The 70,821-nt window shown below is 40.4% G+C and overlaps 5 protein-coding genes across 13 annotated transcripts in view; 4 read left to right on the top strand and 1 right to left on the bottom strand.

Annotated features, from left to right (window-relative positions):
• The window catches only part of PPFIBP1 (PPFIA binding protein 1), a 153,423-nt gene extending 143,291 nt beyond the window's left edge, over positions 1-10,132 (top strand). For all 8 annotated transcript variants that reach the window (XM_053921700.1, XM_053921698.1, XM_053921697.1 and 5 more), the window contains 8 exons: positions 218-329; positions 449-537; positions 3,967-4,089; positions 4,876-5,001; positions 5,758-5,946; positions 7,210-7,389; positions 8,067-8,132; positions 8,275-10,132. In XM_053921700.1, the coding sequence (XP_053777675.1) occupies positions 218-329; positions 449-537; positions 3,967-4,089; positions 4,876-5,001; positions 5,758-5,946; positions 7,210-7,389; positions 8,067-8,132; positions 8,275-8,361 (972 nt within the window). In that variant the 3' untranslated portion in view covers positions 8,362-10,132. The remainder of the gene's footprint in view (positions 1-217; positions 330-448; positions 538-3,966; positions 4,090-4,875; positions 5,002-5,757; positions 5,947-7,209; positions 7,390-8,066; positions 8,133-8,274) is intronic.
• Positions 10,133-10,238: 106 nt separating this feature from the next.
• On the top strand, positions 10,239-11,558 carry REP15 (RAB15 effector protein). The gene is given in 4 exon segments (XM_024575484.4): positions 10,239-10,821; positions 10,824-11,095; positions 11,097-11,391; positions 11,394-11,558. Coding segments are annotated over 4 exon segments (699 nt in total). The 5' UTR covers positions 10,239-10,745; the 3' UTR covers positions 11,450-11,558.
• Positions 11,559-16,671: 5,113 nt separating this feature from the next.
• MRPS35 (mitochondrial ribosomal protein S35) lies at positions 16,672-53,069 on the top strand. Of its 2 annotated transcripts, none has more exons than XM_024575716.4 (8): positions 16,672-16,861; positions 20,495-20,541; positions 21,654-21,821; positions 24,187-24,247; positions 32,559-32,698; positions 37,753-37,862; positions 39,152-39,221; positions 52,704-53,069. In XM_024575716.4, exons 1-8 carry the CDS (start codon positions 16,750-16,752, stop codon positions 52,971-52,973), a joined length of 978 nt encoding a protein of 325 aa, XP_024431484.2. In that variant the 5' UTR covers positions 16,672-16,749; the 3' UTR covers positions 52,974-53,069. The 2 variants fall into 2 exon arrangements, with proteins under 2 accessions (XP_024431484.2, XP_045039974.1); XM_045184039.3 differs by having other exon boundaries at positions 16,825-16,899.
• A 2,771-nt stretch (positions 53,070-55,840) lies between these two features.
• On the bottom strand, positions 55,841-63,548 carry MANSC4 (MANSC domain containing 4). The gene is made up of 3 exons (XM_053921693.2): positions 63,186-63,548; positions 60,532-60,666; positions 55,841-57,672 (listed from the first exon to the last, which is right to left on the bottom strand). Exons 1-3 carry the CDS (start codon positions 63,412-63,414, stop codon positions 56,999-57,001), a joined length of 1,038 nt encoding a protein of 345 aa, XP_053777668.1. The 5' UTR covers positions 63,415-63,548; the 3' UTR covers positions 55,841-56,998.
• A 6,045-nt stretch (positions 63,549-69,593) lies between these two features.
• Positions 69,594-70,821, top strand: part of KLHL42 (kelch like family member 42) — a 19,625-nt gene continuing 18,397 nt past the window's right edge. Inside the window, exon 1 of the mRNA XM_024575682.4 lies at positions 69,594-70,763. Within this exon, the coding sequence (XP_024431450.1) occupies positions 69,889-70,763 (875 nt within the window). The 5' untranslated portion in view covers positions 69,594-69,888. The remainder of the gene's footprint in view (positions 70,764-70,821) is intronic.

The following is a 70,821-nucleotide window of genomic DNA, read 5'->3' as shown; positions in this document are numbered from 1 at the left end:
TAAATGTCTCACACACCACTAAACTAAATGCAGTGATTTTTGGCTTTCGAGGGGCCTTTTGTTCAACTTTTTACTAGCCTGAGTTAGTATTCTGGTTTAATGTAATTGTTGGCTCTTTGATGCTGGCTTCATTTTGGAGGAATTTGTATCCTTTGCCAGTGGCATCCAGCCCATATTGACAGAATTGTAAAGCCAGTGTTTCTGTTTATTATTTCAGGAACTTGGAATCAAGCATTCACTTCATCGAAAGAAACTCCAGCTGGCATTGCAAGCTCTGGGATCTGAAGAGGAAACCAATCACGGAAAGCTGGATTTCAACTGGGTCACTAGTAAGAGGTTTTAAATTCTTAAGTTTGTAAATAAGTAAGTAAATAATGCTGCTTTTTCTTTTTAACCACAAGCACAGGTTTTCTGTGACATGATAACGACACAGATTTCTCTCCTTTAGGATGGTTGGATGACATCGGCCTCCCCCAGTACAAGACCCAGTTTGATGAAGGGCGGGTAGATGGTCGAATGCTCCATTACATGACCATTGTAAGTGATTGTCATGAGTGTATGTTCGTGATACAGTCTTTCCTATAAGTCAGCCAGGCAACCGCTTGACTAGCTGCCTGCTGAGTGGCCCGGCACCAAGGAATAGACAAGAGTCACACAGTAACTATGCTACTCACTCAGCTTTTATTGAACGCAGGTTCACTCAAAGCAGAACATCAACATACATTAGTATCCTACTCACACTCTAACTATCTAAGAGAACTATAACACACACAGCAATCAACGGGGGATGACAAACCCGAGTCCCAGAGTCTCGGGCTGCAGGTCTGGGAGACAGCACGGTGGGCAAGGGAGTCATCAGCATCTTGCAAGGAAGGATCTCCGGAGCCAGGTGGGCAGCAGGGCAGATGAAGTCCTCAGTCCAGCAGGGCAGCGCCTCCGGTGGCGGACGCCAAGGAAGATCAGTGGGGCGTGGAGCAGCACTGTGGTGTGTGGAGCTCGGCTGTCTCCGCAGTGGTCTGGAGCCCGCCTCACTTACACCTTGAAAGTGGTGTACTCCTCCCTTCTGGGACTTTTTGATAAGTGTTTTGGCACCCCTGATGGCAAGTGTGGGATTTCTCTAGGAGCCTGAACGTGGGTGGTCCTGCTCTGCAGACATAGCTGTTCTGATCACATGTGCAGATATCTTAAGTGTGTCTTATCACCAGATGTGTCTGCTCTGACTTAGGTGGTTTCACTCTTGAACCAAAGTGTCATGGCTGACTGACAGCCATCTTGGTTGCCATGAGTAACTCCACTTTGCTTTATATATTTTATGCTATCTTGACCAGACCAATGCCATTTTATTGGTCCTGCTTTCCACAGTGATTCACTCCTGGGGTTTTTCTCAGAAAACTACAGGAACAGAGTAAGGAAAATATCATATTTTCACCATGATTTCACCAGAGATTGAATGTTTTACTTAACTTGAAGAGAAGGGTAGGAATATTTGTTATGCTGAAGTTGTAGGATTTATTTGGTGGTTGCAACAGCCTTGGGAAATTTGAAACCTAATTTAAATGAAACTATCCAGAAAGTTGATTTTATGTATATTCAACATTGTAGACATTGAATTGTTTACTTTGAATGGGTGAATTTTTATGGTATGTAAATTATATCTTACAAAGATGTTTAAAAAATAGAGTGTGGAGTTTTGAATCCCTGGCAATTTTCTAAATTACACATTCCTGCCTGCAGTGACCACTCAGAAAAGGCTACCCTTCTAACCGGAAATCCATAGGGACTTGCCTTCTCCCTGCCCTCCCACTGTTACCTGGAACTCTCTCACCCTCCCCACTCCTATCCAGTTCTACTAGGAGAGGAGTCACTGGGGTAAAGAGGTAGGGAAAGGTAGACTCTCACTCTGAGTCCTTTGTTACATATGGTTTCATATGTCTAGGCTTGCATCCCACGGATGGAAGGACTTTCCCCTACTTGACAATGGAGAGGACAGATGGATTCCAGGAAAACGTGTTCTATATTCTATAGTACTATTATTTAAACGGTTTTAATTATTCAATTTGATTTAAGCATTTAAATTAAATTGAATTTAATTTATGGGATTTCTTTCTTCTCTATCATCGAGTCGAAGTCCCTATGTTGGCGGGCACATCGTGTAACACAACAGGTGGTATGTTGCATGTTCACTGTATGCCAGGCGCTTTACTCAAATTGACACTGAAGTCTCACCAATTCTTGAGTTAGCATTCTTGTTATCATCAGTTTTTAGATGAGGAAATGAAGGAATCCAGAATCGGGTAAACTTGGCCAAGCTTCCACAGTTGGAGAGTGGTAGAAAATCATACAGCATTTGACCCCAGGCTATTTCCAGGTACCTGCTCCAATGGTCAGAGCCCTGCCTGGAGGGAGCTCAGTAAATATTTGCCTGCATATCAGGGTTGAAGTATGTTCTCCTGGGAATGTGAGCAAATTCAGGCTTACCATCGTGAAAGGTATATGCATAACTCTCATGGCTATAGTCAATTACCTACGAAAACCTGACTCCAAAAGTTCTCAGTCATAAAAAATCTGTTTTAACGTGGTTTGCTGAATTGGATCCTGGAACAGAACAAGGACCTTCATGGAAAACTGTTGAAATCTGAATAAAGTCTGTAGTTTAGGTAACTTTATTACCTATGTTAATCTCTTGGTTTTAATGAGTATGTCATGCTTACGTGTTAGCATTGGGGGAGCTGGGCGAAGGGCATATGGAACCTGTCCTGTTATTTGCAACTCTTCTGAAATCTAAAATTAAGACTTAAAAATAAAAGATTTTTAAAAATAAAAAAAGTGTTTTGACTAAAAGAGAAATGGCCCCTACTTTTAAAATCCCTTAAACTAAAATAATTACATTTTATTTACATTACACTTTGCATTTTTTAGAAAAGCTGATAGACTTTAAGTTGAAAATAGCCCACATGGAAATGTTTCAAATGGATGCCTCAGTTTTAGGTTAAAATATGTTAAATATCCTTTCTAATTTATAAGGCACTACCTTTAAGAAATTAACTCAGAAAAAATGTAGGAAGGAATTTTTGCTCTGTTAGTAGCCTTTAAGATTTGATAGCCTACAATTAAAATATTTTTATAATACTTTTTTTCTACATAGGAAATGTGTTATCAGTAAGGTGTGCCTAAAATGGATGTTTGCCTTGTTTGTTTTCAGGGTGTGTTTGGAAGGGGGCCGTGCTTATCTTGACACTGCCCCCCAAATCACCTTCTTCTAAAATAATTTGTTTGGGTGTGTTTGGTATGTTTGAAATATGCCCAATGACCACAGACTGGCGAAAGTTATTCCTTGCAGGAATTGATTGGTGCTGTGTGTTGATACTTATAACTTCATTTCTTTATACTCAGCTCTCAAGAAGACCTTTGCTTTGGTTGGTTGACATACAGTTTTGAAAACGTCCACGATGTCTGCTAGCTAAAGCATAAAAATCTAGAACTAGAGATTTCTTGAGGTTGGGGGACAGTAAAATGTGCCCACTCTTCTGGGTTTTTTCAAGACTGATATGTTACTTAGCTCAGGAATAAACCTCACTCACCAATGAACATCACTTGCTGTTAGCACTCTGCTTTATCAAAGCAGGTCAGCTTTTGTAGTGACCTAGCACGTGCTTTCAAACTAATTTTTTTTGAGAGCTGGGGAGTCCCACAATCCTATCTCAGAATGTCTGAAAGGGAGAGAAATAGGTGAAAGTCAGTTGAGTTGGAACTTTTTGAATTTTGCTTTTGTTATGTATTGGGGTCCTGGAGAAGATTTTCATTGGAACAAGAAAAGGTGCCCTGCTGTTAAATAAAGGCTTTGAACATGACGATGAGCCCTCGGGGCCTATTGGTAGAGGGGCCCTGCTACTTTGTGCGTCTTCTGAGATTTCCCTGAGGAGGTTCTCCTGCTCCACGAGCTCCGCTGTTTGCTCTTTTCTGCAGGATGACTTACTGTCTTTGAAGGTTGTGAGTGTGCTGCATCATCTCAGTATCAAAAGGGCCATCCAGGTCCTGAGGATCAATAACTTCGAGCCAAACTGTCTACGGAGGCGGCCATCTGACGAGGTAGCACCTGAGGTTGGAGGTTGCACAGTATGCGCTTTCCATGCATGGGACAGCCCGTGTGTGCAAAACTGAGAGCCATTTCTTCTTGGAGCCTACAGGGAGGCTTCTGGTTTCCTCAGAGCCTCCTCCAGGCTCTGTTTTCCTTTATTCCTTCTGTTCCTCCCATGATGACTGTACCTGTGTAACGGTAGCCAAGGATTGTGTTTTAGTTTCTCTTCCTAGTTTTTCTTTTTTTCTTTTTTTTTTTTTAAATACTCATCTGAGGACATGCTTGTTGATCTTAAAGAGAGAGAGAAAGGAAGGAGAGAGAAAGAGAGAGAAATCAATGTTAGAAACATCAATTGGTTGCATGCACCCCAACTGGGACCAAACCCAGAACCCAGGCATGTGCCCTGAGTGGGAATCGAACCTGCAATGTTTCAGTTTATGAGACGATGCTCCAACCAACTGAGTCACACCCACCAGGGCTCCCTTCCTCCTTCTCTTGAGTGTATTTTATTTTCCTGCCTCCTTAAGCCAGAGAGTAAATATCACTATAAAGACTTCCTTTCCTAAAACACTGCTCTAATAGTATGTAAAAAAAAAAAAGCTTAAAAATGTTGTGACATAAATTTTTTCAAAGAGAATTGGAGTTTGCGAACACTTTCTTACCCTTTTCCAAAACGTTTAGTGGGATGTTGAGTAACTCTGTTCAGTGGGGCAGACTTCTAGACCGAACATGCGGGCTTAATATTTGGAATCCCACAGTTGGTGACTGAAGCCCCCCGCGGTTCTCTGTTCCCGTAGAATAGCACCACGCCGTCAGAGGTGCAGCAATGGACTAATCACCGCGTGATGGAGTGGCTGCGCTCCGTGGACTTGGCAGAATATGCCCCCAACCTCAGAGGCAGTGGTGTCCATGGTGGGCTCATGGTAAAAGTCTTGTTTTAATTTAAATTTGGCTTCCTATCATTTCTCTCCTTCAATCGAACGGGTAGGAAATTAGTGGTTTACTTGTTACAATCCTGAAGTTATCTAACCCAACTCTCCTGCACTATTTCTGGTGAATTTTTACTTTCAGCATGTATTTTCCCTTGCTCTTTACTATCATATTACTCTAGGTCAGATTTAAACCCATGTCTTTCATTGTCCTCTTTATGTTGGATAACACCTGGCTTCTGGCGCCCATTTGATCATGTTTTAAAGCAGGGCTGTCAAACTCATTTTCACCAGGGGCCACATCAGCCTCGCGGTTGCCTTCAAAGGGCCGAATGTAATTTCAACACCTTAACTTTAAGGAACAGTTACATTTACACAGTCCTAAAATTATTTCGGCCCTTTGAAGGCAACCGTGAGGCTGATATGGCCCCCAGTGAAAATGAATTTGACACCCCTGTTTTAAAGCCTCTCCAAAGATACAGATCGTATTTCTGCACACAGAGGTTGCAAAAACGTTGACTTCCAAAGGCCTCCTGAATGGAATACCTCAGAGAGGTAGAAGCCCTCCTGACTTGGATATCAGGACCAGCTCTACCTCTCATTAGCTTGGACAAAAAGAATAAAAGTTATGTAAATTAAAGATTAGAGTCCATACTCTGAGTATCTTACTGAGAGGGCCACTGTAGATAACCTAGTGAAAGAGTTTTGTGTGATACAGGGTACCTTACACAATCTTTGTTTTTCTTACAGGTTCTAGAGCCTCGTTTTAATGTAGAAACAATGGCTCAGTTACTGAACATCCCACAGAGTAAGACCCTGTTGCGAAGACATTTGGCCACTCATTTCAACCTTCTGATTGGTGCTGAGGCCCAGCGCCAGAAGCGTGATGCCATGGAGTTACCAGATTACGTGCTTCTAACAGCCACTGCCAAAGTGAAGGTTGGTTCAAGCCCGTATCATTTAATTATGGGTTAAACCACAAGCTATATAGCAAAGGCTCAGTTCTGACTGTTACCTGGTTATCCCATTTTCTGGGATTTACTAAGTTTTGTGGGTAGGTTGAAGGTATATGCACCTTTAAGAGTAATCAATAAAATGCAGTTTTGAAGGTTTTCTCCCGGGGGTATTTTTGCTGAAGTCATTTATTTTATTGGAGTTAACAATAAGAAAGAACATGGTGTTGGCTTTTGTAATTGAAACATTGCCAAGGCAGAGAGCCCATGAGTTGGACCCAAATATTGTCTGTAGTTGTCCTATTTTGGCTTTGGATAAATCAAGTATAACAGTTGCATTTCTCCTCAGACAGATTGAGCTCGTCTGGTGTATATTGACCAACCTTGCACGTTAGGAAAAGGTAGACCGGCAGAGAATGGCTATTCCTAGTTTGCCTGGATTCATTGATCATACGCAGTTCACACTAATTTTTCTTCTTTCAAATCATGCCTCTGTTAATTCTTCTGAGTGTCATCTCAACCAGCTTAATGTGGGTATAGGCCTTGCTGGCTTCTTCACAAGTATCTGTCAAGTTCTTTTTTTTTTGACCCCTCTACCTTCTTGGCACTTTCTCTTCAGCTCCATTTCTCCCTTAAAAGGTGTGTTGGATTTGAAACCTCTGAGAGATTCTGTTCTATATAAATTCTCAGCATCAACCTGATCACCATCTTAACAATGGCTACCCAGTGACGGGGGTGGAGTTTGTCTTCTAAGCAACATTGGAAGTTTTGTCTGCGAAAGAGCAGGGGTTCTTTCAGCAGTCAGCATCCTGTCATGGAAGCAGAACAGGCTTGCGAGATAATCACAGCCTCACCTAAAAAGAAAATACAGTAAGGGCCACATTCGTTTGCTGACCTTAGAATGGAGAGCCTTGCAAAATTGAATGTAACCCTAAGAAATCTCATTGTATTAAGTCAAGTTAGGGCAAAACGAGGGCCTTTTGCTTATTTTGCTTTCATCGCCGTGACTACCCAGCTACTTGGTGTGAGTGAGGAGAACAAGCCCGATTTTCTGAGACTTAACAGGATCATTGATCATATTTGGATGCATCAATCCTATGCCTCGGCCGCCTTTGTTTTCTGCAAATTTAATCATTCAGTTGCTCTTTTCTCTATGATGGAATGAATAATTAAATCATGTGTGTTCTTAGCCCTTTGTTATGTGAATTTTATCAAATTCCTGGGTGTTTTTGTTTTCTCTCTTTTAAAGCCAAAGAAACTCACCTTCAGCAATTTTGGGAATCTGAGAAAGAAGAAACAGGAAGATGGGGAAGAATATGTTTGTCCCATGGAACTGGGACAGGCATCAGGAAACATGTCTAAGAAAGGACTTAAACCTGGCTTGGACATGCGCCTGTATGATGAAGATGATTTGGACCGGTTAGAGCAGGTAAATGCGACATTATAAACCTATTTTAAAGTTCTTCCGACATTGAGACACTAAATGGTAACTTTTTGTACTGTATCTACTAAGAAAGGAAGTCTTCTTCAAATGCTTAAAAACAAAGATAATAAATAATAAAACAATGGTGAACACTTACAGATTACTTACTACTTCCCAGGCACTATCCTAAGCACTTAACATATATTGATGTTTGTGGTAACCCTAAAACATAAGGAGTATTCTTGTCCTAATTTTAGAGATAAGGACACTGAGGCACAGAGAGATAGAAGAGGTGGAATTCCAGCTCTCCAGGCTGGCCCCCAAACCTGTGCTGCTTACCCTGTTATCCTGTCTCTGTACTAAGGGAATCTGGGTACTAAAACAAGCTCATACTACTTAGCCTTTTCAGTATGAAGGATAGGACCAAATATTGTCCTTTAATCGATAATGCTTTGGTGCCACTGTTACTATCAGAGCATTCAGTCTAGATGTGCCAGTAGAATTTCTTTTACATTTTAACATCTAATTACAGTAGTGCAAATACATTGTCAACAGAAGTGTTCTGTTGCTCCTAGCCCATTCAATACAACTTACCTTATTTCTTATTAGACTTCCGTTCATTTTGCCGCACTGTCCTTGAAGTGTGCTAACGAGTTTGTCACGTTACGGTGTGCTCTTTGCAGATGGAAGATTCAGAAGGGACAGTGAGGCAGATAGGTGCATTCTCTGAAGGCATCAACAACCTAACAGTAAGTTTGCGAAACGAATTTAAAATCTTGCTCTAAGAACATGTTTGCAAATAAGCCCGAGGGTCTGCGTGTGCAGTGCAGAATGTGTAGTTCCGAGCCCTCGGCTCCCGGTGTGTGTGACTCCCGTCTCCTTGTTCTCCAGCACATGTTAAAGGAAGACGACATGTTTAAAGATTTCGCCGCCCGGTCCCCCAGCGCCAGCATTACCGATGAGGACTCCAACGTTTGACCGTAGCACCTGGATGAGCATCAGGAGCCCTTGGTCTCCTTGCACTGTATTCCGCAAACACAACAAGTATATCCACCAAGCAGCAGATTGTGTATTGTTCAGTGGTCCATCTTCTCATGTACAAGTGGGAATGGGAAGCAGGGGATATATGCCTATTTTAAAGCTGCCACAGAAAGTGAGACACTGGTGAATGAGAGTATAATTGTTTTTCCTCTATTTAATGTAAAAATCTGATATATTATATTTAAAGTATTGCATTTATATGAGTACTTTGCTGTAGTGTTTCCCGTCGGTCACAGCATGGGGGAGTTGGGGAAGCGGTCACCCGAAGGTGGCTGATTCTGTCCTGTCGGTGTGGCAGCAGCGTGGTGGCCTACCGTGGAAGCGGAACCTGGAGGCTTTCAAAGTCCCTATGTGGAATTTCTCTCAGCACCCAGCGTGCCCGCTGAACGCCAGCCACACCTCCACTGGCCTCTTAGTGTCCTATTTTTATATATTTTTCTAAATGTGTATATATATTTAGTACATAGAACTCTAATTTTGTGACATACATAAGGAAGATGGTTAAAGATCACATTGAAAAAATACGGTGTTCAACGTTTTCATGTGCCAGCTGGTTCTTGGACAGGTCGGGGTGATCTTTCTTTCTCCACAACCAAATTGAATGATGCTGATCATTCGCACTGTGTTAGTATGTATGAAATAACTTCCCTTGGATGACATATCACAAAATGACCCGTTAGCTTTTTAAGAACTTCAGCCTTAATCTTGGATTCTTTTAACTTATAAGGAAGAACTTGAGGGACATTTAAAATCTATTAACTTGATTGTGTTCAGAAGCTCCCCCCAAATTTGTAGAAATAATTTCTGAAGAAACCAAACCAGAACAAAAACCTTCACAGTATTAAGATTCTTATTTTCCTCTTTTGCTAAATATATCATTGCATCAAAATAGCAACAGTCTGACTAATGTTATTAATTGCACATTTCTCAGGCTGTTAATGAATGGAATGTTTTTTAAAAGCTGAGTAGTTGAACATTTTTTCTCAATCAGAGTTCAATAACTCTGAGGCTGGACAGTTAGTTTGACAATGGCTACATTGTGGTGATAAACTATAGATCGTTTTTTTGTAGCACAGGGCCCAAATAAATATTCTTTTATAAAGAAAAATAGAAGGCTTCAGCAAAAACTGTTCCTCTGTTTACTATTCGTTTTAGGGATTTTAGAAATAATATTCTCTTTTTCATTCAGTACTACATCAATACTCATGATAGCTGACAATGGTAAAGGCCGGTTTCCACAAATTGGCACAGGGGCGGGCAATTCCTTATATTCCAGTGGGCTTATAAACCGTGTCGAATGCCAGTGATATGATCATTCAAGTTACCGGCAAGATACCGAGCTTGTCGTCCAGGAACCTATAATACTACCCTACTATTTATTCATAACTACAGTGACTTGATGCTAACACTCATCTTTTGCTCCCTACCATTCATTATTTGGTAACTGTATTGGACTCTTAATGTACTGGTGTTTTATTTTAATGTGGATTTATGCTACTATTTGAGAAACAATTTATCATCAAACCTGGTTAAAAATACCAGGAGACTGTTACAGATGCCAAATAGTCTTTATTCAGGACATTGTAACATAATTGACGATATGTGACGTGGTTAAGACTTTTTTGATGATATATATTTTACTTATAAAATATTATACATGCTGGTGTCACCATATGAAAAGAAATAAAGTCAGCTGATAATTGCCTCATATTTTTATTGTCTGTTCCTTGAGTTTCCTTTGTTCAGAATAACCACTAGGCTTTATTTCTGATAGAGATAACAGTGAACTCTTTACAATTCCAAACCCCCATGAAATTTTTCAACAGGAAGCGTAGGCAGCTGAGCTGCGGAATGAGGAATGATGGCAGAGGGGATCTTGGAAAAGCAAAGAGAAATGGCTCGCCTGCAAATTGGAAGAAGTTAGTTGTAGAGAGTGTATGGTTCTTTAAAGAATTAAGTGCTATTTTTACTTTAACTAAAACTTGAAAGATGAAACATATCTTGGAAAAGATAACTAAATATTAGAAGCAGAGTGAATGTAACTGGAGAACAGATGTTTTTGTGAAAGTTAGTATGTCTGACTTAACAAACCAGCAGGAGTCTGTATGAACACACACACCCGGCTGGCAGACAGGGAGACCTATGTGTTTAGCTGTGAGTGTACACGCTTAGCTACACCAAGTAAGCTGTGGAGTTGGCGAACTGAGACGACAATGACAGATGAGACTTCACGGCAAGACTTTTACTCCGCAAAAGAAGTCATTCTGAACGAGGTTCACATGTTTGACATTTGGAGGCAGTGTTGATTGGGCGCAGAGAAAATGGGGCAAAGGCCATCGTGACAGTCGGCTCTGAAGGACAGCAAAGAGGTTCTCCAAGTCTGTGGGGCGGTCAGTGAGCTGTCGCGCATGCTGCTGAGAAGCTGCAGGGGCGTCTTGCATTTGAAGACCCTCTGAGCCATCTATGCCCAGCTCCAAGCACCCTGAGCGAGATCTTCTTAATCCACCTCGTCATTTTCTGCCAAGAAAAGGGAGTTGATGGGTGGCTCACCACCCCCAAGATGACCAAGCACCGAGCCCTACTGTTTGGGGCGGACTGGATTTGGACCTTGTGGGGATCCGATAAGCAAATAAGGCTTCAGCCGGCAGTGCAGACACTGCAGATGTCTTCTCTTAACTCCTGTGGAACCTAAGCCTTGTGAGCACCCCAATCCAGAGTCTGGGGCAGAGCTGTCCTCCGGGAAGAGCAGATTTGATAAGCTGGAAGAATTCTGTAACTTGATAGGAGAGGATTGTCTGGGCCTGTTCATCATCTTTGGTGTGCCAGGAAAGCCTAAAGACGTCAGAGGAGTTGTCCTGGACAGTGTCAAAAGTGAACCAGCAAGGGGCCATCTGCCAGGAAGGAAGGCTGTGGCACAATTTGTCCTGGAAACTGAAGACTCTGTCTCCATCAGAGAGCTGCTTGGAAACTGAGTAAGAAAGATAGGCTAAGAGAGGTGGGCAAGGTTTACATTAGCATCCTCTGAACTGGATTTGTGTGATGAGACTGGCCTGTAAGATGAAAAGAAAAAGACGTTTTATTCTAATAAGCAAGCTTATCCACTTGTATCATCCCAGCATGGGATTCCACCCTCCCTGTAATGAATGAAAATTGGGTCAAAATGTATGTGTCATAATTACGGTGAGAGGAAAACTTTTCCCATGTTGTTGGGGAAACTGACAGTTTAGCTTAATCTTTCATCTATTTACTCAGTAATAAAAACGAGACAAGAAGTTTGACTTACAAAAAAAAAAAATAGGTGTTTGTTTGAAATGAGTCTAGCTCTTGAAAGTGTACACTGTGTTTTCCCGGCCGTGGGTGGGAGAGGGGAGAGAGAGGTGGTGGGCAAGACTGTGGAACAGGGTAATTACGTTTGCAATGCCAGTTTCCCTTCTGGAGGACTGAGCAAAAAACCTCGCACTGCTTTGTGACCGCTGCCCTTACTCTCACATCTCCCCGAACTGCTTTCTCTGTGCAGAGAGGCCCCTGGTGGGATTCACATTGGGGTCTGCTTAAGTGTTAGCTTTACATGTGATTTAAACTCGTATAACAATCACTTGTAGCCCTGGCTGGTATGGCTCAGTGGATTGAGTGCCGGCCTGGGAACCAAAGGTCGCCCTTCCATTCCCAGTCAGGGCACATGCCTGGGTTGCGGGCCAAGTGCCCAGTGGGGAGGTATGTGAGAGGCAACCACACACTGATGTTTCTCTCCCTCTCTTTCTCCCTTCCCCTCTCTCTAAAAATAAATATTATATTTAAAAATAAATATGTAAAAACCTATCTTAAAAAAAATCACTTGTAGTGATGCTTAACACTTGTTTAGCCTTTGCAGTAAGGATAGTGTATTCATATATAAAAACCATCTTTACTTAAAGTCCTGGGGTTAAGACAGTAGTGTTGGGGGCGGGGGGGCGGGAATTACCCCTCCCCCCTCCCTCCTCTAGAAGGTAGGAGCGAAAAGTGCTTAGAAGTGTAAATGGAAGACACAGTCACTCACATGACTGCTAAATGCCTGTTCCATGCTAGTCCCTGTTCTACGCCCTGTCAACCCAGCAGGAAAAAGAACTATGTCCCTATTTTAGGGGGAACTTCTCTCCTAATGGTGGAAGACAGAAAGTAAGTATATGTAAATATATTTTAAATGCATATTTAAGAAATATAATGGGAGTGTGGTAAAGAAAAATAAAGCATGGGTAAGGGGATAGAGTGAAGGAGGTGCTATTTTATATGGATAGTTAAGGAAAGCCTCAATGAGGAGGGTAAAATTAACCAGAAATCTGGAATGAATCAAGAGAGCACCGGTGCAGATACCTGGAAAAGTGTTCTAGGCCTAGGGAACCGCAGATGCAAAGGGCCAGAGAAGAGAGTGTATTTGTGATACATTTGAGGCATAGCAGGGAGGCTGGTACAGATGGAGCATGGTGAGCCAGGGCAAGAGTGATAGGAGACAAGGTTGGAGAAGTAGCCAGCAAACAGATCAAGCAGATTATACTTGTAAGGACTCTGGATTTTATTCTGGGGAGACAAATGCCTTGATCTGACTGGCCCTTTAAAAACCTCACTTGACTGCTGGGCGGAGACTAGACTGTAGGGAGGAAATAGTAGGAGCAGAGCCCAGGGTGACAGGTAGGAAGCTATTAAAGGAAAGCTGTTGAGAGGAAAGGGGGTCCTTGATAGACCAAAGTGGCAGAGGAGGAGGGGTAAAGAGGTCAGGTTTAGGAATAGTTGAAGGTAAAAGCATACAGCATTTGCTGATGATTGCATGAGGGGTATGAAATACATCACAATTAGAACGTTGTATCTGCAGACTTCTTAAATATTAAGAATATACTCAAAGGCAGAACTAAATTTGCCCTTGACATTCCTTCATTCCAGGAAACCCAAAGATCAAGGAAAGTTTTAAGGCCCCTGCCTTTGGTAAGTAGACATGAATAGGCCCAGGAGACATCTCTTAAGGTTGTTAAATAATTATTCCTACTTTGTTCCTGGAAGGTTATAATACCCAATTAACGTTTCCTTGGCACATAGTGACCCCTGTCTGCAGCCATGCTGTGAAGAGTGAGCTGTCAAAAAGTTGGTGTAGTATAGTAAAGAGTGTTCAGCTTGGAATCAAATGTGGGTTTGAGTCTCAATTTTCTTAAGTCTAGTGGCTTAACTCTGATTTTTTACCTGTAAAATGGGACTGACCAACTAATTCAAAGACAATGCTTGTGACATTTTCTATACTAAACTGTAAGCTTACAGAGATTTTGAAGTCTAGTACAAATTGTAAATATTCATGTTATAAACAGCTGGTGATATAAACGAAAGACTCACCATATTTTTTTAATTAAAATAAAACAGTGTCAAGCTCTCGCTGACTTAAAAAATACTGTATTTTCTTATTTGAACACCTGCATTCTGGTGCCAAATTAAAGTACAGAAACATGGAAAGTTAAGTCTTCAGGGGTCTCACTGCCACCCCATACCCACTCCCTCTAGTTTGCTGTTTCCCCTTCCAGCACTTGTATATTAAAAATATTTTAGACAAATGGAATCATATGATCCATAAATGCCTTTTAACCTTAAAAACTTAATTATATATTGTGTACAATTTTTCACACTAATAGATTTTTCTCCACTTGGTTCTTTTTAAAGCTGACATCAATTGTTCTCAGTCCTGTGTGCATATCAGATTTACCTGGGGAATTTAAAAACAATAAAACACCCATATTCTAAACACACCTATACCAACGGATCAGCATGTCAGAAGGAGGGACCCTAAATGGGTATTTTAGTATCTCTTGAGATAATTCTAATGTTCAAACAGGATTAAGACCCATCCATCTAAGTAGGACTCTGTTGTATATACTATAATATATTTAACCAATACTGTTTCAATGGATATTTAGGTTGCAAAGTCCATCCACATACCTGGATATTTGCATATTGCCTATAACATGTTTGTGAACAGACATACTTTGTTCACTTTTTATTAAGAGGTAGTTTTGATAAATAGCTCTGATAGAAAGTCATTGGATTAATATAGGTTTTAAGTATAATAAAAACCCATTATGAAAAACTTAATATTTAAAATTGTCTACACAAGGACTAGCTACATAATTTGTGGTGCCCAGTGCAAAATGAAAACGTGGAGTCCTTGATCAAACATTATGAAAAATTTCAAGATGGACAACAGAGTATTCAGCCACGCACAGGGCTCTTCTAAGTGCAGGTCACATGCCCATGAAACCAGTGTCGTTTCTACAATATGTTGGGTTGTTTTGTCGTGAAGTCCAAAGGAAAGATTTTTTATAATGAGTAAGTGACTGCGCATTAAGATCTTTTCCAACTCAAAAACTATGCAATTCTTAGTAAATCCTTTGTACACACTAGCACATGCTTTACTCTTACACTGCATGAACCAGGTATTACTGCCTGTCGATAGCATTACAGAGGATTTTTTAACTTTCAACATAGAATGAACTTCATTGTACTTGATGTCTGAGAAAACAATAAGCATTTCTCTGGCTCCACTAACTCTTAATCGTGTCCATGCACTTCATTCTTAGGGAAGGGGTGAAACGAAAGACAGAAAGCACAGGAAGGCAGACTGTGGGACAGAGTCTCTTAACATCTTGCTCAGAAATTAAGAATTCTCTGAATATAAACTAATTTTATAAGGATTCGTACTTCTTTTGTCCCTAAATTTCTATGGTATAGGCCTTGCACTTCATTGTACTGACGTATACACACCCCACAGAGAGAGAGTGGCTGCTGTACTGACTCTGAGCTTAATTCCAATGCCACCATTGATCTTAGGTCTTCTGAAATATAACTCAATCGCAACGGTCCTGAGGAAGATACTACTGACCTATTTTCCTTGAAATTGAAGTGCAAGGACGTTAAGTGGACTTCACCAAGATCACATAAAAGCAGAGCCTGGATTCAAACTCCCTATTCATTTGACTAAAAGGCCATGCTTTTAATCTTAAAAACAGAGCAGAGGGGAGAACACCACGTGAAGACAGAGGCAGAGATTGGGGTGATGTGTCCACAAGCCAAGGAATGCCATGTATTGCCAATAACGACGAGAAGCTAAGGGAGACACATAAACAGATTCTCCTTCTGAACTTTCCTAAGGAACCACCACCAACCCTGCCAACACCTGGATTTTACAGTTCCAGCATCTAGAACTGAGAGAATAAATTTGTTAAGTCACCCAGTTCGTGGTACTTTGTTACAGCAGCTCTAGGAAACTAACACACCGTACTTCTGCTTTGGAACAGTAACGGGATAGCAAGAAGTCAGAAGAGATGGGAATGGTGATGATTACAAATACTTGGCCCATCACGCCACTTTCCCCTCACATAATGATCGATGCCCGAGGCGCACTGAACGCTCACAGTCTTTTCTCTGAGGCAGCCGCACATTCTGCTCTGCTGCTTGTACGCCAAGAGTCGGTTGTATTTGTTCCCAGTTGTTCTTGTTACTGTAACTTTGTACTTTGGTTAAATATTATACGTATCGGTTGAAAAAAATATGATAATTTTATTAAGGGTTGGAGGCTAACCCAAACCCAGGATAAAAAAAACATTAGAGAACTTATTAAAGAACGACCTTTTTTTTTTTTCTAAGTCCTGCTGAGTAATCTTTGTCATTCTAACCTGATCTACAAATAATGTAACCAAATCACTGAAAACAGTGCCATCCTTTGCGCAGAGGATGCTCACTCTATCCCCTACCTACCCAGATGTTTGTATTAACCTGATTAGGCTCACGGCCTGGTGACGGTGGAACCAAGTTTTACACTCAGGTATTCTTTTAACTTCTACCGGATGCTGCCTCTCCCCCTAGAGTGTGTCACTTTGCACTAACTGAGTACTTTCTTTAAGCCAAGAAAGTGTAGAAAAGCAGCAATTCCAGAGGAGCAGGGTGCTAGCTACGGTAGACCCTGGGCCACACGAGTTCCCACTCAGACGACACTTTCCTTCAGAGAGTCACATTTTCCCCATCCCTTAGGATCGTTTTTTCGTTTTTGCCATTGTCTTTAGACTGACTGCTTCAATTTTTTTTTTTTTTTTAATCGTCTTGTGTCCTTTTCTTTACCTTTTCCCCTCTTTTTCGGGCGAGCACTTTTGAGTTCCCAGGCCCACGTGTATCCTGTTTCCAAATTCTACGGGGGGGGGGGGGGGGGGCGGGCCGGCGGCAAAGACGCGCGCATGCGCGGAGGCGGCCTCAGACCCGCCCCTCCACCTTCCCGGAAGCGGGGTCGCGTGTCCTCTCCGGCTTGCCGTCTCCGCAGCCATGGCGGCTGCCTCGCTCCCGGCCTGGCTGTCTCTGCAGCATAGAACCAGGACCCTGCGTGCCTTCTCCACCGCTTTGTCTCCGACCACTCTTGCCCGGACACCAGACCCACGTGAGTGTCTGCCGCGTCGCCTCCGGACTTTGGGGAAGGTGAGAGGGCGGAATATCGCATCCGCGATGGCCGCCGAGGTGGCGGGGCCAGCGCTGCAAGGGAGCATTGGTGGGGAGGCCGGTGTGTCCTCTGCCAGCCTGTCCTTGGCCAGCCTAGTAGAAAAGCCGTGCATGTGGGTCTGTCCTCCACGGCGTGTCACCCCCTTCCTAGCCGCGGATTTCTGCTTCCGGATCCCCCGGGCGCTACGAACTTGCCCGCTCCCTCTCCCGTGACTCGCGTTGGTGCTCCGCCCCACGGTCGCTGGCACAGGGTTTCTCTCTAGTTTCTTGGGTAGTGTTTCTTGGTTAGTGAACTACGGATTTTCCCGAACGTTAAGGGAAACATGCAGCTGTCTCAGAACAAACGGTAGCCCTGAATTCCAGGCCCAGCTATGCCACCAAATGGAATGACCTTCATTTAAACAGACGTTGAATGACCTTCACTCAGATAATACGGACGCGTGGTACCGTTCTTACCCTGAAGGATCTAGTGAAAAAGACATTTGTTAAGCAAACTATATGCAGTGTGAGGAGTTGTAGAAGACGCCGCAGTGGGTTACATGGGAGCGTTGGGGAAGAGCCTCCAAGAGTCAAGAAAAGCTGTACTGGGGAGGAGACACGTCCAGTTACACCAGGTGCCATCCGTGCTGCCTCCCAAAGGATATTTAATCTTAATCCTACTAACAGCTCAATCTAGGCCATCATCTCTCACTTCTTTACTGATCCCTATTTCTGCTTTTGTTCCCCTACATTGAATTCTCACAATGGCCAGAGTGAAGGGTTCCAGAAGCAGATCTTACCTTGCCACACCCTTGTTCAAAATCTGCAAGTAGTTTCTCATTGCTTTAAGATAAATGATAAATTTTTCCTTAATGCATCACAGTGGCTGTTCATAATCTTAACACATGCCTTTTTGATTTTTCATTCATTCATTCTACAAATACTTAACTCCTTCTATGTGCTAGGCGGTGTTCTAGATACCCGGATAGAGCAAGGTCCCTAACCTCATTAAGTTTACATACTTTGGGGAAAGTCAGACTATAAACAGATAAATAATATCACTACAGTGTAAGGTAGTGATTTGTGCTCTGAAGAAAAATAAAGCAGGGCCCTGGCTGGTATGACCCAGTGGATTGAATGGGGGCCTCTTCTGTGGGGTCAATTTCCAGTCAGGGCACATGCAGTCCAGGTCCCCAGTTGGGGGTGTGCGAGAGACAACCAGTCGATGTATCTCTCACACATGGATGTTTCTCTCCCTCTCTTTCTCCCTCCTGTCCCCTCTCTCTAAAAATAAATAAATAAAATCTTTAAGACAAAAGAAAAATAAAGCAGGATGTTGAGAATGATGGATTGGAGGAGTCGTGGCTGTTGGATAGGATAGGACAGGATAGGATAGGCCGTCTCTCTGGAAGGACCTCCTTGGGGAAGTGACATTTGAGCAGAGTCCAGAACTACGCTGAGATGGGGGCTGGGGGGCAGGAAGAGGGGAGAAGAGCATTGTTGGCATAGGGAATTGCAAGTGCAAAGGCCCAGAAGTATAAGAATAATCTTATGGGTGTGATCGAGGAACGGAAAGAAGGCCAGCGTGGCTAGAGCTGAGTGAGCGAAGTGGAGAATAGTAGTAAAAGGAAGGTAAGTAACGGCCTGATCTTCTAAAGGCTTAGGCATTTGGCTTGGATTTTATTTTAGGTTTGGGATCACACTGGAAGATATGACCTGGGAAGTGATGTAATGTGGTTTATACTTTTAAAAGACCACTGGGTGCCCTGTGGAGGACTGACTTTGGGAGGGTAAGAGTGGAAGTCAGGAGAGCAGTTTGGAAGCTGTTGCAGCACAAAGGAGATGATGGTGATTTGGGCTGAAGTAATATTGTAGAAGGTGGTGTGGCTGAATTTGGAACATATAGGGTCTGGTGCAAATAATGCCTCTTTTTTATTAGAAAATCTTTTATTACAAATCTTTTATTACAGATGTAATTCTGTAACATAACTATCACACTCAAGTACACCATAGGACATTTTAGGTGAAATGTTCAAATTAAAACTGTAAGTTATTACACTCATATTATTACCCTACCAACCACATTCAGGTAGGCGTTACTTCTGCTGGACCCTGTATTTCGAAGATAGAACTAATGGAACATACTGATCGATTTGATATGGGGCTTGAGGAAAAGTCTCAAGGAAGCATGTTAGAAATTTGCCCTGAGTGATGGGATGAATGACAGTACCATTTATGGGGATTGGGAAGATTGGAAGAAGATCAAGAGCTCTGCCAACAATGTGTTATAGTTGAAGTTCCAGCCATATTGAATTTGTTTGCTTTGATTTTCCCTCTTTTCCTCTAGAACACTTTTTCTCCCTTGCCGGGTCCTAGGACTACTCCTGCTCATCCTTAATGTTTTAGCTTCAAGTCAAGTTCTTCAGGAAGATTTTCTCCAACTACACTTGACTGGGTTTGGTCCCTGCTATATATTTCCATTAATATTTATCATTGTTTATTGAAATTACTTGTTAAATAGTTAGTTGCCTTACTTGACAGACTGTCCATTCTGTAGGGGTAAGGACTGTGTTTCTCTTGTTCTTTCCCACCTTCCTAATTCATGGTGTACAGTATCACTCGAAAACCTTTGAAGGAATAAATGAAGTGCTACTGGGGGATGAGAAAGAATTTATCAGATGAAGAAATGAGGTGGGGAGAGAGAAAGGGACAGAAGTCAAGAAGATGGGAGGGAAGCATATTTTAGGCAAAGAGAACATAAAGTTCAGAAAGACTGAAGGGCCTGGTACTGGCAGTTGAGTGGAGTTGTGGGCCCTCGTGAAGGGAGATGAGCTAGAGGTGGGAAGTCTTGTATGCCGTGCTAATGTCACAACTCTCGGTCCTTGGTTTTCTTGGCTATAAATGACCTATGGATAAGGATAACGATAGTGCTTACAGTCCCTGTGAAGAATAAGAGTAAACGAGCTGATGAAAAGCATTTAGCCCGGTGTCTAGCATGTGTAAGTGCTCATTAAATGTAGTTGTTATTTTAGAATGGCAGCACAGGGAGGCACAAGACAGTATTGTAAAAGGTCTGTACTGTATGTAGGTAATCTACCCTCTTCTACAGGTGTATGATTTATTAGGAATGGCTGTGATTTTTGTTATTGCTGTTGTGGCATTGGCAGTTCTGATATACAATAGAGAAGGGAAAACTTAAGGGTTTCTCTTTTTTTGGTAGAAAGAACAATATTTCCAAATATGAGCAAGTATACTTAAAATTAGAACATTTCAAACTATGTTTCAAGACACAAAAATTCATATTTCTAACTAAATATTTTAACTTGAGGAAGTGAGTTTCTTTGACTATGAGCCTTAAAGTTTATTGGAAATATTTCTTTAGATGATGATTTCACTATATTTTAATAACTGGAATTTTCTTAACTATTTCTGGCTTTTCATTTTCGTTAAGATGATTTTAGTTCCTGAGCTTACAGAACGTGGATTATTGCTTCATTTTTTTGTTACTGAATACCTTAAACTGTGTTCAATTATGGGGTCGTGGTCAGTGTTGAATGATCTCATGAAATTCTCTGACTGTTGTGCTGTCTTTTAGGTACAACAGGAAGCACGTCCAAACCTGAAAGGCGACCGAGAAGAAAGGTAAACAATGAACATATTTAATATACACTGCCTTAATGGTTTCTGAAGTTCTGACGTGAGGCGGGTTTTCTCAATGAGGCCGCAGGGTGCAGCCCAGGAAGGGCTCCGTAAGGGGATGTTTACTTGGTAACTGCCACAGCCTTGACTCTAGTCTTGGGCGGGTCTTTGTCAGTCCCCTGAGAATGGATCATCTTTGAGAGGCGGACCCACTCACATATTCCCAGAAAATAAGTCCATAGACCAGAGTGTAGAATTATCTTTGATGATGCTTGTAACAGCCACACAGCCTGGGGTGTGTGCATCGCTCTAACTAGTCTGTTCTCACCTTGTGGACATCTCTTTGGAGAAATCCAAATTCTACTGTCTCTTGGCATGGACTCAGAACAAAGGCATATTAGTTGGAAGTTAAATGGCATCAAATTATAGTTGTTTAGAGTAGCTATTTTCATAGGACTATTGTCAGCTTCCAGGACAAACCACACTAGTTTAGATATTCTTTAGAGGAATGTTGCCAAATTTTGCCTCTTTAAACCACATTTTTGTGTGCTGGCCATCACCTTCTATTGAATATATTTAAGTATTTATATGTATGTATTGTGGTTGACTAAGCAATCACGTAGCTATTCCCTGGGCCTAGGAGTTACATAATTTCTTATCTGTTCATTCAATTAGCTTAATGTTAATTTATTTCCAAGTTCATATTCTTTATGTTCCTTATTTCTCATTTTTTTTATATCTAAGTTCTTGATGTCACCTCATGTACTGACTTCCATCAAACAAATTTTAAAAAGTATTTCAAAATGTATTGTTACTCACCCCCTTCATAAACAGGATGTAGAAAGTTTGCTAAAAATCTAAGTAAATAAATAAGATAGAGATACTTTTAGTAAAGGAAATGTGCTATTAAAGGGGATCCTTGCCCCAGAGGGTTTGAGGAACCGGTGCAGAAATAGGTAGATGCGGTGTTTTTTTATTTGAATAGCATCAGCTTTGTGGGAGGTCAGATTTTACGTAGGTTGTAGTTATGCTACTTCTCTTAATTGCGTGTTTTCTTCCATTTAAAATTTTAAAATGTTCATATTTGAAATATTAAGCCGTTTTATGTGTCTTAGGCACTACCCCCTAGGACGGAGAAAATGGCTGTTGACCAGGACTGGCCTAGCGTTTACCCTGTCGCAGCGCCGTTTAAAGCCTCTGTCGTACCTCTTCCTGTTCGAATGGGTTATCCAGTAAAAAGGGGCGTGCCCATGGCAAAGGAGGGAAACCTGGAACTTCTAAAGGTAAGATAAGTTGCTGGTTCATTGGGTAAGACTTATATCTAAGCAAATGGTGATCTTCCTCCCACTCTCCTTACCCCCCTTATACTTCAAGGCTCAGTATGTCACAGCTTATTGTGTTCTAATTAAATTTTTTCCCAGGTAATAATGGGTATTGTATTTTGATTATTCATGGTAAAGAAGACTCAAAGAATCCTAGGAATTTAAAAATGTAATTAATTGGTCCTGTGGCTTCCCATTTGGCTTTTTCTTTTCTGTTCTATCTTTTCTGTGTTACGTCTTTCAAATGGAACTAGGAAAAGTGAAATAATCTGATTTGAGATTGATAACTGGGAGTGATGAAGATTCCACTTATAAAATATTTTTAACTTTCTGTCCAGAAAGGTGGAATATTATTTAATATTAATGTTATTGTTCTTAAGCTTTATTACTTAAAACAAAATAGGTCATATTAAATGTCTCAATTGGTGGCATCTATAGTGATTTATGAACTGCAGCTTTTGCTTTTTGTTTTTTTTTTTAATTTTTAGAGAGGAGAAGGGAGAGGGAGAGAAAGACCAGTGTGTGGTTGCCTCTCGTGTGCCCCCTCTGGGGACCCGGCCTGCAGCCCAGGCATGTGCCCTGACTGGGAATTGAACCAGTGACCATTTGATTCGTAGGCTGGCACTCAAATCTAATCCACTGAGCTACACCGGCCAGGGCTAAACTGCAGGCTTTTAAAGAAAATATAAATATGCTTAGCCTAGGAATGCGTGTCTTAGATGGTTTCTTCTTATGTACCGTGTAATTATCACCAACAAACTGTTTGCCATTAAACGAGAATCTTCTGAAAATACCAAGAAAAATCTGATAAAAGTGATGGTAAAAAATGAGATGGTAACATAGAGAAGGGCTTACCTGCTGCTAGAAGCTGGAGGAATTGGAATTTTGAAATGGGAACGTTTCAAGAGATAAAACAAAACGAACACTGAGGTAACTATTTTTTTCTTCAAATGAAAGAGGAGAAGTGAACTTACCGTATCTTTCGGACTGTGTGACACACCAGACCATAAGATACACCTAGGTTTTAGAGGAGGAAAATAGGGGGGAAATTTTGAAGCAAAAAAAATGAGATCCTGCCCCTGCCTCCTGTGACCCCACTCCACCGCCACTCCTCCACCCCCAGTGAGCCAGGTAAGCTACATTCGGACTATGAGACACACCGCCCATTTTCCTCCCAAATTTGGGGTGGGGGGAGTACGTCTTGTAGTCTGAAAAATACGGTAGTTTTTTTTAAAAAAGGTCTTTGGAAAATATCACTGGGTGACAGAGTAGTAATATGTTTGTAATAACTCTAATGGTTGTGAATGGTATTTTAATAAAAAATAGATATCTAAACATTTAATACATGCCATCCCTTTTAAGAATCACCTGTATGCTCAGTCCAGGGAAGTGGTTTATCCCTAGTGAGTGCCGTCGGGTGGGTTTATGAGCTGCATAGAACAGTGCCTGTGTAAACATGCAGGCATCAGCTAGTATTTTTTTCCATTCATCTATTTTAAATGTCTAGTTTAATTAATCTATTTTTTCTTTTATGATGTTAAGATTATATTTTATGTTTCAAAAATAAAAGTATAGAAAAATGAAGCCACCTACTCCATAGTCCCAGTTTTCATTGTCTATTTTCTCTTGATTAAACATTTTCTGATCAACACTTAAGATTCCAGGCATAATGTTTGGAGTAACTTTTTTGCTTGTTCAGATTTTTCTTTCCAAATGAGTCTATTCAAATAAATTTTCTCTTAAGTTGCTTAACATTATTCAAGAATTATCTAGTAATTTAATGATTTATTTGAAGGAATTCAATCTCTGACCCTTCCTAAACTTCCCATTGGCCCTGTGAGTGATTAGGTAGCCTCTTAATATATCATCATATAAATATTCCCAACTTCATTAAATTCAGTTAAGATTTGCAAGCTTTATTTATTCATTCAGTTCTAAAATGTCTGTTAAGTGCAGAGTGGGAACTGTCACAGTGCTTTGTAATCCAGGGCAATTAAGGTGATTAAACAGTGGCCTGTGTCCTTCAGTGCTTTCGGTTCTATAAAGGAAAGATACACGCCTGTAGATTCGCGGCAGGAAAAGTACTATAAAAACGACGTTTTGTTTTTCCAGTGTTGTCATTTTAAGATGTTTGGTACTGAATCTGTATTCCAAGGAATTTATTTCTTGAATTCGTAACACTGATGACATAGAATTAATATTGTAAAAAACTACCACATTTTATTATAAAGCTTGTTGGGCCTATGATTTAGTTGTATGAGCAAATTGTCTTTTTCATGTTTTTAAGACATTTGGCTAATTTGTCCTTTAAATTTTTCTACTTTAGATCCCCAATTTTCTACATTTGACTCCTGTAGCAATTAAAAAGCACTGTGAAGCTCTTAAAGGTAAGTGGTTGTTTTGTTGCATCATTGACTTTGAATATAATGTTCTCTTTTCTAAGGATAAAGGGGTTGATTTAGCAAGACAGTGTAACATTTGTAAATATTTGTGCACCCACTACAGGAGCACCTGCATATATAAAGCAGTACTAACAGAACCGAGGGGAGAAATAAACAGCAGTACACTAATAGCAGGGGACTTCACTGCCCCACATTCGACAATGGATAGGTCATCTGGGCAGAAAAAGGTGAGGAGACATTGGGCTTAGGCCACACGTTAGACCAGATGGACTTGATGTATAAGGAACACACCTTTCAGCCGCAGCAGAATATCCGTTCTTCTCAAATGCACATGAAAAATTCTCGAGGGTGGATGATGTTAGGCCACAAAACAAGTCTTAATAATTTAAGAAAACTGAAATCATATAAAGCAACTTCTCTGATCCTGGTGGCATGAAACTAGAAATCAATTATAAGAAGAAAACTGGAAAATTCACAAATATGTGGACATTAAACAGCATGCCCTGAATAAACAGCGAGTCAAAGAAGAAATCAAAAGAGAAATAAAAAAAATATCTTGAGACAAATGAAAATGGAAATACATCATACCAAGATTTAACTTAAAAACTCAGTTCTAAGGGAAGTTAATAGCAATAAATTTCTACATTAAGAAACATGAAAGATCTCAAATAACCTAACTTTATATGTTAAGGAACTAGAAAAAGAAAAATAAACTAAGCCCAAAGTTAGAAGGAAGGAAATAACAAAGATTAGAGTGGAAATAAATGGGACTAAAAAAGACAATAGAAAAGATAAATAAAACTAAGAGCTGATTTTTTGAAAAGATAAATAAAATACACAAACCTTTACTTAGACTCTCCAAGAACAAAATAGGATTCACATATTTAAAATTATAAATGAAAAGACATTTTAACTGATAACACAGAGATGCAAAGGTGTGTAAAAGGCCACTATGAATAATTATACACCAGTAAATTGAATAATGTAGAAAAAATGGATAAATTCGTGGAAACATACAACCTACCGTGAATGAATCATGATTAAATAGAAAATCTGAACGGACTAATTACTAGTAAGGAGATTGAATCAGAAATTTAAAAAACCCTCCCAACAAAGTCTAATACCAGATGGCTTCACTGGTGAATTCTAAACATTTAAAGAACTAATACCAATTCTGCTCAAACTCTTCCAAAAAATAGAAGAGGTGGGAACACTTGCAGATTTATTTTACAAGGCCTGACACCGAAGCCAGACAAGGGCACTGCAAGAAAAGAGAATTACAAGCCAATATTTCAGACAAACATCGATGCAGAATTCCTCAACAAAATATTAGTGCAGTGAATTCAATGGTACATTAAAAGGATCATACACCATGATTAAATGGAGTTTATTTCAGGGATGGAAGGATGGTTCAGCATCTGCACATCGGTGTGATAACACCACATTAATAAAATAAAGGATAAAAATTATATAATCATTTCAATAAATTCAGAAAAAGCATTTGACTAAATTCAGCATTCTTTGATGAGGAAAACTCTCAACAGACTATATAGAGGGAATGCACCGCAACATAGTAAAGGCCACGTACGACACACTCACAGCTAATGTTATACTCAGTGGTTCTCTATGATCAGGACAAGACAAGGACAAGTCACTTCTTCGTCATAGTAGTAGAAGTCCCACCCAGAGCATTTAGGCAAGAAACAGAAATAAAAGATATCCAGATTGTAAAAGAAGAAGAAAAATTGTCTCTAATTGTAGATGACAGGGTATTGTATATAGAAAACCCTAAAGACTTCACCAAAAAAAACTGTTAGGACTAATAAATTCAGTAAAGTTGCAGGATTCAAAATCAGTATACAAAAATCAGTTGTTTCTATATACTAACAGTGAACTATCACAAAGAGAAATTAAGAGAACCATCTCATTGATAATTGAATCAAAAGAGTAAAGTACTTAGGAATAAATTAAACCAAGGACATGAAAGATTTATACACTGAAAACTGTAAGACATTGATCAAAGAAATTGAAGAAGATGCAAATAAATAGCCTTGGCTGGTGTGGCTAAGCGGATTGAATACCAGCCTGCAAACCAAAGGTTCGCGGGTTCAATTTCCAGTCACAGCACATGCCCTGGTTGTAAGACAGGTCCCCAGTAGGGGTTACACAAGAGGCAACCACACATTGATATTTCTCTCCCTCTCTCCCTCCCTTCCACTCTCTCTAAAAATAAATAAATAAATAAATAAATAAATTCTTTTTTTTTTAAGATACATATAAATAGAAAGGTGTTCTGTGGATTGGAAGAATTAATATTGTTAAAATGTCCATACTACCCAGAGCCATCTATAGAGTCAGTGTAATCCCCATAAAAATTCCAATGGCATTTTTCACAGAAGTAGAAAAAACAATTCTAACATTTGTGTGGAACCCAGAAGACCCTGAATAGCCAAAGCAATCTCAAGAAGAACAAAGGTGGAGGCATCATACTTTCTGTTTCCAAATTATATTAGAAAGGTATTTTAATTAAAACAGTGTGTTGTTGACATGAAACAGATCTGTGGAACAGAGTGAAGAGCCCAGAATAAACCCACTCATGTGCGGTCAATTAATTTTTGAGAGAGAAACCAAGAATACACAAGGTGGAAAGGATAGTGTCCTCAATAAATGATGTTAAGAAAAAAATTGGATAGCTACATGCAGAGGAATAAAACTGGACTCCTGTCTTACACTGAATAGAAAATTCAACTTACAACAGATTAAAGACTTGAGTGGTAACACCTGAAACCCTAAACTCCTAGAAGAAAGCAGGAGGGGGTAAGCTCCTTGATACTGGTTTTAGCAATAATTTTTTGGGATTTGACACCAAAAGCAAAGGCAAAAGCAAAAATAAACAAGAGGGACTACATCAAATTAAAAAGCTTCTGTAGAGCAACGGAGACCATCACAAAATGAAGATAGCCTGCAAAATTGGAGGAAATATTTGCAAATTGTATGTTTAGTCAGGGTTTAATACCCAAAATATATAAGGAACTCATACAACTCAGCAAAAAGCATGTAGCAAAAAGCCAAATAACGCAATTTGAATGGGCAGAGGAACTGAGTAGACATTTTGCAAAGAGGATATACAATGTTCGACAGTTACATGGAAACGTGTTTAACATCACTAATCTCAGGGAAATGCAAAACAAAATACAATGAGTTATCACCTCATACGTGGTAGAATGGCAGTCAGCAAAAAAGACATAAATGTGGGCGAGGATGTGGAGGAAGGGAACTTTTTGCACTGTTAGTGGGAATGTAACTTGGTACAGCATCTATACAACAGTGTGGAAGTTGCTCAAGGAATTAAAAGTAGAACTGTCATGTGACTCAGCAGTCACACCTCTGGGTATTTATCAGAAGGAAATGAAATCACTATCTTGAAGAGTTATCTGTACTCTTGTGTTCATTGCAGCATTATTCATAGTAGCCAAAATAGGGAAACAACCTAAGTGTCTGTCACTAGATGGTTAAAGAATAAGTGATGTATATAATATGTATATATACATTTATTAGTCCAGAAGAAGTCCAGCCATTGTTAATGTAACAAGAATGGTTTGCATGACATGCATGTAATCTGCCAGCCAAGGAGAGTAGACTGGAATGGCATGCATGAACAATGACGACTTCACTGTACTAGTCAGTGGGGGTGGTAGACACCATTGGGTGAGCATGTGTACTGTGTGGCCATCGTGTTCAAAATGACTGAGTGAGTAGAACAGTGAATCTGCATCCAATTTTGCATTAAGCTTGAACATTCCTCCATGTAAATTATTGGGATGGTTCGGAAGGCCGCAGCTATGGGCAGCTGGTGATTGGTGGCTTCACCATGACAACGTACCTGCTCATTCATCATGTCTCATTCAGAGTTTTTTGGCAAAACATCTCATCACCCTGGTAACTCAGCCCCTCTATAACATGGATTTGACGCCCTGTGACTTTGGCTTTTCCCAAAACAAGTCACCTTTGAAAGGGAAGAGATTTCAGACTGTCAATGAGATTCAGGAAAATATGACGGGGCAGCTGATGGCGATTAGGAGAACTGTGTGAGGTTCCAAGGTGCCTACTTTGAAGGGGACTGAGGTGCCATTGTCCTGTGTACATTGTTTCTTGTACCTTGTATCTTCTTCAATAAATGTCTCCATTTTTCATATTCCATGGCTGGATACTTTCTGTACAGACCACATACATGTATGTTTGCGTGTGTGCACGTGTATGTATAGATATGAATATTATTCAGCTTTGAAAAAGGCATCCTGTCATTTGTGACTGTGGATGGCCCTGAGGACATTATGCCATGTGAAACAAGTCAGAGAAAGACAAATACTCTATAATGTCACTCTTATGTGTAATCTAAAAAGCCAAACTCAGAAGCAGACTAGGAACGGTGGTTTCAGGGGCTGGAGGGCCTGGAGGGCAGAGGGAAAAGGGAGATAATGGCCAGAGGTTACAAACTTCCAGTTATAAGATGAATAAATTTGGGGAATCTCACATACAGCATGGTGATTATAGTTAATAATACTGTGTTATATACCTGAAATTTGCTAAATGAGTATATTTTAGATGTCTTTACCATAAAAAAAAGGTAATTATATGGTGTGCTACAGGTTTTTCCTAAGCTATGATGGTAATCATATTGCAATATATAAGTGTATCAGATCAATACATACACCTTAAACTTCAGCAATATTATATGTCAATTAGATCTTAATAAAGCTGGGGGGGAATCTCATTTCTAATACACTGTATTGCCTTCTATTCTGAATCATTGCTGGTTTCTTCTTTATTTTTAAGGATTTTTAAGTTGTTTTCAGTAAGCTGTTAGATGTGAAATATGCAAAAAAATTTTCTTTTACTGACCACTTTACAAGGTGCTATGAATGATAAATACAATCATAATCCTTGTTGAAGTAGGGACTTATTGTTGAATTATAGAAATCACATTCGTGAAAAGACTGAAGAACATATTTCAGAGTGTTGCCAATAGATGCAAATCAGTATGATTTAAACTGACGAGAGTGGAGAGGATGCTGAGTAGCCGGAGAGTTAGTAGGGTCAGTAATGGCATACTTTTCAGGGAAGAGTTATCCTGAAGATGTTTAAAATTTTAAAGAAATTTGAAGTGGTAACATCAAATAGAAGAGCTGGTGATGAAAAGCAATCGTCTCATGCTTCTCCTTTACCTCCCTAGCTCCTCATTCTAGAAGTGTTCTCTTCATCATTATTTAGGTGTGATGATAACTTCCAGAGTGTGTGTGTGTGTGTGTGTGTGTGTGTGTGATATTTAATATGTACATACATACAAGGAGTATATAGACCATATATACTTTAGTGTGTGTGTATATAAGTATACACACACATACAATGAAGTAATCACCTGAATATGATTATACTTCCAGTTCTGGATTTATTGATTTTGAACAATAGCTGTTGATTCCTAGATAAAAAAGATTTCACTCACTTATCCTGCTGTTTTTCCTTCCAACATGCATGGAGCTAAATTTTTTTTTTTGCTCTTGGTTTTATGTATGGTTTCAAAATCTGTACACATTCCAATTTAATTTCTGATCTCATTTGCATTGGACTGTATCTAGAATAAGTAGATTTGAACTGCTATAGGTTCACAGCTATTAGTGATTGTGTAGTTTAATTCAATAGTTGGTCCCTTTGGAACAAGCCAGAATTTCATGCTGACTTAAAGGTGATGGATCAATGCTCAGTATACTTGTTAAGGATTTTGAGGAAGGAAAAGGAAATCTAGAAGCGCTTTAAAGGCAGCATGATTATGCAGGGAAGAGAAATAGGATAGTGAGCATGATTACGACACAAGTTTAGCTTTTGGGAGGGCCTTCCATTCCGAAGTATTAGGAAGAGGAGATAAGGAGGTCTTGAAAAGTAGAAATAATGATCTTACTCTTCAAATGAGGGAAGAAAGAGTATCTCTTCTGTCTCCTTTCATTTAAATGGTCTTCTGTTTGGGGACATTGGGATGCTTTTCTGTCCCTCAATTCCGTATTTCTGCAGTATGCTCATTAGTGCCTGGTATGAGACTGGCACTGACACTGGGACACACTTGTGCCCATTTGGCACAATCTATCACTCTTTCAGTCCTTCATAAATCCAGTTGACAAAGGCATTGCACTGATAAATTCCATTTTTTTCCTTTTTAAGCATTATATTGAAATGTGCATTCATAATCTAGAAACTGGTTGTTGTAATGAGATTTCTGAAATGCTTCATAGTTTTTAAATGTAAGGTTTTCATACAGCACATTCAGAAGAGTGTTTGAGTGTTTTAATCTTTCCTTAATTTTCTGTCTCTTCACTTTTGCCAGCTTCTGGATTTAGATTGTATCTTCCAAGTAACTCAGAGGCTTTTCAAATATTTCTTCTTAGTTTTCTTTCAAAGTAGGTCAGTTTAGATTTTATATCTGACTTGCAGATGGAAAATCTGAAGCCCAGGAAAGTTAGGTAATTTACCAAAATTTTAATAATTAGTGGCAGAAGTTAAGTAAAAACCAAGGTCTTCTGAAGCCTCGTCATTTCTCTATCTATCAGATGAATAAAAGCTAATAGAGGTCTGTTAGGTACTTTCCAGTTGGCTGTATTCTTTTAAACATGTAATCAGGTCATTTAATATAAAGGCTGTAATTATGATCTGGTGATTGAAATGACTTATTCAATGTTAAAAAAAAAAAGATTCAGTACAAATCCAGGAACTCATAAAATTCTCCAAACTAGTCTCTCTTATAAAGTGCTTGGCAGTGTTGTATCTTAGAGTGTAGGATGTTGGAATTGATCCACAATAGGAATGACATTACCTCAATGATCTTGCTATGTTCATTTTATTTAAACGCCAAATTGTTTTTGGTGGTAAAGATATTTCTTTCCCCTCCGGGTATCTGAGTATCAGTCTCTCAAACAGGGTGTTCAGGGAATGGTGTGAGCTGTATGCATTTAACTTGCTAACATATGTTAGTCCCACATCCTGGAGAGTTTCTAACCCAAAGTGACGTTTTGCTGACTCTGGTACTAAATCCTAAATAAGAGCTAAATATAGTACATACTGTAAGAAAATTGTGAGCTCAGGGAAGATGCTATGGGCAAAGCATCTTTCACTGTTCCTTAGATCCTCTTCATCACATAGAAGGCTCCCACATCTGCTTGTGATTATGACCAGCCTCTCCTGCAGTCCTGCTTTTTTGAGAAAACAGGGATTTGTGAGGTCTAATGTGTTGGGCCTACGGAACCAGTGGCTTTTAGCTATTCTTAGAATGAGGCTGTTTAAGGAATGAGATTTCCATTGTGGAGACCCCAATAGTGCCAGAAGCTTTCGTCCCAAGCTGAGAGCCCTGTATCACACTAACTTGGTAGGGGCAGGGCAGAATGAAATCAGCCACCTCCCTGTGGGAACCCTCAATACGGATAGATAGTTCTGAGAAGCTGGGAGCTCTTTCTTTTCCTTCCAGGGTTTGTTTGTGGGTTGTTGCTGTTTTTTCTTCCTTCAAGGCCTGAGTTTACACCTCTGTGCTATGGAGATAGATGGTGAGCCATGTTCCCACTGCTTAGTCTTCCTGTTCTGGTGCAGGTCCAGACCCAATTCCACTCCTCTCTAGGCTAGCTGACTTGCCAGAACGTGAGGACAAGTTGCCCCATTCCCTCAGAAGCCACATAGAGAAACGTGAGCTACTATATAAGGACCCTTTTAAGGATTACCTAGGCTGTTGTCCCTGTTTTGTCTTAAGACCCTGAATTTCTGAAAGGCTGTTGACCACTTCTCAGTTTTCTCATAGAGCTTTTCCAGAGCTCCTTTCAAGCTCTTCAGCCAGTCTTTAGTTACCTTCTTTTGGGAATAAATGATGCTATCTGTTGCCTTTTAGAAAACAGTGACGCTCCAGGCACTATGTACTGTGTGGTTTGGGTTGGTGAGGAGGACTTAAACTGTCCCATAGCAAGTATGTGCAGAGCTATAATTAACTTCCCTCATGTCATAGGTCCCTTTCCGTTGAACATACTGCTCCCCACCAAACCTGAACTAGTCAGATCATTCTCTTAGTTAAATTCCCTAACAGGGTTCACCTAAGAAGAGACGAGGGTTGATGATTAGTCTATACAGTGCAGAGTAGAATCTGTTCTTCCATTTCATGTAAACTGGGAGAGTAATCTGTTAATAATTTGTTTTTTGTCTGGTAGCATACATTCCAATGAGAATGTACTTGCAAAATTATGATTGAGATAATTTTTTTAATTCTCAGATTTCTGCACTGAGTGGCCTGCTGCACTAGACAGTGATGAAAAATGTGAGAAGCATTTTCCCATTGAAATTGACACGGCTGATTATGTCTCATCAGGACCATCTGTCCGAAACCCCAGAGCACGAGCAGTAACCTTAAGGGTAAGAGATAGTTAAAAAAACTATTATAATGCATTACTTTAAAATACTGTCTTGTAGGTTTTATTATATAGAAAATTTAGACAATATAAGTCTTTCAAAGTATAAAATAAAATTGGCTATAATTCTGCTACTCATAAATAACCACTGTTGACTTACGAGCTCGATATAGTACATGCGCAATCAGCCTGTTGTATGTTAATGGGATGATACTCTATTTGATTAGTTATCTGCTATTTTTCATTTAATAATATGAATTAAAATTTTCCCAAAGGTATCAGCATTCTTCAACATTGTGTTTAGTAGCTGCACAAGATAGCCTGTAAACGCAGGTCTGTTGTGTGCCGAGCAGGGCCTGAGGCTGCGTGTGCAGTGTCGGTCCATCAGCCACGGTCCTATTTCTGAGACCGAAGTGGGCGATACGAACAAAAAATTCCTTAGCGTCGATCTACCATAATGTGATTAAATTATCCATGCTGTGATACCATGGATATCTTTGTGATGTCCATGCTGTGATATCAGTTTGGGCTTTTTTTATTACTGATTTTGGAGAGAGAAAAGGAAACAGCATTTCGTTGTTTTACTTATTTATGCATTCGTTACTTCTTGTGTGTGTCCTGCCTTAGCAGGAATCGGACCCACAGTCTCGATGTATTGGGATGATGTTCTAACCAACCGAGTTACCCGGCCAGGGTGACCTTCAGCCTTTCTCACTGTTTTTTGACATATGTATTGTAAAAGATTTTTTGATTATGTATCGTAAATTCCTGCAGGAGATGTAACAAATGCAACGCCAGCAGGGTGTGAGAAAGCCTGTTTTTCTGTACCCTCACCAATTTACATGTTATTATGACCTATCAATTTTATTGGTAAAAAATACATCTTACATATATTAAAATTTGTCTTTTAATTCTAATGAGGGTGAGAATTTATTCTTTTGTGAAATGCTTTTTTTTTTTTTTAGTTACTTGCCCATTTAGATGGTATATTGGTATTTATATTCATTTTCTGTCTTTAATAACAGTTCTATTAAAATATAGTTCACATACTATGGCATTCACCCTTCTGAAGTGCACAGCTCAGTGGTTTTTTAACATTCACAGAGTTGTGCAGCCGTCACTACTGCCTAACTCCAGAAATTTTTATCACCAGAAAAGAAACCCCATATCCATTATCAGTCACTCCCCATTGTCCCCCTTTCCGCACCTCCAAGCCCTTGTCAACCACTAATGTACTTTGTCTCTTTCCGTTGCCTGTTCTTGACGTTTCTTCTAAGTAAGCCGTGCAATCTGAATGCTCTCACTTAGTGAAATGCTTTCAATGTCTCATCTGCCGTAGCATGTGTCAGTTCTTTATTCTTTTTTCTGGCAGAATAGTATTCCACTTTACAAATATACTGTAGTTTTATTTATCCGTACATCAGTAGATAGACATGTGGTCGTTTCCACTTTTTGGCTATTACAAGTAATACTGCTGTGAACATTCATGACATTTGTATGGATGTATGTTTTCAGTTCTGTGGGTAGTACAGTGGCTGGGTTGCATGGTAACTCCATGTTTAACTTTTGGAGGAACTGCCAAACTGTTTTGACAAAGTGGCTGCACTGTTTTAAAGTTTCATCAAAAATGTCTGAGGGTTCCAATTTCTTCACGTCCTCACCGGTGATTGTTACTGTCCGACGTTTTCGTTTTCGCCTTCTAATGGGTGTGAAGTGCTCTTCCGCTGTGATTTTGGTTTACATTTCCCTAGTAACTCATGCTGTTGAGATTTTTTCATGTCCTTATTGACCGTTTGTATGTCTTCTTGGAGAAGTGTCTGTTTAAATCCTTTGCTCATTTTTTAATTGAGTAATTTATGTATTCATTGTCCACTTGTGTTTTTATGTATTCTGGATACCAGTTCCTTAACAGATCTGTATCTTGCAGATATTTTCTCCCACCCCATGGTTTGTCATCTCACATTCTTGGTGGTGTCTTTTTAAACACAAAAGTTTCGATTTTGATGAAGTGTAGTATGTGTAGTTTTTTGGGGGGGGGGGTTGTTTTATTTTTGTGATCTTGTTCCTTTGGTACCATATGCATGAAACCACTGTGTCATTCAAAGTGATGAAGATTTAGTCCGATGTTTTCTTCTAAGAGTTTTATAGATTTGTCTGTTATATTTAGGACTATGATTCACTTTCAGTTAATTTTTGTATATGGTATAGGGCGGGGGTTCAACTTCTTCCTTTTGCATGTGGATATTTGTCTGTGTCAGCACTGTTTGTTGCAAAGACTGTTCTTTCCTCATCAAAGTGTCTTGCCACCCTTGTCAAAAGCGGTATACTTATCTTTTTAACTTTTCACTTGGCTACTTCACCAAATTCTGTTTCTTAACCTTTTATTATGAAAAGCTTCAAATGTCTGGAGACGTAGAGAGAGTAGTACAATAAACATACCTGGCACCTTGGCTTAGTAATTAATATTTGACATTTAAAATTTGAGTGCTTCATATACTAACACACACATGTCTATACGTATTTTAGTGGTTTCGGTTTAAGTGTTTAAAATTACTAATATCTGATATTTTACAATAAGATCTCTATAAATTGAAAAGATTTTCTTACATAGTTCCAGTGTAATTAATAAAGCTAACAGAAGTTTGAATAATTCCTTAATTCCATCATCTAAAATTTCTACTCCACACTCTAATTTCCAAGGAAACAGAAAGGAAGATCAAATGAGTTGTTTAAGATCAGTTAGCCAATAAATAGCAAATCTAGAAATCAAATCCAATTCTTAAATGTAACACCAGAATTCTCTGATTGCACTATACTTGTAAATGGAGAACATTTTCACACATTTAGACATTGTTCGATTTACGTAGCCCTTTTAAATGTGGGCATTTGAAGATGCACACATACAACAACCACAGCCTCCTGTGATTTGAAATGTCAACATTGTTTTGAGGTCCATGTTAATAGTACCATATAGATTCTTGAAAATACAGCAACTTGACAAAAGAAAAGCCTAAGGATTCTTCTAAATTGTGGAAAAAGAATGACGATGAATGCCATTCAACTGCAAAATCAGATTATTGTCCAGGTCACATACTACAGTTTTGCAGTGCCTTCGAGCGCCAGCAGATGGCGTGAGTGCACCACGCAGCAGTGTCTGAAGTATTTATGAGTTTCTGGCATAAACTCTATAGAATTTTTGAACATTAAAATGTTAATGTGAGCGTGAGCTTTAAAGCAGTTGTTACAATAATGATCAGCATTACTGCCATTTTTTTGGACTACTTCCCATATTAAAAGCTAGAACACTTCAGTTTTCAAAATGGTAGATTTTAAAATTTACTGTTAAACATCATAGTTTCGTTAAAGGGAGTTTTAAAAGGAAAAAGGTCCCTATATTTTCATTATCCTAAGGTAACAGCTATTCATTTCTTTCTCTCAACTGTATCTATGCATATATGTATATATTTTCATAATTATAATGTAGGTCCATTTTATGATTTTCTTAATAAATAATGCTCTATATTATTAATGATCAGTTATCATAAAATTGCTTATTTTACCCATCAAGCTGATAACCTGGTTGTTGATATATACATTTTTTTCAGGGACTGCGATAATTCACATTATCTTCAACGTATAACTTTTCTATTGGATTGATATTTAATAGTTAATGTTCTTGGTACTTACGGTTATTAAGATTGTATTTATATTTATTTGTTTTCTCTTTTCTCCAGTTCAAGTAAAATTCATACTGCTTAAAAAAACAGTATGTTCTCCCTTGTTTTTACTTACGTATACATTCAGCAAATATGTGTTAAATGCTTTTTAAGTGCTAGTCCATTGCCTAGCACAAGACAGACGTCTTTCTTACCCTCAAGTTTGCAGTGGTGGGAAAATAGTACCGGTTCTTTTGCTGTGGTGTCGTAGGGAAGTGCGGGGTTATGGACGCTGGAGAGGAGAGATGGATGGGGCTTCAAAATCTTAGCCTTTTTCTTCTTCAGACAGTTATGACTCTTTCTTATTCTTAGAGTTCTCCATGGAAAAACAATCTGTGGTTTTACCTTATTTAACTGTATTCTAGTGTCTAACTTATTTTCCTGTGTCAAGCCTATTCATCTCTAGATAATAACTTCAGCCATGCCATAATTCTCTGCAAATTAACAAGTGTGTTTATTTAGTCTATCATTTCCCAAAATATGTTTTATGGAGGAGTAATTTCATGAATTGTCCCTTGAAAAGTGGAATCTGAGGTCAAATAAATTTGGAAATCATTACATAACAAGTCTGAATCTTGACATTTCACAATGTTTATTAGCATATTACCTCCTCTCAGAAATCCTGCTGTAAAGAACCTAGTTTAACTTAGTGTTTCCTGAATGTATTCAACACACATAGCCCTTTTAAAGAAATAATTCTTCTTGGCAGCCTGTGGGACTAGCATTGTCATTTTGAGTAATATTGGGCTATGTTATTTCAAATGTTTTGATCTTTTGATGCTATATTCCAACCTCTGTGGAGATCTGTAGCTTTTAAAATAAATGCCCCTAAACTAGTTGGCATGGTACGGGTCTCATAATTGCATGGTAGAAATTTTTTAAAGTCCTTATGTTTTACAATTACTGTATTCCTATAATCCAGCTTTACTAATACTAATTGAGTTTAATTCTATTAGGTAATGCTACTCATGAGCACCCTAATTTCATTTATTTAAGAGATATGCCATTGATTCTTTCAGGAAAGGTAGCAATACTCAGAACTTTCAAAGGGCACAAAACAGTTTGCTCCCCTCTTTTTTCCATGAGGAAGATCCTAATGCAGGCCAGATGCTAACTCTGTATAGAAAGGAGTTTGAAAAGGGTGGGGTGGAGGGATGGGGAGAAAAGGCATACAACTGTAATTGAATAACAATAAAAATTTAAAAAAAGAAAAGAAAAAGAAAAGGTTTCCCTTTGCTTATTTTAATGTTAATTTAAATAATATTATTGCTGTTTTTTTTTTTGTTAAACGAAGTATATGAAATAATCTTTTTCAGATAATTTTTTTTCTTGTAATTTTAAGGTTAAACTTTCCAGTTTGAATTTAGACGATCATGCAAAGAAGAAACTTATCAAACTTGTAGGAGAGCGGTACTGCAAGACCACAGATGTGCTTACCATCAAAACAGATAGGTAAAGAAAGAAAAGTTGAGCTTATCGGCCACGTATATTGTTTCATTGTCCTTCCATCCCCTGCAGTCCTTTGTAAAGAAATGACATTGAAAATAAGGATAGCCTTTTATATCAACTTATATTAGTGTTATTAGGTCAAGAGAAGTTGTCTAATTTATATTTTTGGTATCCTCACACTAGTCTAGTGTTGTTGAGATCTTTATGTACATGGAGAGGCTTGCCTTGATGAGTTAAAGTATTGTTGCAATTTTTAACCTTGATTTTAATGTATCCGTGTATTAAAATTCACGGAAGGTGTTAGAAGAAAACAGAAGTATGATTTGCTAGTGATTAATGCTTAAACAAGCTTTATAAAGTCAAAGTGTATAAAAGTCTTATAGTTCACAATTAAAATTATTCGATTAACTGGAAATTTAATTTACCAAGGTACTTGTGTAAATAAGCAGAATTTCAGTGCTAGCATAGAAGTTCATAAAAGCCGTATTAAATTTATCTTATACGAATTTATAAATTAGGTTATTTGAGGTAAAGAAAGGTTATTGGCATGTTTTTACTATATGGTTATTTTATTTCTAGAATTATACTTTGGTTGTTCCTAATTATGTCAAAATATAAAAGACTTGCCTTACAAGAAAAGCACATGGGTAGGTACATCCTCTCTCCTTCCCTGTCTGACTCAGAGCATTTGGAGGTGTCGTTATGGCTGGACTCATGTCCTGCATAGTGGTGGGAAGAAGTAGCAATCTAAAAATTAAACATGCCATCTCATGTTGATGTACAAGTTTTACCTAATATTAGGTCACTAGTTCTATTTTAAATACAACAGCAGTACTACATCATTGCATAGTATAACTCGTTTTTAAAAGAATTGGCTTTGGGAAAATCAAGATGAAGGTCTAGATTAGCTTCTATCATTGGTCTGTCTCTGTTTTGTAAATGAAGTAAGTGTATATGCTCATGTTGTCTAGCAGATTCTTAGCTCTGAGATGATGGACACTTGGATGGACACATCATATGAAAATATCATAAAGCTGTCATCAGATACAAATAACTCCATTAGTTATAAAAGCAAAGAGATACCCTAAATAAAAATTTTGAAAAAGTTTTCCATAACTTCAAACAGTGAATTACATGGACTATTATTTTTCTAAGAACTGAGTTTTCCTAGAAGAGATACAGAATACCTGAATATAAGTTATCCTTTGTATTAAGTATTTTATATACTTGGCGAATAATTCTGTGTGCTGAATTATTAGAATTTTGACTTCCTCCCTCTCTCTCTTTTGAAGGTGCCCTTTAAAGAGACAGAATTACGATTATGCAGTGTATCTGCTAACAGTTTTATACCACGAGTCTTGGGTAAGTGATTGTGAACGTTTAATCGTTTTGTCAGTGTAAATTCAGATGATGTCTTAACCTCTCAGAAACAGTGGGTGTGGCAAGTACTCAGTTTAATGAACCACTGGATACATGAAGGATGTGTGAAAATTATAGATAGCTTCTACTGACATTGAAAGTGAGGATCTTGGAATAGATTATGCAGTTTGTCTGAGGACCTTACAGAAATCAGATGGCTAAAATACTTTAAAATTCTGGGGTTTTGACTTCTGTTTGAAGAGTTAGAATATATAACTTATTTTGTTTGTCTGTTTGACATTGGCTGAAAGTTGTCAGAGTTATGGAAGGGTAATCATCATCTGTATAACTTGAGAATTTATAATTCATACAGTTATTCAAATAAACTGCAGAGCAAAGCTCCAGAACTTTATAAAAAGGTATTTTAAATTTTTACTAAAATTTTTAGTTAACAAATAGCCGTGTAAACATTCCACTGGGCTACATCAGAGGCAATTAAAGGGAATTAATTATTTAAATAGTATTAAAAATAGTCTTTTGCCCTGGCTGGTATGGCTCAGTGGATTGAGCGCGGGCCTGTGAACCAAAGCATCGCGAGTTCAATTTTTAGTCAGGGAACATGCCTGGGTTGAGGGCCATGTCCCCAGTAGGGGGTGTACTAGAGACAACCACACATTGATGTTCACCCCCCGTCTTCTTCCCCCTCTTCCCCTGTCTCTAAAAATAAATAAATAAAATCTTTTAAAAAAATAGTCTTTTGTCTGAGAGTTTTAGCCTTTACATACATATTTATGAGGAAGATATTGCTATATTTGAGCATGAATATATTTGATTTAAAGTTGATAATACTTAGGTAACTTGGTTTAAAATTTTATTTTTAAAATTAAAATAATTTTAGATATGCATACAAATTAAATTTTTTGTAGCTTGCCCAAGGTAGCCATGAGACTCAATAGCATTTCACATTAGGAGCATATGAAGGACTGGAGGCAGTTGGAGAAAGAGTCACTCTCTTTAGACATTCAAAGGATTTCATGTAAAAGGTGGGATTTGCTTTTCGTGCTTTAAGCCTTAAAGTAAGGATACAGCAAGCAATAGTGATACAGACTTCAGTTCACTGGGTGAAAACTTTGAGTCATCTAAAGATGGAGTGGCTTATTTTAATAGGTAGAAAGAAAATGTTCCTGCTTAGTTGGGGATATGGAATAAATAGTTGAATTAAATGGCCTTTGGAACTCCTTCCATCCATGAGATATTATAACTCTGGACACATGCTGCTCTCCTCTGAACTGCTCATTTCATTGATAATTAGTAAAACAATTGTAGCATAAAAGGATGAGTGGAATAAGAGAAAATAAAACATCATCACAAGGTTAGTAAAGAACAAAAAGTAGCTAGCAGCTCTTTTCTTTTAAGGTCTTTTGATTATCATAATTCATCTGGGTTTTCTAATTCCTGGCTTCGGGAGCAACATGATTGTAGCAGTTAATCGTTCCGGTCAGTTGATTTTATAAATGCCTTTGACGTAAGATAACAAAGTTCCCTGTTGAGCTAGCAACGTGGCGGCATCAGCTATGGCCCTGTGACTGACACTTCAAGAATTAATACCAAACAATAACAGCCAATCAGTTTTGAGTCTCTTATTTTGCCAGCAACCTATGAAACAAATTTTCCCTAAAGGAAATGATAGGCACAAATCAATTCAGCGAAAGTTGCTTTTGATTTTTAATTCTAGTAAGTAGCCACATACAATTGTTCTAAACAGATATTATTTAAAAATTCCTATATTAAACTTGGCTCCTGATCCTTTCTGAACGAGGACCATTGGTGCCGAAGCTTTAAAGGCAGATGAGCTGTGAAATTTGCAGTGGTGGCGGAACAGAATTTTTATTATAATGAATTGTTTTTGTTCACCAACATGGAATTCATACTTGAAATCACTGCTACCACTTGGTACTTAATCAGATATTTGGAGATTCCCCTTTTAAACTATTGCTTTGTTTTAAAAAATTATTTATTGATTTGAGAGAGAGAGAAACATCGATTGGTTGCCTCCCATACATATATCCCCACCAGGGATGGTATGTGCCCTGACCAAGAATCAAACCCACAACCTTTTGGTGTGTGGGACGATGTTCCAACCAACTGAGCCACCTGGACAGGGCCATTCCTTTATTTTTTTAGGCTAGTTTCAGAGCATTTAATACAAAAAGCTAAGCTTGCCTTGATTTAGCTTTTTAAACTTTCCATGGAGGTTACCTTTAAGAGGTGTTGAGAGGAAAGTAGTAGTTTTCTGCATCACACAGTTACTGAAATGTCTCTGTAAAGGTGGTCAGTGTAAGGAAGGTACTCTTGTGTGTTCTTCAAACCAATGTAACTGTAGAAGCATCAGAGTGGACTTCACAAAGCATGGACTTCAGGCATAGAGGCTTGCTTTGTCGTATTTCAAAGAATGATTTTTGTAGTGCTAGCAAGGTGGTAAGAGACAGATACACATCAGACATTTATTCTTTAGCAGCTCTAAGAAGCAAAGAGATTTGTAGAAATTTGTTTCAGTATTCCAGCATTACACACTGTTAGCATAGGAGTGAGTTAATCTTTAACCTGGGGAACCATGTAGGCCTGGATTGGAATCCCGTTACTTGTTACTTCTGTAGCTTTGGTCCGCCATTTCACCTCTGAGGCTCATTTTTGGATGGATCAGGGAGAATTTATTTGAAATGTCTGGCAAATAGTGGGCTCTCAGTAAATGGTGGCCCGATGTTGTTGCTAGTACTCAAATGAAGAAATCTTAGAATTGTAAATTCACATATCTCCAATTTCTGTGTACAGCTTAGGTTTAATCTGACAGCGACTTTGTACAGGGAGTGAGATCTGTGCCGCCTTGTATTTAAAGTCTTAGAACACGTATTCTACTCACATTCTGACAGAACTAATAACAACAAACTCCCTAAATTTTAATTTTGCTGGATGATACTATTTAAACCTTCTACAAGTGATCTGGTTAAGAAATGACTGGATGAAATATTTTACAAAGTGATTTGTGCAAAATACAGACTAAAACACGGGCACCGAGGGAAAGAAAAAAGCACTTGCTTTAGAAAGCAGAGATCTACAAATCCTAAGTCCTAGGGTCCTTGGATGATTTTGATATTTAATTACTAGTGGTTGCTTTTTTAAATTGGAAACTTTTGGCTGTTATTTGGATTTCATGGTAGTCTTATTGCTAGTCAAAGCATATTTTTACTCATTCACTCATTGGAGCACACTTAGGTTGTTTCCATATGTTGGTTATTGTAAATAATGCTACAATAAACATGGGGTGCTGGTATCTTAGTTAGGGTATTTGTTTCCTTTGGATAAATACCCAGAAGTGGCACTGCTGGTCCTATAGTAGTTCCATTTTTAATTTTTGGAGGGACCTTGACACTACTTGCATAGTGGCTGTGCCAGTCTGCATTCCCACTAAGTGCACAAGAGTTCTGTTTTCTCCACATCCTTGCTAACAGTTGCATTTCTTGTCTTTCTGATAGTAGTCATTCTGACAGGTATGATATGTCACTGTGGCTTGGGTTTGCATTTCTCTGATGAATAGTGATGTCGAGCACCTTTTTATGTACCAGTTGGCTCTCCGTGCATCTTCCTTGGAAAAATGTTCGTTCAGGTCTTCTGCCCATTCTTTTAGCCAGATTATTTGGGTTTTTTGCCATTGAGTTGTATGAGTTCTTTACATATTTTGGATACCAACTCCTTATACGTATTGAGCCTCTTTGTGTAACTGCTTCTTTGCATAAATAGCAAGTTATACTGTTTTGTTTTCTATGTTGGTCACAAGGGTACTTGACTACACAGTGTGTCTTAGTGGATGTTCCCTGAAATGTTTTCTCTGTATGTTTTTGTTCCATGTATATTTTGTCTTTCTAACTAATCATAAAGCCCTCGTTAGTATGCCTCTGACATTGCGTTTTGTTCTTCAGAGTGTCTAGCGCAGTGGTAGATAAGAACACTAATAAAAGTTTAATAACAGGTATTGAAACTTCTATTCTTTTGGATATCCCTAAGTAGACTTTTGAAGTAGAAGGTGTTTTTCCACTTCATAAGTAAATTGACAGAGTAACAAATAAACTCCCTTTTCATTAATGTAAAATGTAGTATACTAGTTAGATGTTAGCAATAATTAGATTACTGGTATACATTATTAATGGTCTATTAATAAAATAATTAATAATTATGCCCAATTTTTAGAAATACCTTTGCTAGTGTTACTAACCAGTGTCACCTCAATAAATTCAACGAAAAAAGAAAAGAAAAAGAAATACCTTTGTAACAGTTTGAGCTATTTAATTTTTGTGGTGTATGGTTTCAGTTATGTGTACATCAGGTTTGTTTTCCATTTGATTATGTATTTTTTCAAATATTTCAATGAAAAGTATTCCAATTTTATATTATTCTGGAAGGTCTCCATACATGTTTACTTCTGTGAGCTTATTTCATGATGTTAATTTACTTTTGACAATGTTAACAGAATTTGCAATCTAGAAAATATTGGCTACTCTTAGTAAAATCTCGGCATCTCTTCAACGTGAAATGTTTTTATGCCTAAAATTGTTTATAATCTGATTATGCATAAACTGACACCACAGTATGTATTAAAGAAAAACAGCTAGTTGAACACATTAATTGGCTCTCCCGATGAGTCAGGACGTCATGGAGCACCAGTGACGGTGATGAGCGCTTCCCCGCCACCTTTTACAGGATCCCAGACAAATGGCACGTTTGGCCGTTGTTGGTTTTTTTTACAATCCAGATTTATTTATTCATTTATTTTTAAATTTTTATTGTTATTTAATTACAGTTGTCTACCTTTTCTCCCCATCCCTCCACCCCACCCCAGCCCAACCCACCTCCCTCCCCCACCTCCACCCTCCCCCTTGATTTCCACCTTTAACTGGAACATAATCAACAAAAGAAAAAAGCAAATAAAATATAACCAGAGACACTGAAGTTAAGAACAATCTAACAATAGCCAGAGGGGAGTGGGGAGGGGACAATGGGGAGAGGGGATTACAGGAACTACTATAAAGGACACATGGACGTTGTTTTGAAGGTAGACACCCTGTTGCTCTGAGAATCAGTTCAGTGCTGTTTCAGATGATCACCTTGATGAATACCGAAGGGAACCCAAAATGGGGTGTGAGTGGGGGAGGAGTTGTTACATTTTCTAACAGTGCTTTAAAATAGTGTGCCTTTTTAAAAAAAACAAAACATAAAAGCATTAGTGTAGCCACCCATTTTAAATGTGTGCTAACCTTGAAAATCAGGAATCAAAAAATTTATTATAATCTCTTTATTACATTAAGAAATTAAGGAGAGATTAAGTACTTTGCCCAAGTTTAGAGTTTATTAGCTGAAGACCTTGGGCCTGAACTGCAGCTTCAAAGTTTCATACTCTTTCCGTGGTATCATATTATTTAGTTTTGTTCAACTTTGACTTCTACTGAAAAATACTGTGAAGTAAGAGTTGAAGTTAAACCTGAATGTTAGCTGCTAGTTTGCTCTCTTTGCAAACTTAACAATTGACTAATTGAAAGTTTCTTCTTTCTCTTTTCCTTCCTTCCTTCCTCCCTCCCCTCCCTTCTCTCCCTTCCCTTCCCTCCCTTTCCTCCCTCCCTGTCAGTCTTATTTTGGCTGAAAAACTGAGGGCAATAGAAGGGAGTGAATCTTAGCTCAATCATCCGGGAGAAATTTTAAAAATTACGGGCAGGATGTGTGACAGCAAGTTCATTTCCCCAGCCTTCCGTGACTCATGCGTTTCACCAATGGAGCACCACTTTGTACCTGAGAAGGAGTAAACAATAGTTATGCAGCGAGGCCACGAGAAATTCTTCTAGAACTGCTAGATAATTAGCAAATAAAACCTCAAAGAAGAAATACATGAATGGAGGGGGAACAGATTAATCCAAAAGAAAATTTGTCTATCTCCATAATCTGTTTTCTCTGGACTTCCATCATACTCACCTGTGAAGCTTTATAAGCCACTATAGGATCAAAATCTCTAGTGGTGAGACTCAGGCTTGTTTCGTTTTAAAGTCTCCATGGGTGATTCTGATGCTGAGCTCAGATTGTGAGTGAGTTTTTGACTTGTATATCTCTTTTAATCCGTTGTAAACAAACTGATTAGAGGTTGGTGTGTCTCTTTAAGACAGTTTTTTTTTTTTTTTTTTACATGTATCTAGTATCAGAGGTGAGGGCGTGGGGTAGAAATTTGAGTGAGAAGTCAAGAGAAAGGACGGGTTTGTCTGTCATACACACGTTGAAATTGTCACTTGATGTGGTAGGCGGTGGCAGCTGTCCTAGATTCTTGAGTGGGATGAGAATACAATGAAGAGGACACCCCTCAGGTTTCTTTGCCTTCGGGCAAGACTTCATTTTACTTCTGATGTTCTGGAGTAAACCAGAACCTACAGGTACCACGCACCTAAAGACCTTTAGAAAGTTTGTGTTCTTTCCCACCCAGTGGCTGAGGTCGTTAACCTGAGCATTATATGTTTTTTCCCCTCACCCTTTCCCCTGATATGTAATTAATCACTAGGTCTTCTCAGATTTAGCCTTTCGGTATCTGTTAAAACTGTGTTGTTCTCTGTATCCCTACTGCTACTACTCTAGTATGGGTCGTCTTCATCCTTTGCCTGAAAACTCTAATAGCTTTTTTTAAAAGATTTTATTTTATTTTTAGAGAGCAGGAGAAAGAGAGGGGGAGAACCATTGATGTGCGAGAGAACCATTGATTGGTCATGTCTCACAAGACCCAACTGGGAACCTGGCCTGCAACCCAGGCATGTGCCCCAACTGGGAATCGAACTGGTGACCCTTTGGTTTGCAGGATGACACCCAACCCACTGAGCCACACCAGTTAGAGCTGTAATAGCTTTAATGATATTCCTGTATCATCCATCTTCATGTTGCTGTTAAATTGTTCTAAAAAACAAGTCTGTTGTGTCTTATTTTTTAATAAAGTCCTTCAGAGGTTCCCACCTAGGATTAAATCTGTAAACTCCTTGGCCTTTGTGTTCACAGTCATTTGCCACCTCCCTATCAGCTGCTCAGGAAGCGTAGGCTACATACCCTCTAGTCCTCAGCCATGATGGACGTAACGTGTCTCTTCCAACCTTTGCACGTGCTCTTCTCTTTGCTTATAACCTTTTTCAAAATATCAGCCTTGCAGATCCATACGAACCCTTTAATACACCTCAGATGTTACCTCTCAGATGTTTCCTGTCTATCCTTTCCCCCCTCTTCAGTTAGCATTCCTTTTATTACTTTTATGGTAATTGTCTGCACGCATGCCTGCCTAACTCCATTAGACTCTGTCATCACTGAGGACAAGGACTGTACGTTTTATTTATCCTTATAATTCCATCATCTAGTACAATGCCTGGCGTAGCAGCAATCAGTGAACTTTTCAAAATATTGATCTGAATGGAATTGAATTCTTGACACTATGAAGTGAAAAATTTAGCTGTGGTAACTAAAAGAATTGGCAGTAACTTTTTGTTCGTTGTGCATATTTACCTCTATTTTTTCTGATTTTCAAATAACCAAGGTTTTTAATGGTTGAACTGTTTTCCCTTGTGTAGCACAATGCCTTACTTGTAGTCATGAGGAGTGGAGTGTTCCTGTGGCTCGGGTCCCAGGTGAAGGGGTTGTAAATAAGATGGTGGAAGGGGACGAATGTATGTTCTGTGGCAGATACTTCTTTGCCTTCTGTTACTCTGACCATTGTATGAATTAGCTATTATTATGTTTTTCTTTGTTTTAAATTTGAGCTTGCAAGGGCAAGAAAGAAGAAAGATTCAAATTAAAGAATTCTTTTGTTCTCTGTGTGTGTGTGTGTGTGTGTTTACAGTGTTTCTGTGCTCCTTGGGACATGTTCTGCCACTAACTAGCAGTAAGGGGCACATTGTTAGTTGTCCTGGGCTTCAGTCTCCTGGTCTGTAAAACAGATTGAATAACAGTATTACCTCACAGGCTTGCTGTGAAAGTGAAAAGAGTTAATATGTGTAAGGCGCTCACAACAGTATTGTACTAGCTACTCAGACTCATCCCATGCCACTTTCCTCACTCGGCCTTTATTCAGTTCCTCGGCCTATCTGGGCTCTTTCCTTTATCGGGATCACAGTCTCCGTCTGACTGGCTTCTACTGAACTCCAGGTCTGCTACTAGATGGCAGACCGGGACAGCGCGGTGCCAGGCGCGGGGGCTGTGCAGTCAGTGCTCCCGGAGAAAGTGAGTGGGTGAATGCGTCCAGCCGGCTCTGGGAAGGAGGAAGGATCACGTGGAGTGGAAGGTTGCTGTCTCGGGTTATTGCAGTCAGAGCAGGTTCTCTCGTTCATTGTAGGCAGGGAAGAAAAGAGAGACTATATACTGTCTGCATATGTATGATATTCACCTTTGCAAATTAAATGGTGAGTTATAAATAATTCAGTGGTTGAAGTGTTTTTAAAAAAAGGCATCAGATTCTTTGCCTGAATAGTGATCGGTTTGAACTTAGAATTATTTTTTTTGCCCCCCAGTATTTGACTATGCTGGTGTTTACACTTTAAAATGAATACGTTCCAACTACACTTCGGGGTGTAAAGAAACTTTTAAACAATTGCCCACTTTCAATCCTGGGTGGTATTTTAGAAGCAAAAATTTTGACTGTGAATTATAAGTTATAAATTGTAAGTAAAACTTAATCATAGCAATGTTTTAGAAATGGGTTTAGAAGGACAAGCATGACGTGTTGCTAGTAGTGATTGGTTATCTTGGGGTGGTAGAATTAGAGATGACGTTCTTTCCCTTTACTTTTCAATAATTTCCGTCTTCTCTGTGGAGATGTCTATGGAACTGCAGCCTGCTTCTACTGTATCTGAATTCAGTTCTGGATAATTCTAACCTCGGCACTAACCCTAGTTTTTAGGGGCCCTTAATGAGCTTTTGCTTAAAATACATTGAAGTTAAAGAAAAATGTTTGTTTTCTTAAAAAAGGAAACTTCCAAAAAGACCATTTAAAGTCATGTACATGTAAAAATCTTATTTCAAAATTGTTATTTTTAAGTGTGACATTTTGGAGATACTGCTTATTTAAAAATAATACTGATCCATTTTAACTGTAATATTTCTAACTGAAAATGCCATGTTTCTAGAAATGTGTGCTATATATTTTAGTCTAAATCAATTATATTTAATTGTTTCCCAAGTTTTGTCCTTTCCTTTTTTTTCTTCATTCTGTACCTTCTCCTAGGTTATGTTAATTTTCTTGCATTGGGTTGGCCAAAAAGTGTGTTTTTTCCCATATGGCTCTAGCAGCACTTAGCTGTCGTTTGAAACAGTTTTGTTAGATTATCAGCTGTCACACAGACAATGCTCATGTCAATGTGCATTGTAAAAAAAACCTTATCAAAATTGGTGAATTTTTGTGTAGCCATTTTAATATTGAAGATGGAAGAAAATACACAGTTTTTGCCATGTTATGCTTTATTATTTTAAGAAACATAAAAACACAACTGAAACAAAAGACTTGTGCAGTGTGTGGAGGAGGTGCTGGGACTGGCCGAACGTGTCAGCGTGGTTTGTGAGGTTTCCTGCTGGAGACTTCTCGCTGGATGGTGCTTCTTGGTCAGGTAGACCAGTGGGAGCTGATAGCGATCAAATCGAGACATTAATTGAGACCAATCAATGTTATACCACTCGGAATATACCTGACATTCTCAAAATATTCAAATCAATAAAGTTACTGGTGAAAATGAAAAATCTGTTGTTTTATAGAAAAAACCAAACAGACTTTTCGGCCAACTCAGTGTAGGCTGACGAACTCCAGACTCTGTCATCAGGCCTCTCTCCTGGGCGCCGTGTGTTAGCTGAGACCCCTTCTTGTGAGTCACAGGAACTCACTCAAGCAGCTTAAGCTGAGAAGATAGGAGGGCAAGGGTCCTACAAAATCTCGGGAATGGGTTGTTTTTATTCCCTGGACCCTGTTACTCTGTAGGCAACTGCCTCATATTTTTTGTTTGAAAACTGATCTTCTCTCCTTCTCCAGTCTACATGTCAGAAAGCATGACCTTCAGTATTTCAGGATTTATAGGACCAGTCACCCCAGGGCACGGGAAGGCAGAGGTGAGGCGAGGGGGAAAAGCAACAAAACTAAAATCTAAACTAAGCTAAATTTAATTCTCTCTTTGGATTCAAACTGTACGGGAGGGACTCTGCTTCAGCCAGGCATTGTCCAGTAACTGTGGCCAGAATTCTGGGCAAGAGGACACCAGGGAAACAGCTGTCGGGCAGATCATCGGCACACAGGAATTGCCGATTGGTGGAATGAGTAAATGGAATGAATGAATGAATGGGACGAATGAACGGGCTGACCTAGGTTAGGCTCTTGTGAATCAAAATACCACAACTACCGCAATACTGTGGTTATGATTTTAAAATCATTCTTATTTTTTAAAGAAAAAAATGAATATGGATAAAATGACAAAGTTTGAGGTTTCCTTTAAAATGATTCCGTGAGAGCATGGTAAGGGAATAGTGCCTTTGTATATAGAGACTTGGACGTGAAATGAAATTGGCTGAGTCGATGTTGACACTGGCCGGTGTGTGGGTGAGAGGTCACAGTGCTGTTGTCTAACGTACACACAAAATGTATATTTGTACATGTTTGAAGTACTTTTGTATTTGTTTGAGATTTTCTGTATAGATTTTTTAATTGCAAAAATAAAATTGTATTTAGAAGAGTTAATAGACTTCTGTGATTAGCTTTTAAATTGAATTTTGTTCCAGTGCCAATATTACCACATTTGAATAATGAGCTTTTTGTTTTAGCCAGCCCTATTTTTTATTTCACCTGAAGGGGACTGTCAGCACGTATCTCCTATGAACAAGCAAATGTGCCTTTTGCCTACAATATTGGAGGTGAAAACTTCGTTTTTAGCTAGGGTGCCTGGGAGGCAGTTTGCTTCCCCTCGCACTGCCCAGCAGGCAGTGGGCTCTCAGCAAATGAGTGTGAAAGGGCGCCCACAGCAGTCACCCCCCAATGGGAGCTCTGTCTGTTGAGCTGTTTTCTTGCAGTTTGTGTGTTTACGTGTTGCTGCAGGTTTCCCCATCACTTGAATTTTGCTGATTGTATCACTACAGTATAATTTTAAAGTTGAGATGACTGAAGGAGGGCACTCGTCATTGCTCCAGGCTCACCTGGCCTCCTGAGGCCTGAGGGAATCAGTATTACAGCTTAGGTATAGCACGCCCTCGCAAACTGGGGTAGAATTGTATATACAAAATGTCAGGGGATATAAATAAAATGTTGCAAATGATTCGTCTGTTTACTTGGTTTTGTCTTGTTTAAGCATCTGTTTCAAAGCAGTTAAGAAAATCTTGATAAATCTAGGTGAAGCCCTGGCCAGGGTAGCTCAGTTGGTTAGAGAGTTGTTCTGATAATGCCAAGGTTAGGGGTCGATCCCTGGTCAGGGCACATAGAAGAATCAACCAGTGAATGCAAAATAAGTAGAATGACAAATCAATGGTTCTCTCTCCCTCTCCCCGTCTCCTTCTCCTCCCTCCCTGTCTCTCTCTCTTCCTCTCTAAAATCAGTAAATAAAAAATAATAATTTTAAAAATCCAGGTGAAACATTTTAAGCTGTTAAATAGTCTTTATTAGTTGTATTAATCCATTAATACCAACTTACTATTGCACTAAAAATAACAGTCTCTTAATTACTTGATTTCTAGCAGTCAAGAACGAGGTGGATTGACTATTTTACTTAATGCTTTATAAAATGTATTTCTTGGCCTCTTAAATATCCTTCACTTGTAAATTAGTTATGAAGAAACTAGGACATTGTCTTGAAACATTTAAAGCATTTCTAAGAGTAGATAGGACCATTTTCTCCAAGCATTTTTAAGGGGCTGACATTTATTTCTTCCCCAAATACTACAGAAGGAATTAGATGGGGCAGGGTAATTTTGTCAGTAATTTTTTCAAATGTACAAGTTCAGAATTCGGCTGCTAGAAATCATTTGCACAGTGTGTGCATGGGCAAGGCACAGCAGAAGTTTCACAGGGTTTCCATTCCCCTCAGCCAAGCCTGAAGTCTCACGACCAGACAAAAAGGGGTCGTAGAGTTGATTCTCAACCAGATAAGATATTTCTAGAACATAAGTTGAGACATTGTCCTCAGCCATAAATTCAGTATAGGGAGGTGGGCAGACAGTACAGGGAGCTGTGAGACAGACACCCTATATTGGCTAAGGAACTTGGGGGTAGGGGAAACCTCCATCCTACTGGTTTCTCCGGAAGCAGAGGGTACTGGGTCTGAAGGATGCAAGGAGGGCTCCTTCCTGTTGTGGGTTTCTGCGGTGGGCGAGCCTCTCCCTAGGCTTCGGTGACCTGACTGGCATTTGCTGAGTCAGTGGCAGCCCCGGGTGGCCTGTTTGTACTTGGTGGCACTGCTCGTCCACCCCGGAGGGACAGATCTCCGGCGTTGCCTCTTTTCCTGGGAGTGAGGATGGCAGGGAGCACGGGGGAAAACTGCTTCTCGCATTCTTGGTGCTCACCTAGTTCTGAGGAGCCCTGGAGCCCTGGGTGGGGTCTGTCAGGAGGACTTTTCAGAAATATTTCTGACAGCCCACAAATCTACCTCTCTTTTAACGCTTTAAAAGTTGTAGCTTTGGAAGTTAACACCTTAAAGTTGTAAGGACAGTAGATGCTTCTGTGATAGCCTGCAGCCCAGGATCTAGTTGTGTGTTGGTTTGGAAAGCATGTGGCCGGTATTCAGCGCTGCTCTGAACCGGAGCAGATTACTTACTCACTGCGTGGCTGGGTTTTTCACAAAATGTTCCATCTTCATTTACATCATGAGGCTGCACTGTATTACTGTGAAACCCACCGCTGCTCCCTAGAATAGCTCGGTAATAATTTTTGTAAGAAAAAACAAGTGGTAACAAGAATTATTTCCATTACAGGAACAGAAAAGAAAGATAATACCAAAACAAAATTCCAGAATGTATGAAGTCATTATGACTGAAAATCATGCATTACTTCATATTTTTAATTTTATTAAAATAATTGGTCTTTCCTATTACCCCAACGGCATGATACAAAGATAAATACAGTCTCCACTCTCATTATTTTTAACCACAGAAATGGGAACTGTCGATGCGTTAGAGTTTAGGGACTAGAAAGCTGCTGAATAAAAGTGAGTTTTATGTGTCTTTTGGAGGACAGTGTGGCTGTGTGAGTGCACTGGGAATCAGTGGGCGGTGACGGAGGGGTCACGTGGAAGAGCGTGCAGCCCTGAGCTGTGGGTGCCCAGGGAGAGCTGTGCCGGATGCAGTGTGCGGGCAGGGGTCGGCCAGGGCTGTCTGCATTCTGCCAGCTCTCCTTCCCTCCCAACCCCACCGTTGTCTCCGATAATATTTCTCAATTCAGAACTCGTTTTTTCCTTTCAGAAAACTGAGGAATGGGAGAAACTTAAGACCGAAGCAGACATGGAAGAGTATGTATGGACAAACAGCTCGTCAGAAAAAAACATCCTGGAAACACTTCTCCAAATTAAGGCCGCAGAGAAAAACCTGGAAGTAAATAAAGAAGAGCTCCTGGGGACTAAAGAGGTTGAAGATTACAAAAAGTGTGTTGTTAGTCTTAAGAACGAGGGGGACAATGAAAATACCCTTTCTCAGTACAAAGAATCAGTGAAGAGACTATTAAATCTGACGTGAATTATGTACAAAAATATGCTTGATTTATTAATTTTGTGACCTATATGTAATTGTTATCTAGCTTGATATAACATTAAAAATGTTTATAGAAACATAGTTTTATTTCAGAGTTAAAATTATTCCTTTTATACTAATGCACAATGGCAATGATTATTCATAAATTTTCTTTATATTCTGGGGCAGTTGGACTAATTAGATCTCTGTGATTGCTTCTGGCTTTAAAGTGTTTTGATTTTATTTCTGCCATAACAACTTCAGAATTTATCTGTGTGTGTGTGTGTGTGTGTGTACATATATAATATAGTTCTTTTGTTTCCCTACACAGGAGCACTTACTGGATGCTCTGGGTTGTAATTTTGGTTGTGTGGGAAGGTGGGGCCAGAACTCAGTTCCCCCTGCAGTGTGGTGTTTTGTTTACCTAAGCGCTATCTCCCCCGTGCATTTTGCAGGTGCCAGTTCTGATTAGAAACAGGTCATTGGAAGTAGAACGTTGGCTCCATTCCTCTGTTTTGGGGTCACTTTATGTTGATTCCATTCTGTTTGCACCTTACTTTCTCTATTTTCTCGGGCCTGCTTTTCCAAGCCCAAGTTTGCAGAAAGTGGAGATGGAGACCAACCGGTGTTTGTCTTTTGATTCCGGATCGGAGCTTCCGCAGCTGAAGAAGGAGATGAGGTGTAAATAAAGACCTTGCGTTTTAGTGGGGTAACTGACAAAATGAGAACTGCCCTAAGAAACGTCCCTTCCATTTAGCTGTCAGTTCAGCATATTTAAGTATATCTGCAGGTCCTCTCTTACTACTTCCAAAGTTGTCCACACGTGATTAATTTAAAAACAAAATAAAGGAGTTGTTGAGTTTATTTGCCTAAGACTTACTTTGCCTGACAGAATTGGAGGACAAAAGGAAAGCCAAAAGGAATGTCAAAAAAATTGTCCAAAAGACTTATGTAAATCAAAGGCATGATTTGGTATTCGCAAGCCCAGGAGGCAGGAGTGAGAAAAGACAACAATAGGACTTTGACTGTGAAAAGCAGACTGGTATGTTGTGTTTCACTGGGCGAAAACAGTGAAAGAAGAGCAAAGTAAACAAAACAATTTTTACATCAGGGTTAAAGCATACGCAAGTGTATTGAAATGTTACTATTTTCAGAAACTCAGAATTCAGGAAAACTCAGCGGCAGAAACAGGACTGAAGGAGGAAACTTCTCGAGGGAACATGTGACGAGTGGTAAATTAGGGTCCTCTATCCCGTAGTAATAATACAGTGCAGGCACAAGGTGGGGAGTGATGGTGTATAATAAAGAATTTGACCTTTCCCCAAAGCCTGGCCTCTTCAGCTTCTGGGAGGTAATCTATGTCATACCTCATAGAAGTGTCTTTGTTTAAGGCTGAGCTGCTCACAGTGGATTTCAGGGTGGGGCTGGCCACACCTGATAATTTTAGGCATGCCAGAAAGCCAACCGTGTGATTTCAGCTGGGGGCTTTGAGTCTTCTGGTAAATCAGTCCACCTGGCAGCTGAGATCAACTACCAGGTAATTAGTCAATCATACCTATGTAAAGGAGCCTCAATAAAAACTTTAAACACTGAGGCTCGAGCAAACTCCCCTGGTTGGCGATACTCTGGGCGGGTCCTCAGACAGGAACTGGGAGAGTAATTCGTCCTGCCTCCGGGGGTGGGGAGGGTTCCCCAGAAGCTGTGCGTTTTGAACCTTCCTGGACTTCATCTTAAGCGCTTCTTCCCTTGACTGATTTTAATCCATACACTTTGCCTGTATTAAACCACAACCGTGAGTGTAAGTAACTGCTCTCATTGAGTTCTGTGACTTACTGGAGTAAATGAATGGTCCAACCTGAGGGTGGATTAGGGACCCCTGCCCCAGCCCGCACTGAGAGCTGGTGTCAGAAGTGAGGGTGGTCTTGCGCAGGACTGTGCCCTTTAACCTTTGCAGTTTGGCCCACTGACCGGAAGGCTCTCACACACTTAGGATGGCAAAATTTTGGAGCTGTAAGAGTAATACAAAACTGCCTTAAAAGGTAACAGTTGCTGTCATTGTGACTTTAGCCATAATTAAACAGTCAGGTAGATTTTTCCCTCTTTTCATTGATCCAGTATGTACAAGGAACATTATATTCACCCTTGCAGTGAAGATTCTAGGGGATACTTCAAACTCAAGTTACGTAGCTCAGAAGTTGCTTAAACACGCAGGCAAATAAATAAACCTGTTTTCTTAATTGTCGGGTGCTTTAGTTCTTCGCCTATTTTCTTTCCAGTGTTGGTAAGTATTTCATAATACTGGGCCATTACAGACTTAAGGGTCTACCTAGGGTGTTGGAGAGACTTCAGTATGTGGTTATTTCCCAAATGGGTGTAACAACCTTAGTCCTAGTTGTTGACTGGGCCCTGATGTCTTTGTTTCCTAAAGTTCTAATTCTGTTCAGGAGCTCTCTTGGGTCCCTTTGACGTCCACCGAGGACCTGTTTCTAGGCCCAGCTGTGTTTGCTTTTTGGCTGGCTCTGCCTGATCGCCTCTCCTGTCTAAGTTTACTTGGTTTACCTGATGGCCAAAGGTAGGGGCTGAAGAAGAGGAATATAAGTTTGTTTTCTTAAAAAGATAAGTATATTTTTCCCAAATTATGGTCATTTCCATGAAACTATCAATTTTAAGGAATGAGTAAAATCCTGAGAAACTCCAAGGGAGAAAAACATTTTTTTTCCTCCCTAGCAGCCCTAGTTTGTTGGGACACATAAATAATTTGTATACATTTGAGAGAAGACAAATATTTTAAAAGAATGTATGTAGAAATAATTTTTAAAGATGGCTTCCTGAATTATTTATTTAAATATAATTCTAGGATAATGTAAATCTTGATATCCCCCCTCAATAGCAGAGGCTTTTTCCCCTAGTGGACTAGGAAGGAAATTGAACAAATTTATGATATTATTATAAATAGCAAGTTAAGACAAATTGATTAAAATTTTTAACTCACATTTATTTATGGTTAAGATTCTGAGGAACAGTACTATTTTATGTCTATAATAAGATTTTCTCTTCCGTATTCTTTATGCCTATGCCTGTCTTAATGTCTGTTCTCACATTAAAAAGTTTCAGGGAGTAGGTTAAGGGCCTACAGTTGAAGATCATTAGAGACTTAAGTTACAATTTTCTTATGAGTCTAAGATTTAGGTAAATCTGGTGTGAGAGGCGGACGGGACGGAAGCACCTAGAGCTAATATTTGCACCTGGGTAAACAGTGTACGTAAGCAAGAGATATAAACTAAAACTCCCAAACTTTGTTCAACAGGAGTCATCGTAAAACTCGAAGGTCTCTATGCCACAATTAGTCAAAGGAGTATCATCTTTAGAAAATGAAGATGGCTTGGGATTGAGAAGGATTAATCAAACAGAAAATTTTAAAACTCAGGAAGCATTTGCTCTTGGGTTATTAACTAATAATTTATAGTGCTCTTTTGCTCAAACCACTGTAAGATTTTATTAACACGTAACAATAATTTGACTTTGATGGGAGACAAACAAGATGTTACAGTATTTTTCTCCCTGTATATTTTCCCCATGCTTATTAAGGAAATTGAGGCTTTTAGTCTAACAGTGATTTTGACAATGAGCTTTCGGACAGATTGCCTATTGAGTCCTAGTTTCACTTCCTAGTTGTGTGACTTTAGGCAAGATATTCCTCAGTTCCTTCATCTCTGTAATGTGACAATAACAGCATAGTGGTTAATAATAGTACACATAACTCAAAGAGTTGTACACATACAGCACTTAGAACTCTCTCACACGATGCTCAGTAACTGCAGAAGTCAGAATTTTGGAAATTTGACATAAGGGTACACTATTCAGAAAAAAAAGAAAACAAATAAAAAAGCAGTTACATTTATCCAGCATTAGCCCTTTGTAGAGATTGGTAGGAGTGGGCACCCTATGCAATTATTTTTTAACTAAATGGTCCTTGCAGATAACTAAGAATGATACCCTTGAAAGCTTACAATTTTTTACAACTGTTGCTATTACGAGCTGTCCTTCAGAATGTAACTTTTTTTAATTTGCCTGGATGCTGACTTTCTCTGTCCTGGTTTATACTGGCCCTGCTTCTTCCGACAGCGTCCAGATGCCAGGATGACTATACAACAGCAAAGAAAGATGACGGAGGTACAGAGGGCCACAGGCACCAGCCACGTCTTTGAAGTCACAGGTTCCCTGTTAGGTGTTTTGTTTTCGTTCTCAGAGGTGTGGTTCCCGCTGTAGTACCCTTTGGTTTTGTTCAGCAATTGCTTGTTGCTGTTGAGTGGGGATGGGATGGGCATATGAGAAGGTTTTGTGTCTGTGGGCACAAAGAAAGCAGAAATAGTCTTGTTAGCGGGATTGCTGATGAAGTCAGCACTGCGTGACACCTTATTTACCTTTGTGGCAATGGAATCATTCAGGGAAATGAATCTTGCCCGAGAATCTGTGGTTAATTCCTTGGAATATTGGGTATGGCTTGCGTTTACAACCAAATCTTGATGTGTGGTTGATGCTGGAGTCTCTGTTGACGGTAGCATTTGTTTTATCGTGGTAGGCTGCTGTTTATCTACATTCATAGCTTTTAGATTTCTTAGTGCGTCCCATCTATTAGATGAAGAACGGGTATTTAGATATGTGGGAGGTGCCTGTCCAAAAACCAGCAAATCTGGATCTATACCTGAAAGATAAATAACATTAGTCATTTTATTTGACTGGTGCAGCCACTATGGAGAACAGTCCGGCAGTTCCTCAGAAAATTAAGAACCTTATGACCCGGCAATCCCTCTCCTGGGTCTCTACCCGAAAAACTTGGAAACGTATATTCGCAAAAATACATGCACCACTACGTTCTTTGGAGCACTGTTCACGGCGGCCCAGACATGCAGACAACCAGTGTCCTTTGACAGGACTGCAGAAAGAAGATGTACATATATACCATGGAATACTACTCAGCCATACAAATGAAATGCTGCCATTTGTGACAACATGGGCGGACCTTGAGAATATTATGCTAAGTGAAATAAGTCAGAAAAAACTAAGATTTCACTCATGTGGACACAGATAGCAATGTGTTGGTTGCCAGAGGGGGGAGGAAGGGGCCTGATATACGGTGAGGGAAGATGGTTTGACTTTGGGTGGTGGGAACACAGCCGATATACATTTCTAGTATCAAAGAAATGTACACTTGAAGCCTATGTGCTCCTATCAACCAGTGCCACCCCAATAAATTTAGTAAAAATTAAAGAAAAATATTAATAAGGAGAGGACCATGAGGTATAGTTTGGAGAAGTCTCAGGTTTTGCTGCTATGAGTTATTGAACTAAGATAATTGCTTACTGAAAGGCTTAGAAACACACTGGGCACATCTGAACTTAACTTTCTAGGACACTTTCGGCTAAGAACAGATTCGGCTACACCATGGGGGGTACTTCCTGTCTGCCAGGGCTTTGGGGCAACAGTGGTGAGTGCTAGTGCAAGCGCTACAGAAACAGGAACCATTTGAGGTCTCTTAGGGCATTTTTAAGTAAACAAAACAGGGCCTGAGCAGTGTAGCTGTATTCAAAATCTTGAGCAAAGCCCGAAATTTCATCCCTTTCCTGTGCCTGAGGGCCCTGCCGTGTTTTCTCTCTTCTTGCAAACTGACTCCTTTTCCTGTGACGTCAGATGTGCAGACACTGCTTTGACTTTCAAGGGGAAGAAAAACCCTCTCAGCAGCTTTCCAGGGGTCCCCGATGGTGAGGTCTCTCTATTTCCCTCCCTCCCCCGGCACACCAACATCCATCTCCTTCCTTTCCTTTCTGGCTGTGTTTTTTTGCCTTCTGTCATCTTGTTTCCATCCCAACTGTTCTGTCAAATTATGCTTCTGAGATAACCAGTAGTTTCCTCGTGTCCTGATCCCTTGTGTCTTACCGCTTTGGCTCCCTTTTGTCCTTGATACTGCTGGCCACCCTTTTTTTTTTTTTTTTTTTTTTTTTTTTAATTCTTGCGTAACTCCCAGGGCCCTGGAGTCCTGCCTCTCATTTTTTTTTCTTTGTTTTGCTAGTTATCTTCTTGGCCCCAACTGGCTGTGCAGTTTCCACAATCTTTAGTTCTTGGTCTGTGGTATTTTCCTTTTATCACATCCCCAGTCCCTCCAAGGAGACTGTTGTCATCAGCTGTCACCACTGCGCTGATGGCACATACCAGTTTCTCCCTCGTTCTTGAGCTCTGATCTCATTTCTCCTGGGTTCTGTTGGAGGTAGACATCCCACAGCATCACCGAACATCCCCAAAGCCACACTCCTCTTGTCTCTGTTCTACTCAGTGGCATCGCTGTTGTATCAGCTCCCGTGGTGGAATCTGTTCTGCAAAGTGACCTTGCATCCCTCTCTTCCTGTGTCCAAAAGTAGCAAATGCTGCCCAGTTCTTTCCCAGTGTGCCGATAACCATCCCTCCTCTGCGTTGCTGCTCCGATGACCTTGTCCAGAAAATGCATCCTGACTGCACTTTCTGACCTGCCTCCTGCGAATACTGATCCTGGGCTAAGGTACCAGACACATCACTTCAACGATGGCCTTTTATCACTTAATACTTTTGTTGGTTTCTAACTCTACTCTGCCCACAGCCTACCCTACCTCACCTGTATTTTCAGTGTAGCCCCAAGGGTGCCCTTACTGTAGCCAGGCCGGTTTTATTACCTTCCCGTGGTGTGGTACAGAGCTAGTCATGCCTTTTCCCTGAAGCCTCTGAACTGTCTAGCTTGCCTTAGTCTCCCCTTCTTTTGAGCCTTCTACTTGAGGCAGTGCCACACATTTCTGTATTTAGTTATGTCGTTCACTGATTGCTAGGTTTGTCACATCAACTAGATTGCGAGGGACTGGACGGCAGGCCTGTGCTGCAGTCTCTCGCAGTGGTGAGCTCGGCCTGGAGCGCTGGCTGTCCCGTGAGTACAAACTGCTAAGTTACCTCCATTGTATTTTGATGATAGAAACCTATTTTTTCATGTTTACTAATTTACACCCTGAGATTATTACATACCTGGGCAAAGGACACTTAAGTTGTTTGTTTTCTAAAATAAAACATACTGGTTATCTTGGGGCCAATGATATACTAGTGTATGGAAGTGGTGGTGCATAGGATTTGTGTATCCAGTGTCAGGGGACCCCAAAACTGCCATTTAGCTGCTTATTATTATTGTTGTTGTTATTTCTTAGTGGTATCCTTAGCTACTGCAGTAGAAATGCCTACTTTGGCTCTGGCTGAGGGCGCTTGTGACAAATGAAGTATAATGCTCAACCGCTTGTTCAATCCCTTGATTTGCTGTCAGGTGTAATAAACTCATCATTGCTGAAAGTATCACTGCGGAACATGCCAAACTAAAGGGAATTTCCTTTTAGTTTTCTATCCTGGATGCTCAAAACTCTTCCGCCCTGAGAGAATTCACTGAAAAAATAGTGATTTAGGGATTCATACATGGCTATTGCCAGCCAGTTTTAATGCCTCTACAAGGCTATCGCCAACAGTCTCCCGAGGACGAACAAAACACAGAAATCGTTACCATCTGCGATGGTGTATAAAATGGCACTGGCTCCCGGCTCCAGGATGCAGCTCTCCGCAGTCGGGCAGTGGATGTGCAGGCAGTTGACGCTGTCGTGAATAGGCTCGTGGTAGAAGACGGCCAAGTTACAGGCCACTGGAAGGGAGAAAGCAAAAGGCCCTGCAGGAGGTCCTGGTGTCTACCAGGGTGACGCGCTCTGATAGCACGTTTCCTTCAGGAACACGGGTTAACAGCATGCAGGGCTGTAGTCAGACCTTCTACAGAGCAGCGTGAACTACAGCAACACCCTTTTAAAAGAGAATACATACATATATATCGGAAATATATGTGTACATACGTATGTAGGTATATATGGACACACACACGTTTCAGATTTCTGGTGGAATGCTCTCTCAGAATGCTCAGGTAGTGGAGTTCACCAGAGAAAGAAACAGGAAAAGAAGAGGACAAATACTGTAACAGAAAAGGGAATAACAGGAAGGGCAAGAAACAGCAATGACTACATTACTGGGAGAGGCCAGATGGTGGAAAGGCGGCTGGCCTTGACTCTGACTGCAGGTGTGCTCTGGCCCCATGTTGCAAAATGACATCCGATGAACAGACTCATTGGTGTCCTTCAAGGAGGAAAGGAGTAGATAAGGATGTTAGCATTTGGATTTTAGTGGGCAGGAGGACACTACTCGCTCAGCCTATCTCCCTTATTTCTAACTAAGTGTCCTCAAAATACATCGTGTTATTTCTGGAGAACCTGAAGTCATCCATCCTTGTTAAAGACAAATCTTTAGTCTCTCTACCCTAAAGTGCAACACATGTTTCCCTTCTGCAGTGCAGTGGAAACCAGGGGACGGGAAGTATCCATTAGCCAGAAGGTATCAACTTCTTTAATAAAAGATTACAGAGTGACTGTGTACGATCACCAGGCCTGAGAGATGCCTACAGCTGCTGTGGAATTGCCGTCGCTGGACCTGCGCTCTTCCTGTGCAAGGTGAACTGTGGGGAGCTGCAACCCCCGTTACTTCTGGGACACCCCATGTTTCCGAACACTTTTCTAGTAGGAGAAAGAATAGGACAAAAGGCAATAATACATTGCTAATACATTATAGATCACAATTGTATTCCCTGAGACTGTGCTGGAAAGCTTAAGGGAAAGGAATAAAAGATATTCCAATTTAGACATTAAATTTCTGATAAGAAAGTTGATGCTGTAGGGAATAGTTTTTAAAAGTGTTTCACATGCCTCTTTGTGTATATTTCAGAGTCCCCTCTGAGCCCGTTAGCTAATGCAGGATTATTGCATTTTTAAGTTCTTCTGGCTTCCAGCTAAAAACTGGGAGGTGTGCTTGTGCCCTTGCTTCTGCAGAAAGTCACAGCTTGAAGCTACAAAGGCTCTAAACCCATGGAATTCCCCTGGAGGCTTGTAGTCCCTGAAAGTCCAGAAGCCTCGCTGGCTTCCCTGGTGTTGAGAGGTAAATTGATGCCCTGAGAAAATGCTGAGACAGCACCGCCACTCCCCCACTGCCCCTCAGTGAGGGTGTCCGGAATTAGAAGCCTCTCTAAGGTGACAATCTGGATTGGCTACCTTTCCCAAACGATTTTCCTTTAATAAATTAATTGCTCTCTTCTGTGCCTGATTAACTTCTGAGGACTTAGGCTGTGACAGCTTCTCACAACTGTGGTCTTTTGACAATTTATGTTTTATTTTTTGACAGTTTAGACTCTCCAAGTAGCTCCATTTTTGCATCAGAAATCTTGCGTGCATTATTGGATAGGAGGCATTGGCAAGTGGTAAGTCAGAACCAACCAAGAGAATTGTTTTAAAGTGTTGTGTTGCTTTGTTGTTTCTTTCTAAGAAGCTTTAAAATCTTGGAAGAGTGAAAAATAAATGAAAGAAGTCCTTAGACAATTGTAACTTGCAATTCTGCAACAATGACATATTTGCCTAGGTACATACAGGCTTTGGTCATGTTATATGGATGATATTAAACCCTAATTCCAGATTTCAGACAGAACATATCCATTAGGATGTTTTGAAAATTAATCTTATTCCTTCTCTCTCTCTCTCTCTCTCTCTCTCTCCCTCCCTCCCCCCCCCTCTCTCTCTCTCTCTCTCTCTCTCCCCCTCCCCACCCCAACCCTTTCTTCCTCTTTTTTCTATTTGAAATATATCTCCCTATTTGTTTCCAAATATGAATCACAATCTAAATTTCTGTTCAGTGCATCCCACATTTGGTCAACACAAGCAAGCACATTTAAAAAATTTGAAATGATACCAATATCACCAAAGAACTTTGAAAAGAAAATTATTCTAAGTATGTTTGAAATTAAATATGCTATATCTGGGGCTGTAGGAATATTATTCATTGACACTTGAAGAAAGATTTTCATTTAGCACTTTGGAGAAGAACAGAGGCTTCTCTGTTACCTGCAGGTTCCATAGCATTCTGGGTGATTACCAGATTTGTAAACCGGGCCTGCACTGTCCCAAATGCAGCCTGTCCAATGTCTCTCCCTCTCTCCTCCTCTCCCTCATCTCGGGGCATCTGTCTTCCCTTGTTGTTTTTAACTGTTCACTGGACCCTCTAAAGACTCCTTCCTTAGGTCTTCATTTTGGAAGATTCCTCTTACTTTTGCTCAGATACATCATTAATACTTACCATCCTTCCTAAGGCAGCAGCTCCGACTGCATTTCTGGCCAGTGCTCTCAGTATAGTATCTCAAGAACTGAGCCCCCGTCTTCTGAGACTCCTCCAGATCGAGCAGGAGACCTGGGAAGCGGCGGATCCAGCAGTCTCTGTAGAAAATAGTGGGCGAGCAGAGAGAGTCCGCAGTCCACCCCATGCTCAGGAGCCATATCACGTGTGCTGCCAACATGGCCACATGCATTTCCCTGGTGAGAAGGTGCGGCAATGAGTCTGATTTCCGGGCAGAAGCTGGAGCTCACGATCACAGTTTAGGACAGTTTCTGGACTTCGGGGCTGTTGCTAAGGGACAGCTTCCTGGAACTCATCTAGAGTGTCACTTTCCAGAAAAATGAGGCTGTTCTTTGACTGCATGTTGAGTTTTCTTTTGCTTCTTCCCAGTGGAGCCCCAGGTGAACATTTGACCCGCTGGCGTTGACTCTGTACACTTTCCAGGCCATTTCATTACTTTGTCTCTCAGCCTCTTCAAGACGTGGATTCTCTCTTCTTCTTTCTGTGAAAGTGAATTGTCACAAACACCTGTTACTAAGTAAATATAAAGACAAGTGGAAATCCTAGCTGAGAATCTTTCTGAGGAAAACAATAGTTTACTCAGTTGATGTCAGATAAAAAGAAGGATCCATTTCACCAGAAACAAGACATCGTTTTGCAAGGAACTTGTGACTACAGATTTTTTTTTCAATTATCTCTTTTTTTTTCTTGAATTTAAGCTCTAGTATTCAGGTTTACTAGAAAACCAGTTTGTGTACTGGTTTGAAGTTTTTGTTTTTACTAAAATAAAAAATCTTGAAAGTAAATGAAAATTTTAAATTTTAATTTTGCTGCGATTTTGAAAACAATGAATATGGATCCTGGTTACTTATCAGGCCCAGGCATTTTTTGCCAAGGCCAGCCAAAAGCTTTCTTAAAAGAAGACTCTGAAGATTCAGCAAAAAGAACTGCCTCATAATGCCGATGGAATATAACACCCAATTAAGGTGTATATTGTTCATTAAGAATAGAAAGTGTAATTCACAGCGAAAATTGTGAAGAAGTTCAGATTGGGGGTTGTCTGATCTGTTTTCTGATGTTCACGTTTGCAAGTTATAAAGTAGCCTTCTTGGTAAAGCTCATCCCGAAAGACATAGTATCTCTGATGGGAGCAGAAGGAGTTGCTGAGAAGTATGCATAAGAAAATGACAACATGTTTTTAAATTTTTAAGTATTAATAAAATTACTTCAATTACAATGGCAAGCATTTGAAAATACATTAAAGGCAGTGAAAATGGCCTCTTACTTTCATGAAGATTGTATGTTTTGTATCTCATGATATCCAAGACGACATTAGTTCAAAGCATCCAACTGTTGCTTTTTTTAGATCCACTTTATACAAAACACTAGTGGCAGTCAGCTTCAGGCTTAAAGTACTGTACTATTTTTTTTTTAATTTAAATAAGCTTTTCCTACCCTGTGATCTGAATTTCTTGCCTACTTGTTGCACAATGGCTCATTCACTGACATACAAATGTTAACATTCTTTGAACTTTCATCTCTCTACCTGTTTTCTAATAGCCTAATTATCACAACTCTTTTGATTTTTAGAAACAAAAATATTAATTATCTACAATAAAGAGAAAAATGTTCAAAAGACTGAATAACTTTAAAAACAAACCATTCACTTTCTTCCAAGCAAAAAATTATATCATGTAGTAACTCCTAACCATGCTGCATAAGCCGCATAAAATACACTAAAAATAGTAAATATTTTATTCTAAGAACTCAGAGACAGTAAGTTTCAATTGCTTACCTGCTAACAATCTGGTTTCCATCTATTCTGAGTGGGGAGAGAGAACAAGGATCCTAAGGGCAAAGCAAGGGACAGATGGACAAAACCTTACCCCCTGGTTTCTACGAGATTGCATAGCTATACCCAAGGACATAAACTGGAAAGTCTACTTTCTAACCTTTTAACCTTCACATCTTTCAAGTCACATTAAACGTAGTTTCTTTTGTGTGATTTTGTGTTATATAATTCCTTGAAGTTCTCATGTTCCCTGAAGGGAAAATGGAACAATCCACAATTGTTTCATCCTTTTGCTATCAAATGATGTTCAAGGGAAGGTCAAAGTTTCATTTTAAAGGTCTACAAATTCCCACGTGAAAGCTTACTTTAAAATCTTAAAATCAATTTCATAATTGCCTAAACATTGAGTCTGGAAATGAGTGACTTGTAAAGCCAAGTATTTTGAAAAGGGGAGATGGACCAAGGGCCGCAGGTGTGGGGCCCAGAAACAGCCAGTCTCGGAGCTCGTCCCTGTGAGATGAAGTTGCAGAAACCAGAAACTCTGGCAAAAGGCCAAACGGCTGTTGTACAAATTACATCAAACACGCAGAATCACTGCACTGTCTGCGGTCCAGTAGTGCATCAGACTTACTTTCCAGTGGGCACTTTTGAGAGGGGTTCAAAAACTAGATTTCTACCTTAAAAGCCACTCATCTTTCCCAAGAGCCTGATTCAGCAGCTCTGTTGTAGGAGCAGGCTTCTTATTTGTGTAAGTTAGCTACCCTGGGTGATCTCTTAAGATGTTTGAAAAACACTGACCTAGGTGATTGGTCGGAAGCTTTGCCAAGGTGTAGATGCTCAACCTGATTGACATAGAGACACTTAAAGAACTGTACTACTTTTAACTCATTTAAATTGCCCTATAGGCTTTAATAGAAAGAAAATTTGGTTTTACTTGTTAAAAAATAGAAAAAATTGTTTTAGGAATATTGGAAGGACTAAAAAAATAAAGATTATTTTTAAGTGGTAGTAAAATAATAGCATAGGTTTACTAAATTCAAAAGACATTTGGCCCTGGCTGGTGTAGCTCAATAGACTGAGTGTGAGCCTGCAAACCAAAAAGTTGCTGGTTCGATTCCCAGTCAGGGCATGTTCTTGGGTTCTGGGCCAGGTCCCCAAGGGGGGGCACATGAGAGGCAAGCACACATTGATGTTTCTCTCCCTCTCTTTCTTCTTCCCTTCCCCTCTCTCTAAAAATAAATAAAATCTTTAAAAAGAGACATTTAAAAAGCGGTCAATATTTCATCTTTATTTTAAAGGTGCTATTTTTACTTAACATTTTAATTTCATCACTTGATAAAATTGATATAAATTATTTTAAAGAAACAGTCTAAGAAATTTAAATGTCATTAATTTTCTTAAATTGTTTTGCTTTTATTAAATTGATGTACATTCATTTACAAGATCCAAACCATATAGAAAAGTACAAAAAAATCCCTATTCAAGATCTTTTAACATTTTGGTCAGCATCCTTCTAGACATCTGTAAACAACAGATATATGTACACAATTTTACGGAAATGGATTCATGCTGTTCTAGGTCATGTTTTTAAATCCATATATATATATATATATATTATATGAGTAAAGGACACATATATATATATATATACACATATATATAGTCTCTAAAGAAAGATGTCTGTACATCAAATGTTGTAATAGTTCTATGGTATTTCATTCTCCATATGTATGAAAAGTTACTCTGCACCTCAGCTTCCTCAGCTGTATATGAAAACAGTACTGTAAGCAGTATGTAGTCCATGTAAAGCCTAGCAGTGTGGGGCATATAATGAGCATTAGAACATTTAGTAAATGTTAGCTGCTATTATTATACATTGTGTTCCAATTTTTTATTATTAAAAGTAACACTAAGATAACCATTCTAGGAAAAAAGGTATATTTTCCATATTTTTTTAATTTAAAAAGCATGTTTATTGGTTTGAGAGAGAGAGTTGTGAGAGAGAAACATCGATTGGTTGCTTCCCATACGCACCCTGGCCAGGGATAGAAGCAGCAACCTAGGTGTGTGCCTTGACGGGGGATCAAGCCCCCGCCCTTCTGGCGTGCGGGACGAAGTTCCAATCGACCAAGCCACACCAGTCACAGCGGTTTCCCACAGATTCTTAAAGAAACAGCTTACCTCTGTGTTTGGCCATTATTTCAGACTTCTATAAAGCCGATCATGACGTAAAGTGCTTGAAGTTAACATAGTTACCACGAAGGCCAGTCTTTATCGTTGATGATCAGCCGAGAACAGACATATAACATTATGCCTCCAGTTATACATAAGCAATGTTTTCATGAAGCTTAGACAGAAATAATATTTTAGGTCTTTTGTAAATAAAATAATTTATATTGCTTTTCTAGTATAACAGAAAGCTTGCTGTGTGTTTTGAAAATGACTTCATCTTCTAAGACGCTTCCAATCCTAAATGATGTTATCATGTCAGGGCCAAAAAGCTTACAGGGTCGGTGCCCAGTATCGTCAAACTAACACCCCGGATTCCCTGTCGGAATTGATCTTGCTCTCCGATAATACTACTGCGTGTGAATTGCTTTTCTAAAGCACATCATTCTTCCAGCGTGGTTTTTTTTTGGGTCTGTTTTTAAAAGGCAAGCAAATACCAGTCCGAGGCATATCTATGACAGTGAGGAAACAAAAGCATCTATTGGTGAAAGATTCTAAAGGGACCAAGGAGAGACTAAGAACCTGTTCTTGTCTGACCCACTGAGTCTGGCATTGTCACTGAGGGAGGCACAAATAAATCCCAGGTCCAAGTCGCTTTGAATCAGGGGGCACCTCTCAGCACAAATTCCCCAGCTAACAGCCTAACCCTGGACATGGCACCTTGTCTTCCCAAAGAGGTTGCTAAATTCATGGTCACTTACCCCCAAAGAACCTTAGAATGTCTCCGCTGCACCCTCATTGAGAACAAGTGTGACAGGTCCACGTGTGAATGAAATGTTATCAGTGATGATAAAGGCCAGGTGAAGCAAGCTGAAAGTCTAGAAGTTTTTCACAGAATCCAAGAAAACTGAAAGAGGGAAGTCATAAATTCATCTTTGCTTCCTTCACTTTTTCCAGGGGCCCAGAGTCTACTAGAATTTTTGTCTGCCTTTAAATTTTTAGTTCCTTATTCGTGGTGTATTATAAAGAAAATAATGGATTATTTGATGTTACTTTTACTATGAAGCAGCTAAGTTATATAAAAAGAGGCACAAATATAACCAAACAAGGTGTTGGAAGAATCTGTTTTGCAGATATGACTTTCTTCTCTGATTAACTTCCCCCACCCTAAGATAAAATGTTAATCAGCACCTGAAGTATATTCTGTTTGAAATAGCGGAGAGGTACTTATGAAGAGGTGTTATTTAATAACTTGTCATTCAAGAAGAAAGCTGAAGCTTGTAACAATGAAAACAGAGTCCAAACACATATTCTCTCAGTGAAGGACTGTCATAATTGGTTCTCAAATCTTGGTACAGGAAAGTTTTCAAGGATTTTTTTTTTTTTGGTAAGATAAGGCTGAACACACCCTCTGCTCCCACCCAATCCTATCCCTCCCCAGGATTAATTCATACCTCATGGGAACACAAGGTCCTTCCTATTATTTGGGACGAGCTTTCTATTTGCAATACGTGAGAAGATGGGGAAGAAGCAGTCCTTCCTTAAGTAGTCCTCAGAGTGGGATGGAAGGGGGGAAGGATTAGAGGGTGGCAAGAAAAGCCACCTCTGTAGCCAAATATGAGCAGAAGTGACCGGCCCTTCTGCCCAAAAACAACATTGCGTAGTGGCCAGCCCCACTGAGCCGAAATAGGGAAAGCAATGGCTTTCCCATTTGTTAGAACATATTTTAAAAGAAGGCACGCGATCTATCTTTAGCTGAGTTGTACTTCTTTCTTTTAATAGCACAAAGCGTATAACGGTCTATCGCAGCAAATACAAGCCCCCCAGCTTCCCAATCCTTCTCTCCGGTGCACCCCAGGCTCCGAGCCCCGCAGGACCTGCTGCCAACTGGCCGGCCTTTCTGCAAGATGGCTCCTACACAGTGACCACTGCGGACTCAGCTCCAGGGGTCAGCCGCACTTCCAGAGGCGGCCAGGGAGCCGCAGCCCCCGCGACACGGAGCGGGGCGGGGCCAGATGTGCGGTCCCAGATGTGATGCTTTTTGAGGACTTCACACTTTCTTCATCCCTTTCCTCCCTTGCCCGTTTCTTTTGCTTTTTTCCTCTCTCCGACCCCTCGTAAAGCAGCGGAGAAACAGCAAACTGGCTTCACCTCGCCTCCGTCCCCCGGCCGGCATCTCCGCAGACCCCCGCGGCTGCAGCGCCCCCACGCCCGGCTTGCTGGAGAGGCCTCGGCCGCCGCCTGGCCCGCGAGGCCCCGCCGCCCGCAGCCGGGGAAGACGTTTCCAGCCCGCGGCTGCACGGGGCCGCAGGGGTCCTGCGGGCGGAAGTGCGAAGCGGGGCGTGGGAGGAGGCTGCGGGCTGGGGGCTGGGGCGCCCTCCCGGCTGACGCGCCCGGGACAGCCCGCGCCAGCTCGGCGGCCCTCCCGACGCCCGGCCGGCCCTTTTTTGGCGCTGAGCGGGGCCAGGAGGGCAGGGGCGCCGCTCCAGGGTTGCGGGGACTGAGCCGCCGCGCCCGGGGCCGGGAGGAGGGGCTGCCTCGGGGGCGCCGCTGCGACCCAGTTAGGCCGGGCGAGCAGAGAGGCGGCGGGCGGCCCGCCCCGGTCCCCGCCCGCGGGCGCGCCCGACCCGGAACCCGGGAGCGCAGGGGCGGGGAGGTGAGCGCGCAGAGCTGGCGGGCACCCCCGCGGCCCCCGGCCCCCCAGCCATGTCCGCCGAGGAGATGGTGCAGATCCGCCTGGAGGACCGCTGCTACCCCGTGAGCAAGAGGAAGCTCATCGAGCAGAGCGACTACTTCCGCGCCCTCTACCGCTCCGGCATGCGCGAGGCCCTGAGCCAGGAGGCCGGCGGCCCCGAGGTGCAGCAGCTGCGCGGCCTCAGCGCCCCGGGCCTGCGCCTGGTGCTGGACTTCATCAATGCCGGCGGGGCCCGCGAGGGCTGGCTCCTGGGCCCGCGGGGAGAGAAGGGCGGGGGGGCGGCCGAGGAGGAGGAGATGGACGAGGCGAGCCTGCTGTCCGAGCTGGTGGAAGCGGCCTCCTTCCTGCAGGTCACGTCCCTGCTGCAGCTGCTGCTGTCCCAGGTGCGGCTCACCAACTGCCTGGAGCTGTACCGCCTGGCGCAGGTGTACGGGCTGCCCGACCTGCAGGAGGCCTGCCTGCGCTTCATGGTCGTCCACTTTCACGAGGTGTTGTGCAAGCCCCAGTTCCACCTCCTGGTGGGGTCTCCTGCTCAGGCCCCAGGGGATGTCAGCCTGAAACAGAGGCTGAGGGAGGCCCGGATGACTGGAACTCCTGTCCTCGTGGCCCTGGGGGATTTCCTGGGGGGACCCTTGGCCCCTCACCCCTACCAGGGGGAGCCCCCGTCCATGCTCAGGTATGAGGAGATGACTGAACGTTGGTTTCCGCTGGCCAACAACCTTCCCCCGGACCTGGTGAATGTCAGGGGGTACGGGTCGGCCATCCTGGACAACTACCTCTTCATAGTGGGCGGGTACAGGATCACTAGCCAGGAGATCTCCGCGGCGCATTCCTACAACCCCAGCACCAACGAGTGGCTCCAGGTGGCCTCCATGAACCAGAAGAGGTAAGCACCCAGCAGAGCGCCGCTGCTTTCCCGTTCGCTTGCTCGATGATTAATTCAC

Source organism: Desmodus rotundus, chromosome 3, assembly GCF_022682495.2.
Source record: "Desmodus rotundus isolate HL8 chromosome 3, HLdesRot8A.1, whole genome shotgun sequence".
NCBI classification, from domain to species: domain Eukaryota; kingdom Metazoa; phylum Chordata; class Mammalia; order Chiroptera; family Phyllostomidae; genus Desmodus; species Desmodus rotundus.
The sequence above is the reverse complement of the archived record's forward strand: the minus strand, read 5'-3'. Positions and strand labels throughout refer to the sequence as shown.

Coding starts and splice junctions, on each gene's coding strand:
- MRPS35 (XM_024575716.4), top strand. CDS start 16,750: ATGGCGGCTGCCTCGCTCCCGGCCTGGCTGTCTCTGCAGCATAGAACC. Junction 24,248..32,558: donor GCACTGTGAAGCTCTTAAAG/GTAAGTGGTTGT, acceptor TTTAATTCTCAG/ATTTCTGCACTGAGTGGCCT. Junction 39,222..52,703: donor TTTTATACCACGAGTCTTGG/GTAAGTGATTGT, acceptor TTTTCCTTTCAG/AAAACTGAGGAATGGGAGAA.
- MANSC4 (XM_053921693.2), bottom strand. CDS start 63,414: ATGCATGTGGCCATGTTGGCAGCACACGTGATATGGCTCCTGAGCATG. Junction 60,667..63,185: donor CTGCTGCCTTAGGAAGGATG/GTAAGTATTAAT, acceptor TCTCCCTTCCAG/TGGCCTGTAACTTGGCCGTC. Junction 57,673..60,531: donor TTTATACACCATCGCAGATG/GTAACGATTTCT, acceptor TTTATCTTTCAG/GTATAGATCCAGATTTGCTG.